The 67,071-nt window shown below is 58.5% G+C and overlaps 5 protein-coding genes across 9 annotated transcripts; 1 reads left to right on the forward strand and 4 right to left on the reverse strand.

Annotated features, from left to right (window-relative positions):
• Positions 1-7,416: 7,416 nt before the first annotated feature.
• LOC122095030 (uncharacterized protein C10orf95-like) lies at positions 7,417-9,207 on the reverse strand. Its single transcript, XM_042665556.1, has 3 exons — positions 9,165-9,207; positions 7,616-8,319; positions 7,417-7,473 (listed from the first exon to the last, which is right to left on the reverse strand). Exons 1-3 carry the CDS (start codon positions 9,205-9,207, stop codon positions 7,417-7,419), a joined length of 804 nt encoding a protein of 267 aa, XP_042521490.1.
• On the forward strand, positions 7,658-36,829 carry Phrf1 (PHD and ring finger domains 1). Of its 4 annotated transcripts, none has more exons than XM_042665558.1 (18): positions 7,658-7,756; positions 11,463-11,575; positions 12,344-12,466; positions 15,232-15,437; positions 16,536-16,619; positions 18,474-18,592; positions 22,052-22,149; positions 22,438-22,613; positions 23,472-23,601; positions 26,474-26,601; positions 29,160-29,341; positions 29,497-29,616; positions 30,167-30,321; positions 30,731-33,358; positions 33,807-33,952; positions 34,090-34,353; positions 34,581-34,709; positions 36,464-36,829. In XM_042665558.1, exons 2-18 carry the CDS (start codon positions 11,485-11,487, stop codon positions 36,602-36,604), a joined length of 4,920 nt encoding a protein of 1,639 aa, XP_042521492.1. In that variant the 5' UTR covers positions 7,658-7,756; positions 11,463-11,484; the 3' UTR covers positions 36,605-36,829. The 4 variants fall into 4 exon arrangements, with proteins under 4 accessions (XP_042521492.1, XP_042521493.1, XP_042521494.1 ...); XM_042665559.1 differs by having other exon boundaries at positions 29,500-29,616; XM_042665560.1 differs by having other exon boundaries at positions 12,347-12,466.
• A 397-nt stretch (positions 36,830-37,226) lies between these two features.
• Irf7 (interferon regulatory factor 7) lies at positions 37,227-40,368 on the reverse strand. Of its 2 annotated transcripts, XM_042665562.1 has the most exons (10): positions 40,307-40,368; positions 39,582-39,914; positions 39,332-39,494; positions 39,037-39,250; positions 38,731-38,795; positions 38,475-38,655; positions 38,229-38,309; positions 37,744-38,133; positions 37,551-37,669; positions 37,227-37,471 (listed from the first exon to the last, which is right to left on the reverse strand). In XM_042665562.1, exons 2-10 carry the CDS (start codon positions 39,599-39,601, stop codon positions 37,292-37,294), a joined length of 1,413 nt encoding a protein of 470 aa, XP_042521496.1. In that variant the 5' UTR covers positions 39,602-39,914; positions 40,307-40,368; the 3' UTR covers positions 37,227-37,291. The 2 variants fall into 2 exon arrangements, with proteins under 2 accessions (XP_042521496.1, XP_042521497.1); XM_042665563.1 differs by lacking the exon at positions 38,475-38,655 and having other exon boundaries at positions 38,731-38,811.
• A 1,510-nt stretch (positions 40,369-41,878) lies between these two features.
• Cdhr5 (cadherin related family member 5) lies at positions 41,879-49,952 on the reverse strand. Its single transcript, XM_042665564.1, has 15 exons — positions 49,672-49,952; positions 49,411-49,586; positions 49,107-49,157; positions 47,862-47,954; positions 47,312-47,413; positions 46,934-47,044; positions 46,676-46,843; positions 46,140-46,230; positions 45,916-46,013; positions 45,629-45,829; positions 45,391-45,504; positions 45,197-45,303; positions 44,774-45,156; positions 42,654-42,844; positions 41,879-42,394 (listed from the first exon to the last, which is right to left on the reverse strand). Exons 1-15 carry the CDS (start codon positions 49,763-49,765, stop codon positions 41,945-41,947), a joined length of 2,430 nt encoding a protein of 809 aa, XP_042521498.1. The 5' UTR covers positions 49,766-49,952; the 3' UTR covers positions 41,879-41,944.
• A 271-nt stretch (positions 49,953-50,223) lies between these two features.
• Positions 50,224-54,647, reverse strand: Sct (secretin). The gene is made up of 4 exons (XM_042665557.1): positions 54,553-54,647; positions 51,590-51,691; positions 51,418-51,510; positions 50,224-50,293 (listed from the first exon to the last, which is right to left on the reverse strand). The coding sequence occupies exons 1-4, from the start codon at positions 54,645-54,647 to the stop codon at positions 50,224-50,226; spliced, it is 360 nt and encodes a 119-aa protein (XP_042521491.1).
• Between the last annotated feature and the right edge of the window lie 12,424 nt (positions 54,648-67,071).

A 67,071-nucleotide genomic window follows, 5' to 3' on the forward strand; every position in this document is an offset into this window, starting at 1 on the left:
GGGATTCCAGCTTTGAAATTAGGGTAGGGCTGCTTCCTTAGCTTAGCCCAACCACTCCCAGCCCACGGCCTCTCCCAGCCCTGGCTTCAGGGGGGCGTAGCATGGTCCTAGCAGCTAGAGCTGTGGCTAGGCTTAAGATTTTTTTTTTTTTTTTTTTTGATAAGCACAGCCAGGGGAGCCCCCAGGCTCTGGGCACCCAAGGGTGGTAATGGACACAGGAAGCTGGAGATGGCCCCTCCTCCAAGGCCAGAGCCACCAGGAACCTACTGCTGTGGGGGCATGGAGAATGGGATGTTTACCCAGGTGGATGGAATGGGGAGAGGCTGGGGCCCAGCAGGCAAGGCCAAGCACGGGGGTCACAGAGTGCAGCCTAAAGTGCAAAGGCTACTAGGGCTGGGCACCTAGCTCCCCACCCACCACAGGAGGTGTCACACACTCTGGGCACCAACCTTAAGTCCCCTAAGCACATAGGCTAGAGGGCACAATGCCAGGTGGCGTCCAGAGACTACCTCACACCAGGATTCAGGCAGGGGAGGTCATATCTTTCCTGAGTTTTTATCCATCTTCCCTAGCCCAGACTAGAAGCAGGCAGAGCCAGCATGTACCAGGTGCTGTCCAGCCTGCGGTGTGGCATTGACTGGCCCTGAAGAAGCTGCAGAGCCCTGGTCATCTGTGATGGGGGAGGGGCAGAGCCCCTCAGCAGCTGTTCAAGGTGAACAGAATCCCACACCTGGAGGAGGTGCCAGCCTGCTTCAGCTCATGAACCCTTGGAGATGCTGAAAAGTTTAGTTTTGGGTTTGAAACTTTTATTTAGAGACAATGGTATGAGTTGTGCTGTGCGAAAGTAAGGAAAAGGGAGACGGCTCTCTACACACATCAGGTCTCAGAGCAGGACCTACCCTAGCTAGCAGGCCATCTCCCTGAGCAATGCCTGGAGGGACCCCAGCACCTTCCAGTGTGGGGAGGTCTCTGCCCCTCCCTTTGCCTCACCCAGCCAGGCTGTGCTGTGCGTGATGCTGGGGCCACTCTCGGCCTCGACCCCAGCAGTGAGAGCTGGGAGAGTCACCAAGGCCACACAGCCTCCCCCAGCCTGCATAGCCAGCTGGGCATGGCAGGCACCGCACTGATGACACGATGTGGCCAATCTGAACCCAGAAGGGCCTGGACCAAGTCCACAGACTTGGTCCCGCAGGCCCAGAGCTGCTCCGGACATGGCCCTCCTGCAGACTTTCAGCAGGGTAGCCTGAGAACACCCAGCAGAGAGGGCCCCTGGGAGGGACCTGGGACGACCCCACGAAGAGGCCCGTGGTCCTGCCTCCCGCGCTGAGGTTGAGCCGTCCACGTCCCTGGGTAGGAAGTCCCAGAAGTGGTCCTCGGAGGGGGTCCCGCGGTCCGGTCCTGTCGGCTGAAGATCACAAGACACAAGCCTGCCCAGGGCTTCCCGGGACACACGGGGAAGGGCATTCCCTCCAAAAGGGTCTCCGGCCCAATCTCAACCCCGACCCGCGTGGCGCGCCGGGAGCTCCCCCGCGTCCCCCCACCCCACCCCGCCCCGGGCCGGCCTCCCCGGACCCGGCGCCTGCACGCCCGCCCGCCGGCCTGACCCGGTCGGCCAGCGCCGGGTTCGTGCTGCCCAGGGGCAGATCAGCCGCTGTCACACGCACAGTGGGTCCGGAGCAACGCAGTGTGCGGTGGGCAGGGGCTGCCCTGCGCCCGGAGGCCGGCGCGGCGCGCGGGCGGCGGAGGGTCGCCCCGCTGCTCCTACTTAGGCAGGATCCCCCGCGACCCCCGGGAGAGGATGACCCCGGAGGCGCGACCCCGCCCTCCGGCTCGGTACCCCGCGTGCGTCACCTGCGACCCCGGCCCGGGGCCGTCGCTCGCTCTCAGACCAACTTCGGTGGACGCCTCGGCCCCCCTCGCGCCCCCGGCGGGCCCGGACCGGGCCCCACGTGCCCGCCCAATATGCAAATGTGATAGCTTCCAGCCAATGGGCCGCCGCGCGGGTCCCGCCCTGCGGCGCCTCGGCCAATGGGCGCGCGGCGGTGGGCGCAGCACGCCCCGCCCATCGCCGCGCGGCCCTCGGCAGGCGCGGCCGGCGCGTTCCTTTCTGCACGTCGGCTTGGGGAGGGGCGGCCACCTGCCGGGCGGGGCCTGCGGGGCGGCGGGGCGCGGGGCCCGCGGGGCGGCCCCTCCGCCGGGGGCCCGAGGCGGTCCCCCCCGCCGTCCGGCCCACCGCGTCGCCGCGCTCCGGGCGCTCCTCGCCCGGGCGGCACCCCGGGGAGTGGGCCGGGGATGGGGTCCGCGGAGAGGGGGCCGCCGAGCCCCGCCGGGCAGCGCCGCTGGCGGGGCCGTCCTGCCGTGCGCGGGGACAAGGCCCGCGTGCCCGCCGCCCCTGAAGACGCCTGCAGTCCCGACGGCTTAGGAGGCTGCAGTGGGGACCCAGCAGACCCTCACCTCCCGTCCCCCGCAGGAAGTCGGAAAGGAGGCGTGGCCCAAGTGGCAGAGCGCCAGCTTTGAGCAGAGCCAGCCCAGCAAGAGCAGGAGGCCCTGAGTTCAACGCCCCGTGCGTGCGTTACGTGTGTGTGCATGCGTGCGCCCGCTTCAGAGGCCAGCAGCCCGGGGACGCCTGCTCCCCGTGGTTGTCCTCTCTTCACTCCCTTCCCTTCCGTGGCCAAGGTGGACCCTGGAGTGAAACCGTGGATCTTCTGACCCTAAGCAGGCAGGAAGGTGCTTCTTCTTTTGCTTCCAAAACAGGAGTCCTTATGAGCTCTTTGTTCCCCCCGCCCAATCTCCCTCAAATCAACCAGTTCTTCACAATCCTGCCTCAGAGACTGTCTGACCTGGTGAACCTCCCCGCCTTGCTCCGGCACCTCCAAGAGGATCCTTTGCCCTCCCCAGTCCCCTGTCCATGGCTGCCCTCCTCCTCTCATTGGACCGTCCTTGTCTTCACTGCTTCCACAGAGTCCCACATCTTGTACAGTCTGGGTTAGCGCTTGTCAGCTGCCACAAACCTAGCCTGGGCAGTTGAGTGCTGGGGCTCCACAGGGGTGTCGGATCTAGACCTCAGTAGCATAGAGCTTTGGGACAGGCTCTAAGCACAGGGTTGTGCAATGCGGCTATCTATGGATGGAGCACCAAGAAGGCAGAAACCAGCTTAGTTCATTGGCAACCAGAAATTTAAGGGTATGATTGGGCTCCAATGCTCATATCTGTAATCCTGGATCCTTGAAAGGTAGAGATTGGGAAGAGTATGGACTATACACAAATGAATTGTAAAGATAATGACTGAGGTCTAGACCAACCTAAGGATAAACTCTAGATCCTATCTCGAAACTAAAGCAAAAAGAATTGGTAGTAGAGCACCTGCCTAGCAATGTAAGGCCTTTAATTCAACCCCTAGTGCCCCCAGAAAAGAAAGGAGGAATTGAAGGGTCAGCAAGACTTACATCATGTGGAGTTTTTGCTTTTTGTTTCTGTTTTTTGTGCCAGTCCTGGGGCTTGAACTCAGGGCCTGGGAGCCATCCCTGAGCTTCTTTCACTCAAGGCTAGCATTCTACCACTTGAGCCACAGTTCTGTTTCTGGTTCTTTGTTGTTGTTGGTGGTGGTGGTGGTAGTGGTGGTCATGGTCATGGGGCTTGAACGCTGGGCCTGGGCTCTGTCAGCTCTTCAGCTCAAGGCTAACACTCTACCACTTGAGCCACACCACCACTTCCAGCTTTTCCTGCTTATGTGGTGCTGAGGAATGGAACCCAGGGCTTCAGGCATGCAAGGCAAGCGCTCTACCACGGAGCCACCTTCCCAGCCCCCTCTGGCTCTTTTTAAATAGTTTTATTGGAGATAAGCTTCTCACAGACTTACCTCCCTGTGCTGGCTTCAAACCCCTTGGATCTCAGCTTTCTGAGTAGATAGGATTACAGGTGTGAGACATCTGCACCCAACTAAATCATGAGTTCTTGAGGGATTATATGTTTGTTTGTACCCATGCTCAAGTCTAGTCTTCTACCACTGGAGCAACTGCTCCACTTCAGGCTTAATTGGAGATAAGAGTCTCACAGACCTACCTGCACAGGCTAGTAAGATCTGTGATCCTCAGCTCTCAGCCTCCTGAGTAGCTAGGATTATAGGTGTGGATCATGTGTTCTTGAAGGAATCCCTTGGATCATTAGGATTCCTGAAGAGGGCCCTATCTTTTTTTTTTTTTTTTTTGGTCGGCCGTGGGGCTTGAACTCTGGGCCTGGGCGCTGTCCTTCAGCTCAAGGCGAGCGCTCTACCACTTGAGCTACAGCGCCACTTCCGGTTTTCTGGTGGTTTATTGGAGATAGGAGTCTCACGGTCTTTCCTCCCTGGGCTGGCTTTGAACTGCGATCCTCAGATCTCAGCCTCCTGAGTAGCTAGGATTACAGGCGTGAGCCACCAGCGCCCAGCTGAGAGGGCCCTATCTTTAAGATAGAGCACAGATTCAGAGGGAAGAGTCAGGGACTGGAGGATAGGAAGAAATTTAACCACAGGAACATGATTCCCACATGTTCCCCAATCCTGCCAATCCCCAAAGTACTTATATATTCATGCCCAGGCCCTATAAATGTAACTGTGACCTTATTTGGACAAAAGGGATTTTTTCAGAAAACTCAAGTGAAAGACCTTGAAATGGAATGATGCTCAATTACCTAGATGGACCCTGAATCCAATGACAGTATTCTTTATTTTCTGCACTGGTCCTCGGGCTTGACTTAGGCCTGGGCACTATCCCTGAGCTCTTTCACTTAAAACAAGTGCTCTACCACTTTGAGCCACACTTCCATTTCTGGTTTTCTGGTAATTAACTGGAGATAAGAACGCCACCCAAAGTGGGAGCAGGTGGCTCTCCTGTAATCCTAGCAACTCAGGAGCCTGAGATCTGATGATCACGGTTCAAAGCCAGCCCAGGCAGGAAAGTCCTTGAGACTCTTATCTCCAATAAACCACTCAGAAAACTGGAAGTGGCACTATGGTTCACGTGGTAGAGCAATCACTTTGAGCTGAAGAACTGAGGGACAGCGCCCAGGCTCAGAGTTCAAGCCCATGACTGACCAAAAAAAAAAAAAGAATGTCATAGATTTTCCTTCTCGGGCTGGCTTTGAACTGGGATCCTCAGATCTCAACCTCCTGAGTAGCTAGGATTACAGGTGTGAGCCACCAGCATCCAGCTTTATCCCTGGGCTTTTATGCTTAAGGCTTGTGCTCTACCAGTTGATTCACAACTCCCAGATTTTTTTTTTTTTTTTTTGGGTCCGGTCGTGGGGCCTGACCTCTGGGCCTGGGTTTGCCCTTAGCTCTTCAGCTCAAGGCTAGCGCTCTACCACTTGAGCCACAGTGCCACTTCCGTCTTCTTCGTTTTGCTTATGTGCTATTGAGGAATCGAACCCAGGGCCTCAGGCATGCAAGGCAAGCGCTCTACCACTGAGCCACCTTCCCAGCCCATCTCCCAGATTTTTTATTTTTGGTGATTAATTGTAGAAAGTCTCACAGACTTTCCTGCCCCGGCTGGCTTTGAACTGTGATCCTTAGCCTCCTGAGTAGCTAGGATTTTAAGTGTGAGCCACTGGCACCTGGCAGACATCTGTTGTTTTAAACCATCCAGTTTGTGGTCAAAAGACACTCAAGTATCTGCTTTCCTGGTCTCAGAAGGCAGTGCTGCCTGTCCCTCGACACCTCTGGGCGTTTCAATTCCCTTGTTCTCACCCCTTTCACTGCCCCTGCTTTAGGCTTCCTCGGGCATTTACTTGTTGAGACGGATGGAATGGGATAAAGGGCAACACCAGGGTTCAGGGCTCACCCAGCTGTATGAATTACAGGCATGATGGAGGAGGGTCCGGACCCTCTGGGAGAAGCTGGCTCAGGCTAGATAGAATTGAGAGAACTCTCAGCCTATCTTTGCCCTTCTGTGTAAGCCAGAATACATGCCATATCTTTGCTTGTAAGTGCCCATGTGAGGCACGAGTAGCATGAACCAGCACAAAGGAGGAAACCAGCAGAGACCTACCTCTGGGTAAACGTGTGAATCTACACTGGCAGTAACATGGGAGAGATGGCAGGAAGGTAACCAATGCATGCATGAGAACTGACAGTGGTAATGTGGGGTGTTGTAATGGGGGTGTCTGTGCCTGTCATTCACTCCATGTGAGCAGATAAGGAGAAAACTTTATATCAGTGGGTGAAGGGAGAGGGCATGAGTAGGTAAGAGGTATAGATACATGTTTGAGCCCAGTCTGGCCTTGCGCGGCTAGCTCCTTATGGATACTTCTCACACCTAAGCATGGGTTGGCAGGGTTAGGTCGTTTCTGTGCTCTGCTCAAATTTGCTCACTCAAAGTGTTCTATGTGGGCTGGGAAGGTGGCTCAGTGGTAGAGCGCTTGCTTTGCATGCCTGCGGCCCTGGGTTCGATTCCTCAGCACCACATAAGCAAAAAGAAAAAAGCCAGAAGTGGCGCTGTGGCTCAAGTGGTAGAGCGCTAGCCTTGAGCTGAAGAGCTGAGGGACAGCGCCCAGGCCCAGAGTTCAGGCCCCAGGACCGGACCCCAAAAAAAAAAATTTAAAAAAAGAAAGAAAGTGTTCTATGTCGTCGTGGGTGCACAAGTTTTTCCAGGGCAGCTGTGGAGATTCAGGGCCTTGCACACGCTACACAGCACTTCACCACCAGTCTCATTCTGTCATATCACCGTCTCCCATATCACATAGTTCAATTCTCCACAGGGTTCAAGTTATTTTGTTTTGTTTTGCGCCAGTACTGGAGCTCGAACTTAGGGCCTAGCGCTCTTGGCTTTTTCACTCATACAGGATACTCTACCACTTGAGCCACGTGACCTTTTGCTGTTTAACTGTAGATAAGAGCCACAGATTCATCTGCATGGGCTGACTTCCCACACTGCCCTCAGATCTCGGCCTCCTGGGTAGCTAACGGGATCACAGGTGTGGGCAGCTGGCACAGACTCCTATTCAAAGTTTACTCTGTCTCGCAAAGCTGGGGCCCAGGAGCCCGCACTTGAAGAGCCAGGTGCAACCTGAGAGCCCTGTGCATGCTTCAAAGGACAGACAGGAGGAAAGCTGCGGATGAAGACAGCCAGAGCCCACACCCAGCCCCACCTCGGGGCCAAGGGCGACCCAGCCAGACGGCAGGCTCGCGCACGAAGGGCGGGGCGGGGCCTGCGCGGGGCGGGGCCTGCGCGGGGCGGGGCCTGCGCGGGGCGGGGCCTGCGCGGGGCGGGGCCTGCGCGGGGCGGGGCCTGCGCGGGGCGGGGCCGGGCCTGCGCGGGGCGGGGCCTGTGCGGGGCGGGGCCTGCGCGGGGCGGGGGCGGGGCCCGGGGCAGAAGGCCGCTCCCATTCGCGCCAGGAGGGAGGCGGAGGGTGGGCTGTACCATCATCTGCGCCGGGGGAGCCCTAGGCCAGCACACTGGAGGACGGCCGAGCACGAATTCGTCCAGAACACTGACTTCTCTGGACAGAGCCCCTGCACTAACCAGCGTCTGCGAAGGGAGAAGGCGTTCTAGCGCCTCGGTGCTCCGTGAGAGGGATCTCCCCCCCGCCACGGCCCAGTGGTTTCGACCAACGGGCGGGGCGGAAGGTCCCTGAAGCTCACACGGTGCGCTTCCGGGTCGGGGTGCGCGCGCTGGCGGCGGCGGCGGCCGCAGCGGCGGTGGCGGCGGTCGGGCCTCATCGCGGTCTGGCTTTGGCGGCGGCAGGGACGTCCGGCCGCGCCCAGGAGGCGCCAGGTCCCCGGGTACGTACGGTGGCCGCGCCGGCCCCGGGCCCCCGCGCCCCCGGCCGCGCAGGCCCCTTCGGGCGCCGCTCGCTTTGTCTGCGGCCTCTGGGGCGAGCGAAGCCTGCGCCCTGCTGGCTGCGGGCCGGGACAGGCGGGCGCCCGCGGCCGCGCGCCCGGCCCCCGGGCCCGGCCCCTCAGGTGGCGGGGCGCCCGGCGCCGGGCCGGCGGGGCGCGGCGGGGCGTGTGGGGAAGGCCGGTCCCGGCGGCCCCGGCCGCGGGGGAGCCGAGGGGTCGAGCGGCCCTCAGCGCCGGCTCTCGGGAGTTAGCTCGTCGTCCCCGGGCTTCCCACAGATCAGGTCCCCGAGAGGTCGAGTCGCTGGCCTGGGTCACGCAGCCGCAGAGTGGAGCCGCGCTGGCGGCCGGGCCCCGCTCCGCGCGGTGAGCCGTGCGGGCCGCCGGCCCGGCCCCGCAGGGGACCTGCGCGCGCGTCTGCCCGCGGGAAGGGCACTTCGGGCCGCGGCGGCCGGGGCCGGCTGAGGCCGAGGTGGAACGCGGGACTTGGCGTTCCTGGACCAGGCCTCCTTCGGACGGAAAGGACGTTGGGCCAGCAGCAGCAAGAGGCCTTTCCGGGACTGTCCTGGCGGTGTTGAGAACGCCCTGCCTGGAGCCACCAGCCCGGCTTTACTCAGGAGGGCGGCGTTGTAGCCTGGTGCTCAGCCTAGCGGAGACTTTCGGAGGCTCCTAGTGTCCACTTCCTTTGCAGCGTTTCATACACGTCGTAATGGTACACGATCGCGAAGAACAAGCCCGAGCTGGGTTCTGGGGGTTCATGCCTGTAATCCAGACCACTCAGGAGGTGGAAATCTGAGGATTTCAGTTCCAAGCCATCCTGGCAGGAAGCCCCATGAGGCCCAGCAGAGTTAACCGATTAACCCGCACAAAGCTGGAAAGTAGAGATATGGCTCAAGTGGTTGATTGTCATCCTTGAGGAAAAAAGCCAAATGAGAGTGTACCAGTTCAAGCCTCAGGATGGCACCAAAGAAGAAAAAGTCAACCTGAATAGAGAAGTTTGACTTTGCTGCAGGCTTTGCCCACTGCCTTTTTTTTTTCTTTTTTTTTCTTTTTGTCAGACATGGGGCTTGAATTCTGGGCCTGAGCGCTGTCCCTCAGTTCTTCAGCTCAAGGCACACACTCTACCACTTGAGCCACAGCTCCACTTCCGGTTTTCTGGTAGTTTATTAGAGATAAGAGTTTCACAGACTTTCCTGCCTAGGCTGGCTTTGAACCAAGATCCTCAGATCTCAGCCTCCTTAGTAGCTAGAATTACAGGTGTGAGCCACCAGCGCCCAGCTTTGCCCAGTGCCTTTCATATGGTTTCCTCCCTGATTTCTCATGGCAGCCTTCTGAGGCAGGGCCTGACCCTTACTATGGCTCTCAGTGAAGAAAGAATCTAAGAGTTGCTTGTTCATATTTTGAACTTGGGAGTGTGAAATATGTTATTAGAGTGGGGATTTGCTCTTGTACATCAGACCTTAAACTACCCCATTTCTACCCTGATGTCATCTAGTGGTTTGGGGGCTAAATTTTCTGCTGTCTTTGAATTGTTTGCTGATTGGTTCATAAATGAGTATTCACCTTCCCCTCAGCTTTCTTCTGGACAGGGCAGACAGGGCAGGCATTGTAGCATGTGCCCTAGGATGATATGAGGTCACAGGTATGGGAAGGGTACAGGTGAGCAGAATTACAGATCTCTTGTCTCTAACAGTAGCCACTTTTAGGTTTGATCTTTGATCCTTGATAGCCGTGCGTCGTAAGGTCGTAAGGGTCCTAGTAGAAACAGGAGCCCCTGGCCAGGACTCCTCACTGCGAAACAGGGTATAGACTCTTCGTAAGGGGCTGTGGATACTTAGAACAGCAGATAGAGAAAAGGTTAATAATTTGTCAAAACCACTTCTCAGATGACAACTGGCCAGTGAAAGCTTTCTCAAATTAAATGCCCTTACTATGTAGAAAACTTGAGCTAGAACCTGGGGCTTTGTGGTGCCTCCTTACATGGGAGGTAGGGCAGTCCCTATCTTTGAGCTGGCCTTCACTCCTTCATGAAGGTTATTTGGTGGAGGGATTACCCCTCTCCAGCCTCTGCTGGGTGTGTGTGATCCTTATGGCTGAAGGACATAAGCAAGCCTGCATCTACAGGGTTCAGTAAATAGACCTGACCTTGAGCACTTCTCTTACCCCTGTGTGGTGCTTTCCCTCAACTATAGATAAGAGGCTTGGTGGAAATGCACATGGTGCCACAGGGTGGGTTTCACTCACTGTGCCTCTGTGAACTGGGGTAAGCAGCACTGAGGACTATGTGCGTGGATTGGTTCTCATTTGTGGACCAAAGTCTGAGGCTCTGGATAGGAGGAGGGTCATGTCCAGAAACAAGTCTAAGACGTTGTACACAAGTGTACCAGCTGTCTTTACAGGGCCTGCAGAGGGGCCCTGGTAGATATCCTACTGACAGGTGAAAATAATTTGTTTTTTCAGCCTCCCCATCTGGGTACCACAGAAATTCCAAGGCCCTAGGAGCCTCAGCTGATAGTAGTCAACTGAATGAAGGCCAGTGGACCAGCCTTGGCCAAGAGTGACCTCTTCAGGGAGTGCTATGCAGATAGACTGTTCTTCCCTAAGCCTCTGATGACCAGCTCTCAGTTGTGCAATGCTACTTTGCTCTGCTCAGAAGTCCATGTGATTCATTCTTGGTGTTGAGACTCTTTTTTTTTTTTTTTTTTTTTGGGGTCCGGTCGTAGGGCCTGAACTCTGGGCCTGGGCGCTGTCCCTCAGCTCTTCAGCTCAAGGCTAGCGCTCTACCACTTGAGCCACAACGCCACTTCCGGCTTTTTTCTTTTTGCTTATGTGGTGCTAAGGAATCGAACCTAGGGCCTCAGGCATACAAGGCAAGCACTCTACCACTGAGCCATCTTCCCAGCCCCGGTGTTGAGACTCTTGAAGGAGTTCTTGTACAAAAGCATCCCTGATCCTTAGGAACTGAGATCTACTTTGCACATAGGAATCTGTGTCTTTTTTTGATTTTGTGCATAAGTTATGGCTGAGTTTGCCCTATGTGTGTTGTGTCTTGCAGTCTGACCTCTTCATGTATGAATGTTCAGGGAAATAGAAGGAATGACTATTATTATTTTGTTACTGGTACTAGGGCTTGAACTCAAGGCCTTATACTCTTGCTTGTTTTTTTTTTTTTTTTTGCTCAAGGCTTACTTGATCCAGTCTTCCACTTCTGGCCTTTTCCTGGTAACCAGAGATAACAATCTCTCTCAAGCTGTGCACCAGTGGCTCACGCCTGTAATCTTAGCTACTCAGGAGGCTGAGATCTGAGGATCACGGTTCAAAGTCAGCCCAGGCAGAAAAGTCCATGAGACTTTTATCTCCAATAAACCACTAGAAAACTGGAACTCTGGCTCAAGCGGTAGAGCACTTGCCTTGAGCTGAAAAGCTTAGAGATAGCACCCAAGCCCAGAGTTCAAGCCATGACCTACCAAAAAAAAAAAAAGAGAATCTTTGATTTGTCTCCTCAGGTTCTCTTTGGACCTAGGTCCTCAGCTTTCTGAGTAGCTAAGATTATAGACATAAGTCATGGGCACCTGGCAAATGACTATTATTCTTTAAGAGAGGACTTTGGAACTAGTGCAGTTTGGAATTACCTAGCACTGGTCTCTTTCAGAGCTGAACTCCGATGTGTAGCAATGGATGACGAGAGCCTGGATGAACTTGTGGCCCAGAGCCCAGGACCGGGTGAATGCCAAGTAGGCCCCTTGGAATTGGCAAGTGACGCTGGTAAGCCACCTGCTGCTGGGGGAATCTCTGGAGGAGCAGTGGTGCCTGGTGTATTCTCCAGGTTGCTGACTGCCCTTGGGAGGTTGTATATGGGTTTTTAACTTCAGCCTTCACAAACACACACACACACTTTAGTTTTAAATTATAGAAATATGGTGCACTAATTTTTTCGTGTTCATTTTTTACACTGGGTATCATCTTGCCATTTTGCCTAGACTCGTTTATAGTCCCTGGGCTCCAGCAACTTTTACTGCAGCTTTCTTTTCTTTACTTTTTTTTTTTTTTTTGGTTGGCCATGGTGCTTGAGCTCAGCCTGGGCACTGTCCCTCAGCTTTTTAGCTCAAGACGAGTGCTCAGCCTCCTTAGTAGCTAGGATTACAGGCATGAGCTACCGGTGCCTGGCTTACCTCAGCATCCTAAGTAGCTGGGCCTTCTTATCTGTTTTGTTTTATGTAAAACATGGTCTTGTTATGTAGTCCAGGGTAGTCTTGAATTCTCAATCCTTCATGTCAGGCTCCTGAGTGCTGTAATTACAGGCCTGTGCCATGGTACTTGACACTTTTTGTCTGATTTTTAATGTGAGTCGCACAAATGTGGGTAGGAGGCCTCCCTTTGTTTTCACTGGCCTCACCAGTCCCACTCTCAGCCCAGGGAACCTGCAGACCTTTGAAATCCCCAGTACATTTGCAGAGCAAACCTGGTTCTCTGCTACTTTAGTTGTGACTCTGCCCTTGGGGCCTATACTTTTACAAAACCCCGATGCTCTAGAAGAAAGCAGTGATGAGCACAGTGGAGACTCTGAGGATGACACAGGCAGTGAGCATGAAGATGACACAGACGTGGAGGATGAAGAAGGGCTCTCTGAAGAGGAGGACCTGGGAGACAGATCAGGTAGATGCCTTGATTCTTCTCTTACTGTGAGCAGATAGCCTTTGTTTTTGTTTTGTTTTGTTTTGTTTTTGTCGGTCATGAGGGCCTGAACTCTGGGCCTGGGTGCTGTCCCTCAGCTCTTCAGCTCAAGGCTAGCGCTCTACCACTTGAGCCACAGCGCCACTTCCGGCTTTTTTCTGGATATGTGGTGCTGAGGAATCGAACCCAGGGCCTCATGCATGCAAGGCAAGCGCTCTAACACTGAGCCACCTTCCCAGCCCCCCTGCTATAGTCTTTAGCTTCCATGTTCAGTTTAATGACATGGTTTCATAGATGTCTCTTCTGGTAGGTGCGGAAAATGTGCAAGAACATCAAGAAGGGGCTGGGAAGGTGGCTCAGTGGTAGAATGCTTGCCTTGCATGCATGAGACCCTGGGTTCGATTCCTCAGAACCACATAAGCATAAAAGCCGGAAGTGGAACTGTGGCTCAGGTAGTAAAACATCAGCCTTGAGCACAAAATCTCGTGGACAGCACCGAGACCTGAGGTCAACCCCAGGGCTGGCACAAAGTAAAAAAGAGGAAAAAGAAGCATGAGCTCTGAGAGGACATGATCATCCTCCCGGTGCAAGGTGGTTCAGATACCTAGAAGGCTGTGTGGGCTGAGATTTCACCCAGCAGATAGGCTAGTTGGCAGGTCTGCCCTGTGGTTCGTTCTCTGCTGGTGCTTTCCAGAACTGGGCAAACTTCTTGTGTAGTTTTAAAGTCTGAGTACTAGCTGAGGTTTGTGCCCTTCACCTCTTTTAGGGAACAGTGCTCAAAAGGGCAGGTCTGCTCTAGGTAACTTCCCCATCCTTCACAGCCACTTCCGCCTATAGGCAGCCAGGGCCTCAGGTGGGCTGCCTTCTGTCTTAGTCTTCATGCCAGGAGCATACACTTTTTTTTTTTGTCGGTCATGGGGCTTGAACTCTGGGCTTTTTTTTTTTGTCGGTCATGGGGCTTGAACTCTGGGCCTCAGTGCTGTCCCTGCGCTCTTCAGCTCAAGGCGAGCGCTCTACCTCTTGAGCCACAGCTCCACTTCCGGTTTTCTAGTGGTTTATTGGCGATCTGAGTCTCATGGACTTTTCTGCCTGGGCTGGCTTTGAACCGTGATCCTCAGATCTCAGCCTCCTGAGTAGCTAGGATGACAGGCAGGAGCCACCGGCGCCCAGCTGGAGCATGCACTTTTGATGCATCTCTAGCACCTGTGTTTCATTCTTTCACTATGATTCTGTGGCTGTCAGTGTTAGAAAATTGGAAGCACCTACCTCCTGGACCTGCTGTTGGTTAGGCCCCAGCCCCAAACTTGAAAAATGGATCTGATAAAGCAAGCGGCCCATTAAGAAATCTGCCAAGCCGGGCGCCCGTGGCTCATGCCTGTAATCCTAGCTACTCAGGAAGCTGAGATCTGAGGATCACGGTTCAAAGCCAACCCGGGCAAGGAAAGTCCTGAGACTCATCTCCAATAAACCACTAGAAAACCGGAAGTGGCTCTGAGGCTCAAGCGGTAGAGCGCATGCCTTGAGCTGAAGAGCTGAGGGACAGCGCCCAAGCCCAGAGTTCAAACCCCACAACAGACCAAAAAAAAAAAGAAAGAAAAAGAAATTTGCCATTCAGGGGCTGATGTCCTAAAATAGGCACGCTTGGAGGCTCAACAGTTGTTCCATTCTTTGAGACCCATTCTGGCCCTGGAGTCCATGGCTTTAATTGGGCTCTGCCTCTGCCCTAAGTCTTGGGCTTGAGCAGCTGATGTGGCTGCTCAGTCACTATCCCTGTCCACTTGACTCAGAAACAGCTCTGGTTGGAATGGATTCAGGTTAGTAGCTGTGGCAACCATAGCTTGCAGGTCATGAGGACGAGACTCACCAGGCACAGGTGCACTGAGTACCTTCCAGGTAGATGGAGAATGTATCCCACAAGGACTTTCTTTTTTTTTTTGGTTGGATATGGGGCTTGAACTCTGGGCCTAGACACTATCCGTCAGCTCTTCAGCTCAAAGCTAGTGCTCTACCACTTGAGCCACAGTGCCACTTCTGGCTTTTTCTGTTTATGTGATGCTGAGGAATTGAACCCAGGGCCTCATTCATGCAAGGCAGGCACTCTACCACTGAGCCACCTTCCCAGCCCCCCACAAGGTACTGGGGCTTGAACTCAGGGCTTTGTGCTCTTGCTTAGCTTGTAAATTCAAGGCAGGCCCTTCACCACTTGAGCCAGACATCACTTCTAGTTTTTTGTTGGTTAATTGGAGATAAGAGTCCCTGGGATTTATCTGCACAGGCTGGATTCAAATCTTGATCCTTTAGATCTGTCTCCTGAGTAGTTAGGATTATAGGCCTGAGCCACCAGTACCCAGCCCACAAAGACTTATCTGAAAGCTCTTTTCCTGAGTAAATCTTGAGCCTGCTCCCAGCCAACACTCTTGCTCATGTAGCCAATCGTGTGTGTGTGTGTGTGTGTGTGTGTGTGTGTGTGTGTGTGTGTGTGTGTGTCTGTGTGTGTGTGTGTCTGTGTGTGTGTTGAACTCAGGGGAAGGCTGGCACTCTGCCACTTTGAGCCACAGCTTCACTTCCTGTTTTCTCATGGTTAATTGGAAGATTAGAGTCTCATGGACTTTCTTGCCCAGGGTGGCTTTGAACCACAATTCTCAGATCTCAGCCTCCTGAGTAGTTAGGATTAGAGGTGTGAGCCACCAGCGCCCAGCTCCCAACCCTTTCTTTCACTGAAATTGTAATGTTTTGATTTACCCAAGGTTCTGAGGATTCTGAAGATGATATACAAACGTTAGTGGCGGCAGCAGATGCTCGGGGGAAGCTGGAGCCCAGCGGTGCACTCAATTCTGACGATGATGCAGAAAGCTGCCCCATTTGCCTCAATGCATTCAGAGACCAGGCTCTGGGCACCCCAGAGACCTGCACCCACTACTTCTGCCTAGACTGTATTGTCGAATGGTCCAGGGTGAGTGGGTTTTGCTGGGATTCTGCTTTGGATGGCTCCCACTTAGAATTGCTATGCCTGGCTCTCTGATAGTAAAGAACTAAAGTCTGCACTTTTGAGAGCTGAGCCCTGGGCTTTCAGAACTGTTGTTGAGACTCGGCTTACTGTGATGGGGTGTGTCTGTGGTTGAGGGGTGCAAGAGAAGGGGACTACAGGTTTCCTGGGAGCTCAGACGTTGAAACGTTAAGTGATATAGGAGCAGAGCTTATGTGTGCTGCAGCCCCAGAGCATGTTGCTACCTGGGAGGATCTTACAGATCTGATGGTCAACACTTAGTCCTGACTGCCAGCATTGGAGAGGACAAGCAAGTAGCTGTTGACTGTCTTCCTTCCCTTCCTTTCCTCCCTCCCTTTTGTTCCAGTACTGGGGTTTCAACTGAAAAGATGTATGTTTTATTTTATACAGTGAACTTCAGTAAGTCCACTTGAAAGGTTCTTGGTAAAGATAACTAGAAAACATTTATAGTATTCTACCACTGAGTCACCTTCGCAACCCCCCAGAAAATGTTTAAAAAAGATTTTTGGGGGGGGGCAGTATAGTCGTGGAGATGGGAAGACAGGGATGGAAGGGGAAAAGGAGGAGACAACAATGCTTGATAAGAAATGTGCTTATTACCCTGCTCATGTAATTGAAACCCCTCTGTACGGTATTTTCACAATAAAAAACTTTAGGAAAAAAAGTTAAAAAAAAGTTTTTACTATACCTTTTCTTTCTTTCTTTTTTTTTTGGTCAGTTATGGAGCTTGAACTCTGGGCCTGGGCGCTGTCCCTCAACTGTTCAGCTCAAGACTAGCACTCTAGGACCTGAGCCATGCCCCACTTCTGGTTTTCTGGTGGTTAATTGGTGATAGGACTTTCCTGCCCTGGCTGGCTTTGAACTGCAATCCTCAGATCTTAGCCTCCTGAGGAGCTAGGATTACAGGTGTGAGCCACTGGCACCTGGCTTTTAGTATACATTTTAAAAAGCCAACACTTGATTTAGAGAAAAATTTTATTTTGAAGACAGTATTGACATGAAGGTGATTCTGTTGGGCTGTAATACAATTTTTATTTCTCACAGAATGCCAATTCCTGTCCAGTTGATCGAACCATATTTAAATGTATTTGTATACGAGCTGAGTTTGGTGGTAAAATCTTAAAGAAGGTAAGTATGCATGTTGCCCACCCCCTTCTTCCCTTACCTTATAGGAAAGAGCTTGCTTTTAAAACTCGGTTACAGGGGCTGGGAAGGTGGCTCAGTGGTAGAGTGCTTGCCTTGCTTGCATGAGGCCCTGGGTTCAATTCCTCAGGACCACATGAGCAAAAAGAAAAAAGCCAGAAGTGGCGCTGTGGCTCAAGTGGTAGAGCGCTAGCCTTGAGCTGAAGAGCTGAGGGATAGCGCTCAGGCCCAGAGTTCAGGACCCACGACCAGACCTCCCCCCCCCCCCCCCAAAAAAAAAAAAAAAAGTAAAAATAAAATAAATAAATAAAACTGGGTTACACCGGATGGGCGATTTCTCCACACATTTGCATTGAATTCCAATCAGTTTCATCCCCTGTCACATACCCTATCCCCCTCTGCCCAAATCGAGCAGCCCCAACAGGTTTCCTTGTTCTGTTTTCATAGTTAGAAGTAAGCATTTCCTTTCATCCTCCCCACCAGCACAGCCCTCTCTAAATAGGTTTTAGAAATGGACTTGTGCTTTTGTGGCCCTGAGCACAATGAAGCCCAAAGCTAGAATTGTCATCTGATAAGAAAGAGTCCTGGTCTTTCGCCCTCATCACCATCTCATCATAGTGTCTCTGGGCATGTGGCTGGAGAGGAAATGTGTGCAAGTTTAGGCCCACTCTAGGACCAGAATTCAGAAAGTACTGGGTTACTTATTGTGTAGAGCTGGAAGGAAGAAGGCATTTTCCTCTGCTCTTAATTCCCCTTTGCTAATTTGTTCTTCTAGTGTATGTTTGTTTTTTGCTGTACTGGACTAGAACTAGGGCCTTGCAAATGTTAGGAAAACATTACCATTGAGCTACATCCTCAGTCTTGGACTTTTGAGACAGGGTCTTGCTTTGTCACTCAGACTAGGCTTCATTCCATCATCCTGTCTCTACCTCTTGGTGTTTCTGGTATGTTCCATTATAGTGTGTGTGCGCGCGCGCGTGTGCGCGTGTGTGCATGCGCGTGTGCGCTCGTATCACTGGGCATTGAACCCAGGGTCTATGTGTGCTAGACAAGCATTGTACCATTGAGTCATACCCCAGATCCTCTTCCGTTGATGAGTAGCCCTGGGCAAGGCTGTAGGGATCTGTCTGAGATTCCTAAAAACTACAAGTTTGAGATATATATATAGATATATATATACATATCTATCTATCTATCTATCTATATATATATATATTTTTTTTTTGGTCCTGTCGTGGGGCCTGAACTCTGGGCCTGGGCGCTGTCCCTCAGATCCCCAGCTCAAGGCTAGCGCTCTACCACTTGAGTCACAGTGCCACTTCCAGCTTTTTTCTTATGTGATGCTGAGGAATTGAACCCAGGGCCTCATCCATGCAAGGCAAGCGCTCTACCACTGAGCCACCTTCCCAGCCCTTGATATATTTTTTTTAACACTGGGCCTGGGTGCTGTCCCTGAAGTCTTATGCTCAAGGCTAGCACTCTAGCACTTTGAGCCACCACTCCACTACCAGTTTTAGGGTAGTAAATTGGAGATGAGAGTCTCGGGGACTGTTCTGCTGTTCTGCCCTACCTGGCTTCAAACCAGAATCGTCATATTTCAGCCTCCTCAGTAGCTAGGATTAGAGGCATGAGTCATCAGCACCCAGCTTATTTATTTGTTTGTTGGTCCTGGGTCTTGAACTCTGGGCCTGGGCACTGCCCCTATCAAGGCTAGTGCTCTGCCACTTGAGCACAGGTCCTCTGGGCCAATAAAGCCTGAACAGATCTTAAAATTGTATTATGAACTGACACCTAGATTCTGGGGTCCATTAGGTATGTAACCAACAGATTTGTCATTAGATTCCAGTGGAAAACACCAGAGCCCAGGAGGAGGAAGAGGAAGACCCAACCTTCTGTGAAGTGTGTGGCAGGTGTGACCGTGAGGACCGGCTCCTGCTCTGTGATGGCTGTGATGCTGGGTAAGGGCGCGGGGCTCTGGTATATGCTGGAATGTGTTATCTGGGTTGTGTAGAGGGCAAGGGGTATCACCTGGGGCTCATAGGGGACTGAGCCCCACATAAAGTGACATCAGAGGCTTTCCTAGCTCTTGACATTGTACCTCTACATCTTCCAGAAAGCATTCTGAGGCTGCCCAGAGTTACACAGTACACTAAGACAAAGTGAAGGAAGGCCAGGGAACCACAGGGAGATTGGGCCTGGCCTAGCAGTGTGCATGCCGGCCTAGAGTTGTTGGGAATGAGATCCTGCAGCTACATCATCCTGGCCACAGTACAGATTCCTTGGGCTGGGAAGGTGGCTCAGTAGTAGAGCACTTGCCTTGCATGCATGAGGCCCTGGGTTCGATTCTTCAGCACCACATAAGCAAAAAGAAAAAAGCCGGAAGTGGCGCTGTGGCTCAAGTGGTAGAGCGCTAGCCTTGAGCTGAAGAGCTGAGGGACAGCACCCAGGCCCAGAATTCAGGCCCCACGACTGGACCCCCCCAAAAAAAAATCCTTTACCTTTATTTGAGAGGGGGAGGCCTGGGGCTTGCCTTCTAACCTATATCTATGAATAGTTGGGATTACAGGTATGTGCCATCTCACCAAACTTACTTGTTGAGAAGTCTCTATAACTTATCCACGTTGGTCTTGAACCATGATCCCCTCAGTCTCTGTGTCCTATGTAACTGAGACTGTAGGTCTGCTGCCATGCCTGGCACCCTTGACCATTATTAATTTTTTTTAATTTTATTTATTTATTTTTTTTGTCGGTCGTGGGGCTTGAACTCTGGGCCTGGGCGCTGTCCCTCAGCTCTTCAGCTCAAGGCGAGCGCTCTACCACTTGAGCTACAGCGCCACTTCCGGTTTTCTGGTGGTTTATTGGAGATAAGAGTCTCACAGTCTCTCCTGCCCGGGCTGGCTTTGAACCGAGATCCTCAGATCTCAGCCTCCTGAGTAGCTAGGATTACAGGCGTGAGCCACCAGCGCCCGGCTTTAATTTTATTTTTTTTTGTCAGTTGTAGGGTTTGAACTCTGGCTCCTTCCCTTGTATATTTGTGCCTAGCCGAGGTCTTCATCTTTATTGATGGTCCACATATATATGTATATGTATATATATATATTTTAATTAATTAATTTTTTTTGCCAATCCTAGGCACTGTCCTTGAGCTTCCTTTTGGTCGGTCGTGGGGCTTGAACTCTGGGCCTGAGCACTGTCAGTCCCTCAGCTCTTCAGTTCAAGGCGAGCGCTCTACCACTTGAGCTACAGCGCCACTTCCAGTTTTCTGGTGGTTTATTGGAGATAAGAGTTTCACGGACTTTCCTGCCCAGGCTGGCTTTGAACTGCGATCCTCAGATCTCAGCCTCCTGAGTAGCTAGGATTACAGGCATGAGCCACCAGTGCCCGGCCTGTCCTTGAGCTTTTTTTGCTCAAGGTTAGCACTCTACCACTTAAGCCACAGTGCTACTTGGGGCTTTTTCTTTTCTTTTTTTTTTTTTTTTGCTGGTCGTGGACCTGAACTCTGGGCCTAGGCGCTGTCCCTCAGCTCTTCAGCTCAAGGCTAGTGCTCTACCACTTGAGCCACAGCGCCACTTCCGGCTTTTTCTGTTTATGTGGTGCTGAGGAATCGAACCCAGGGCCTCAGGCATGCAAGGCAAGCGCTCTACCACTGAGCCACCTTCCCAGTCCACTTGGGGCTTTTTCTATGTGGTACTGTGGAACCGGACTCAGGGCTTCATGCATGCTAGGCAAGCGCTCTACCACTAAGCCACATTCCTAGTCCCGGAAACAAGTTTTAAAAAGACTGTAGTTAGGTGATGTTTCAGTTTAGCTTGGACCAAAAGACCTTTTCTTCTCTAGCTCAGGCACTCAGGCACTGACATTTGAAACTCCTGGGACCCCTGTGAGTGATGGTGGGAAGATGTGGAGTGAAGAGAAGGCTGGGCTGCTGTGTCACATTGCTGGGGATGGGCCTCACTAAAGGATGGGCGTCACAAGGACCTGGTACAGTTAGTTGCCTTATGACTTCAGTGCCAAGGCAGGAGTCTCACTATTAGCTTAGCAGTACCAGCTGAGACTCCGGGTGTGTGACCTGATCAGCATGCACACAGCAGCGGAAGGCCAGACTCCATAAAAATATCAAGCTTTCATTTCTTCAGACTGGAGGCTAGAAGGCCAAGCTTTGATGGAATTGATTTTTTTTTTTTTCTGGTCGGTTGTGGGGCTTGAAGTCAGGGCCTTGGTGCTGTCTCTGAGCTTTTCTGTTCAAAGCTAGTACTCTATCACTTTGAGCCACAGCTCCACTTCTGGTTTTCTGGTGGTTAATTAGAAGTGAGACTTTTCTGCCCGGGCTGGCTTTGAATTACAATCCTTAAATCTCAACCCCCTTGGGTAGCTAAACCAGTGCCAGCTGTGGAATTGATTTCTTTTTTTTTTGGGTCCGGACATGGGGCCTGAACTCTGGGCCTGGGTGCTGTCCCTCAGCTCTTCAGCTCAAGGCAAATGTTCTACCACTTGAGCTACAGCGCCACTTCCGGTTTCTGGTGGTTTATTGGAGATAGGAGTCTCACGGTCTCTCCTGCCTGGGCTGGCTTTGAACCGCGATCCTCAGATCTCAGCCTCCTGAGTAGCTAGGATTACAGGCGTGAGCCACCAGCGCCCAGCACTGGAATTGATTTCTGAGGAGGCCTTTCAACTATGTCTTCTTGGGTCTTTTCATTTGCATAGCTTCTGATGTTTCTTCCTCTTCTTATAAAGATGCTAGTCTTTTTTTTGTTGTTGTTGTTACTCATGGGGCCTGAACTCTGGGCCTGGGCGCTATCCCTCAGCTCTTCAGCTCAAGGCAAATGTTCTACCACTTGAGCCACAGTGCCACTTCCGGTTTTCCGGTGATTAATTGGAGATAAGAGTGTCCTGGACTTTCCTGCCTGGTTTGGCTTTGAACCTCAATCCTCAGGTCTCAGCCTCCTGAGCAGCTAGGTTTACAGATGTGAACCACTGGCGCCTGGCTTACCACACCCTTTCTAGCCACCTCTTCCAAGAACCTTTGTGTGCCCAGATGCCAGAGCTCACCAGGCCCTGTCTTTCTGAGCCTTTAAAGAGCCTCAGTTGCATAGGCATAACTGAAGCATAGACACCCATTTGGAAATATGCCAGAGAAACAACCAATGCTAAGACTTCAGTCCAGTTCTCCAGTCTCCTATTATTGGACAAGTTGGTCTGGGCACAGAAGATCAGTGCCTGACCTGCCTTGGGGAGGAAGTTAGGGCCAGCATACGTGGGGGCTGGCCACATGGGCAAGGGCCAGAGCGTATGCTCTGCCACATCACATAGGATGTTCAGTCTGTAACAAATGCACTGAAGGCCTCGGCATATCTGATTGTCAGCTGAGTCGCTGGGCTTCCTTGCTGGGATAGACACTCTCCCTCTTGTTCCCGTAGGTACCACATGGAGTGTTTGGATCCTCCCCTTCAAGAAGTGCCTGTGGATGAGTGGTTCTGTCCAGAGTGTGCTGCCCCTGGTGGTGTCCCTGCCAGTGGTAATGTGCTGCCTTACCCCAGAGTGCCCGAAGTCCCAGAGAAGGGCCTTGGGTCAGAGTCTGGTGTGGTAGGGAATGACCTTGGCTTCTGTTATGATGGGGCTTTGACTGGGAGCTAGAGGAACTTGACCTCTGGAGGCAGTCATGAGTCATCAGATTGGGACTTCTAGTCCGCAAGGTCTGGAGCATTTGACTTCTGCTCACACGACCCAGGCAGTCATCCTACATGAGTGATGCTGTGATACACAGGACGTGAGCCCCAGCAGCTCAGGGTTCTCTTTTCCTAAGATATAGTTCCTGTAAGCGAAGAAGAGGTCTCCCAGCTGCTGGCCGATGTGGTGCCCACCACTGGCAGATTGCGGCCTCATACAGGCAGGACCCGAGCCATTGCCAGGACGCGGCAGAGCGAGAGAGTGAGGGCCACTGTGAACCGGAACCGGATCTCCACTGCCAGTAGGGTGCAGGTAGGCGGCCAACACCAGGCCTGTTCTGACCAGAGAGGTCTCAGTGCTGTGAGTACTGGATTGAAGAGCTATCACTGTGCCATAGAAGTTCAGGTCTACAGAGCGCCTGTGTGCCACACCCAGCGTAGCCTGGTGAGCGGGCATGTGAGTACACCTTACGTGTGCCAGGTCAGCCTAGCAAGCTCTCCGAGCCAGAAGCTCGGGTTCTGACCCAGAGAACATGGTCCCTCCTGTAGCCCAGCGCCCCTGCACTGGCTCTCTGACCCACGGAGGGTGGTCCCTCTTGTGTCCAGGAGGTTGCAAGCTGGCTCTCACACTTTTAAGGCTTGCAAGTGAACCTTCCTCACAAACAAGTCCTGGTATTGAAGGTTCCATCTCCATCGCTGCTACTCTGTGGACTAGGGCACCTGGTAGTTCTTTTCTGAGGTTCCCGTGGGCAGCAGAGCGATACTATGGCCTGAGTGCCAAGTAGATTAGAGAGACTGCGGTCCTGTCTCCCCCACAGCATTCCCACCTGAGTCCTGGTGATACCCCTCTAGCTCCTCCCTCCCTCCCTGGGTCTGCTGCCTTCACCAAGGCCACATGGCTGGCTCCTGCTCCCATCTGCCTTCTTCCTCCACTTGGAACTCTTGATCGATGCCTAACCCTCACAGCCTATTCTTCCCCCTGACTCTCGTGAAGCTGAGGGAGGTGATACAGGCCTAAGGCTTCTGTGGGCCATACTCAGAGCTCTGAGCAGGTGTCTGTGGTGGCACTGTCCCCTTAACATGGTCCTTCTTGATGTTCCCTCCCCCACAAGAAATGAAGGGTAGTCTTCACTGCACTCACCCACTGACGCCTGCTGTTGCTTGTGTGCAGCACGTGCCCAGGTACCTCATGTCTTCTCTGCTGGATGAGACAATTGAGGCCGTCGCAACTGGTCTGAGCACTGCTGTGTACCAGCGCCCTCTGACGCCACGCACTTCTGTTAAACGGAAAAGGAAGACCGGTAAGCCTGGCACGGTGGATGCTCCTCCCACCGGCATTTCTGCCCTGGAGTCCAGGAATGTGGTCACCACCATTTTCTCCTCTGCAACTTTAGTTGCTCAGTCAAAAATACAGGCAGTTCTTCATATCTGTGTTTCTCATTCATAAACTCCTCCATCTGTGGATCCAAAATGTTTGGAGAAACAGTCCCATCTATGTTGAATACATACAGCCTTTGCTTTTGTCATTCCCTGAATAACATAGTATTTTGTATAGTATGTTAGGTATTACAAAGAAACTGTAGCTGATTTAAACTATGTGCAAGTACCGTATACTACTTTATAGAAGACTTGAGCATCAGTAGATTTTATGATTTTTGAGGTCCTGAACTTTTTTTTGTTGTTGGTTTTGGGGCCTGAATGCTGGGCCTGGGCACTGTCTCAGAGCTCTTTAGCTCAAAGTGAGCACTCTACCACTTCTAGCTTCTTCTGCTTATGTGGTGCTGAGGAATTGAACCCAGGGCCTCATGCACACAAGGCAAGCGCTCCACCACTGAGCCACCTTCCCATCCCATGACCTCCTTTCTGTAGGCCTGTCCTCTTTTCTTTTTGGTGCCAGTCCTGGGGCTTAGTTAGGATTTTTAACCTCAGAACAAACTTGTGGATACAAATATACTGGCCAGGGCTGGGAAGGTGGCTCAGTGGTAGAGTACTTGCCTTGCATGCATGAGGCCCTAGGTTCAATTCCTCAGCACCACATAAGTAAAAAGAAAAAAGCCGGAAGTGGCGCTGTGGCTCAAGTGGTAAAGCGCTAGCCTTGAGCTGAAGACCTGAGGGACAGCACCCAGGCCCAGAGTTCAGGCCCCACTACCGGACCCAAAAAAAACAAAACAAAACAAAAAACAAATACACTGGCCAAACCTTGAATGTTATACTCCTTTCTGACTTGCCTGGAATTCTACCTCTGCTGATTCCTGGAGATTAAATCTTCCAATACAAAAGTCTCCTAAAATGAAGGTTCACGCAGACCTCTTTTTTCTTTTTCTTTTTTTGCTCATGACTAGCACTCTACCACTTGAGCCACAGCTCCATTTATGTCTTTTTTGGTAGTTACAGTAATTGGAGATTAGAGTCTTAGGACTCTTTTGCCCTGGGCTGGCTTCAGACCGTGATCCTCAGATCTTGACCTCCGGCATAGCTAGGATTATAGGCATGAGGCACTAGCACCCGTCTGAGTGTGGGTTTCTTTTTTCTATTTTTTTTTTTTTTTTTTGGTTGTTCCTGGGGCTTGAACTCTGGGCCTGGGTGCTGTCCCTCAGCTCTTCAGCTCAAGGCGAGCGCTCTACCACTTGAGCTACAGCCCACTTCCGGTTTTCTGGTGGTTTATTCGAGATAGGAGTCTCATGGTCTTTCCTGCTCGGGCTGGCTTTGAACCGCCATCCTCAGATCAGCCTCCTGAGTAGCTAGGATTACAGGCGTGAGCCACCAGCGCCCGGCTCTTTTTTATTATTAAAAATTTTTCTTGTAAAGATGATGTACAGAGGGCTTCCATTTATATATGTCAAGCAATAAATACGTTTTCTTTTTAACAGTGTGCCACCCCCCTCCCTCATTCTCCCGGTTTTTCCCCCTCTTGATTTTCCTCTCCTCCCTCCCCCCATGTTTTAAATATATATTTTTGTTTTGTAATCATGTAAAAGCTTTTAAAGTCAGATCTTGGTTGGCATCAGTAACTCACTTCTGTAATCCTAGCTACTCAAGAGGCTGAAATTTAAGGATCAAGATTTGAAGCTAGGGGCTGGGAAGTTGGCTTAGTGGTAGAGTGCTTGCCTTGCATGCATAAGGCCCTGGGTTCAATTCCTCAGTATCACATAAGCAGAAAAAAGCCAGAAGTGGCGCTGTGGCTCAAGTGGTAGAGCGCTAAAAAAAAAAAAAAAAAAAAAAAAAGACTTGAATCTACTCTAGGCAGACACATCCAAGAGACTTTTTTTTTTCTTTTCTTTTCTTTTTTTTTTTTTTTATTGTTGGTCATGGGACCTGAACTCTAGACCTGGGCGCTGCCCCTCAGCTCTTCAACTCAAGGCTAGTGCTCTACAACTTGAGCCACAGCTCCACTTCCGGCTTTTTCTGCTTATGTGGTGCTGAGGAATCAAACCCAGGGCCTCATGCATGCAAGGCAAGCACTCTACCACTGAGCCATCTTCCCAGCTCCCAAAGAGACTTTTATCTCCACTTAACCAACTAAAGGAAGTGGGGACATAACTCAAGTAGCTAACCATGAGCAGAAAAAGCTGATAAATCAAGATTGTGAGGCCTTGAATTCAAGGCTCAGTACCAGCATACATAAAAGAAACAAGTCAAGTCTTCTCAGAACTACTCAGAAGTCAGATCCCATCCTTACTTGCCACTTGTTTCCCCCATCTCAAAATGTTTATGGTTTATTTCTCATTTAAAAGTCTAGGACACCGGGCGCTGGTGGCTCACACCTGTCATCCTAGCTACTCAGAAGGCTGAGACCTGAGGATCACAGTTCAAAGCCAGCCTGAGCAGGAAAGTCCATGAGACTCTTACCTCCAGTTAATTACCAGAAAACCAGAATTGACACTGTGGCTCAAAGGGGTAGAGCACTAGCCTTGAGCTAAAGAGCTGAGGGACAATGCCCAGGCCCAGAGTTCAAGATCCACAACCTACAAAAAAAGAAGTCCAGGCCATAGCTAGCAGTGGTAAAGCCTCTGCATCCCAAGCATAAGAGCTTGTCAAGCCCCAGCACTGCCCCCGAAAAGTCTAACCTGGCACTTGGAGTCTTGTAGTACCCCAATCTTTTACCTGCTCCCTGGGTTCTGTGCTTTCAGGGCCTTGCACATAGTGGAACATAAGAGTCTAACATTTTTTTAGGGAGACGGAAGAAGGTACTGGGAAGAAAGAAAACCCAGTCTAGATCATCAGTGAAAAGTAAGAATGGACGTGTAAGAGCCAAGAAACGCCAATACCACGTGAAAAAGAGAAAGGGGAAAAAGACAAAGGTAAGAACCTGCAGTGGTTTTCAGACGTGGTGGCTTAACTCCTATGGGTCTCGCCGCAGACAACATCAGAGTACTTCTCTCTGCAGCTACTCTGCAGTCCTGAGAACAGTCAGCTTCTCCTGGGGCAGAAGTCAAAAGCAGGATAGGGAATGCCTCCAGTCCCCTGAAGCCAGATACACTGAGGGGTGTGTACAGGATATACAGGGGTTGTAGGATAACCCCTGGGACCCGTTTGGGCAGAGAGAAGTCACATTCACGCGGTGTCTGCTTGGTCTGGGCAGCTGGCTCATGGTGTCTGGGATGGGAGCAGGTGGGTATGGACAGGAGGCAAGCCCTCTATGCAGAGGACTCTTGTTCACAAGCAGCCCAGAGCCCCAGCAGCCTGGGCCATAGCCATTAACTGGTGGAGATACTTTCCTGCCAGCTCTTGCCTAGTAGAAGGTAGAAGTAGGCAAAAGTGTGTGGTGTCTTTGCCCCACATACCTGGTTCACCTGCTGTCAGAGCTTGGGGGGATAGTGATGGCAGGGATATGCTCAGACCTTTGCCCATAGGTTGTACCCTCGTTGTTCGCTGGATAGCCTCATGCTGTCACTGGGCCCCTCCTAGCTATTGTCCTTACATAGATCCCTGGGCTGTCACAGAGCATATTTCTTACATAACACAAAGCTGAATCACAACCATTAGCCAAGTTTTTGCCACATCTTTTTCTGGATCTATATCATTTTTTAAAGTTATTTGTGTTTTTTCATTTGTTTCTGTCTGTCGTGAGACTTGAACGCAGGGCCTGGGTGCTGTCCCTGAGCTTTTTTGCTCAACGCTAGCACTCTACCTCTTTGAGACAGAGTCTCACGGACTTTCTTGCCCTGGCGAGCTTTGAACTGCACAGATCTCAGCCTCCTGAGTATATAGGATTATAGGCATGAGCCACCAGCACCCATTTTAGGTTTTTTTTTGTGGTGGTCATGGGGTCTGAACTAAGGGCCTAGGCGCTATCCCTGAATGCTTTTGCTCAAGGCTAGAGATCTATCACTTTGGGCACTACCTCCAGTTTTCTGGTGGAGATAAGAATCTCATGGATTTTTTTTGCCTGGGCTGGCTTTGAACCAGCATTCTCAAATCTCAGCTTCGTGAGTAGCTAGGATTATAAGCATGAGCCACCAGCACCAGGGTAGATTTTATTCTTTTTATTTGTTTATTTTTTGTAGCATTGAAGGTTGGGCTCAGGGCCTTGAACTTGCTAGAGAGGCCTTCTACCCTGGGTCATATCTTCACCTTGGTTGGTTATTGTTGTTGTTTTTGGTTCTAGTCCTGGGGCTTGAACTCAGGGCCTGTGTGTCAGGGCCTGGGTGCCGTTGCTGATCTTTTTTCTTTTCTTTTTTTCCAGTTCTGGGGCTGGTGAACTTAGGGCCTGGACACTGTCCCTGAGCTTCTTACTATTTTTTTTTTTTTTTGGGGGGGGGGGTCCGGTTGTGGGGCCTGAACTCTGAGCCTGGGCGCTGTCCCTCAGCTCTTCAGCTCAAGGCTAGTGCTCTACCACTTGAGCCACAGTGCCACGTCCAGCTTTTTTCTTTTTGCTTATGTGGTGCTGAGGAATCGAACCCAGGGCCTCAGGCTTGCAAGGCAAGGGCTCTACCACTGAGCCACCTTCCCAGCCCTCCCTGAGCTTCTTTTGCTCAAGGCTAGCACTCTATCACTTGAGCTACAATGCCACTTCTGGCTTTTTCTTTGTATGTGGTACTGAAGGAATTCTTGCATGCTAGGCAAGCACTCTGCCACCACTAAGCCACATTCCCAGCCCTCACGGATTTTGTTTAAGGATAGTACTCTACCACTTGGGCCACATCTCCACTTCTGGCCTTTTGGTAGTTGGAGATCAGTCTCCCTCAGTCCTTCTTTTTATTTTATTTTTTTGTCCTGTCCTGGAGCCTGGCCTCTGTCCTTGAGCTTTTTTTGTTCACTGTATCACTTGAGCTACAGCTCCACTTCTGGCTTTTCTTTTCTTTTTTTTTTGTCAGTTGTGGGGCCTGAACTCTGGGCCTGGGCGCTGTCCCTCAGTTCTTCAGCTCAAGGCTAGCGCTCTACCACTGGAGCCACAGCGCCACTTCCGGCTTTTTCTGCTTATGTGGTGCTGGGGAATCGAACCCAGGGCCTCATGCATGGGAGGCAGGCACTCTACCACTGAGCCGCCTTCCCAGCCCTCCCTGAGCTTCTTTTGCTCAAGGCAAGCGCTCTACCACCGAGCCACCTTCCCAGCCCTCCCTGAGCTTCTTTTGCTCAAGGCAAGCGCTCTACCACTGAGCCACCTTCCCAGCCCTCCCTGAGCTTCTTTTGCTCAAGGCAAGCGCTCTACCACCGAGCCGCCTTCCCAGCCCGACTTGTGGCTTTTTTTTGATAGTTCAGTAGAGATTGTCATAGACTTTTCTGCTTGGGCTGGCTTTAAGCCACGATCCTCAGCTCTCAGCCTCCCCAGTAGCTAGCATAATAGACATGAGCCACCACTTCCAACCTACGTGTCATTCTTGCTCATTAGTTATTCCTTTCTGTTGCTTCTGTTCAGAGTGACGTCACAGCTCGCGCTCGTATAGCACGGACGCTGGGTCTCCGCAGGCCTGTGCGTGGCACCTGCGTGCCATCAGTGTACAAGCCAGTAGACCCCTCGCTGGGGCTAATGCGAGCAGATATCGGAGCAGCTTCCCTGTCCCTGTTTGGAGACCCCTACGAGCTGGACCCCTTTGACAGGTGACTACACAGATGACTCTGACAGGGGCACCAGCTCCCGTCACCCTTGGACCTGGAGGGTGTGGGCCTGGCGTTCTCTAGATCTCTCTCAGATTTGTTTAACCCCTGCTGGCGCCGAGCTGGCGCCCCTCCCTTTGACATGTGCTCCTTCCCAGCAGTGAAGAGCCCTCCGCCGAGCCCCCTTCCCCTCTGAGTGTCAAGAGGAGGGCGCTGTCCCGCTCGGCCCTGCAGTCTCACCAGCCCGTGGCTAGGCCTGTCTCTATGGGACTTCCCAGGTATGTGGCACTCGGAGCGTGTGGGAGGGCCGAGCAGGGGCCATGGCCACATTGCTGGGCTCTCTCTGTGGTCGCCCCTTGGCTCTGGAATGTTTGAGGTCAGCACCATGCTGCATCAGGGCCTGAGAAGCCCCTGGCAGAAGAGGAATGGGGCCTCCGCCAAGGCAGGAGTCCTGGTGGTCCACACTCACCAACTCTAGAGACCACTTCCTGCCAGGCCGGGTGCCGATGGCACACGCCTGTCATCCTAGCTACTCAGGAGGCTGAGATCTGAGGATCTTGGTTCAAAGCCAGCCTGGGCAGGAAAGGCTATGAGACGCTTATCTCCAATGAGCCACCAGAAAACCAGAAGTGGTGCTGTGGCTCAAGTGGTAGAGCACTCGCCTTGAGCTGAGGGACAGCACCCAGGCCCAGAGTTCAAGCCCCACAACTAACCAAAAAGAAAAAAAGTTTTCCTGCCAGCTCTTGTCCTGGTAGTAAACAGGGGCAGGCATAAGTGTCAGAGCTGTGGAGGGGTTGGTCTCAGGAATCTCCCTGGGTCTGCCCATAGGAGACAGGTCCCTGCCGTGGCCCCAGAGCCTGGTGTGGAGGAAGCCCCGGTCCCTGACCTTCTGGGGAGCATCCTGTCTGGCCAGAGCCTTCTGATGATGAGCAGCGCTGATGTCATCATCCACCGGGACGGCTCTCTCAGTGCCAAGAGGGCAGGTAAGCACCTTGGGTTGTCACCCCTTCCTTTCAGCTCTGGGAGGGGAGACCCACTTTCTCCAGAGGCAGGCATGTCAGCCCAACTTCTCAGGCTCTGCTGTGAGTGTGAACCAGAGAGCTGAGGGCCGGGAGCCTACGGAGCTTAAACACAAGGCAGTTGTCACGTCAGAGCACTGTGGAGTGGAGCTCGGTGAGAGTGGCATGTCTGTGGTTCCTCACGACCCCACCCCCATGGCTGGCCCAGTGCAGCTGCAGAACACATCCTACCCCACAGTTGCACCTCTGCAAAGCAGCAGCAACAGAAGTAGCAGTGGGGTGAGGAGTAGGAGGGAACGGCAGGGGCACATCTGCAAGCAGACAGGACAGGAACGAGGTGAAATGATTGCCATCTGATCTTCTTGTTGTTCAGCTCCCGTGTCCCTTCAGCGCACCATTGTAGCTCCATCTGGAAGGGAGGACGCGGCGAGAGCCAGGGATGCTGATGCTGTGCAGCCTGGCACGCCACCGTCAGGGTGCGCAGCCGGCGGACTCACCACCAGTGGCCAGCCACAGAGCTCTGGCCTAAGCTGCTGGGGCAGGTCGGCCCTGCATCGCAGCCCTGCCCACACAGTGGGGGCACCTGTGAGGCCGGGCTCATCTGCAATCCCTGTGTCAGGCCACGCCCAGAAGCCACCAAACCAGAGTGGACCTAGACAGAGTGGCAAACTCTGCCTTAATGGCACCAGTGCACAGGTCTTGCCTCTTGTTTCTGCCTCGTCTAATATCTCTACCGGTCATTCGAACCCTCCATCTAGAAGCACAACCCTTGGACATACCCCAAAAGTAGTTCCCAGGAGAGCCAATATCTCAGAGCTGCCCAGGATACCAAAGATCCAAAGGGACAGCAGTGGCAGCAGACGGGACCCGGCCCGAGGTCAGAGCATCGAGATCCCCAGCACGTGCATCAGTCGCCTGACAGGTAGAGAGGGCCCAGGGCAGCCAGGGCGAAACAGGGCAGAGAGCAAGCCAAGCAGCAGGGCCCCCCAGGAGCCCAGTTCACAAATGGGCAGCTCCCGTTCCCACGGAAGCTTGGCCCCACTGGGGGCTTCAAGAGGGAAGGGCGTTGGGTCGACCTTCGAGAGCTTCCGGATCAATATCCCAGGAAACACCGCACACTGTAACCAGGTGTCTAGCCCTGGCTTCTGTAATACATTCCGGCCTGTGGACAGCAAGGTGCAGAAGAAGGAGAATCCTTCCCCTCTCTTCTCCATCAAAAAGACAAAGCAGCTCAAGAGTGAGATATACGACCCCTTTGACCCCACTGGCTCTGACTCAAGCCCTCGAAGCAGCAGCCCTGAGAGTCTTGGCCCCAGCCTCCTGCCATCTGAGATCACAAGGACCATCTCCATCCATAGCCCTAAGGCTCCCCCGTGCCAGGCTGTGCGCTGTGTCACCTCCTACAGGGTAGATAGCGTCTTCGGGAGTGAACCAGAGCCAGACCCGCCTGGAGAGTCCACATCTGGCACACTCAAGTTCCAGAGCGAGGGCCCTACCCAGGGGGCCTCTTACATGGAAAGAGAAGGGCTAGATGAGGATCCCACAGAGCGTCGGAGTCCAGCCCTGCGGACGCAGCGGTCCTCCCTGGCAGACCCCTGGGACGACGACGATGGAGTGTCCTGTGGCCCCTTCTTTGGCTCCGAGGAGCGGACGGTGACTTGTGTGACTGTCCTGGAACCAGATGCTACGCCCAGCCCCCCTGTGCGGCAGGTGACCACCCACAGGGTTGTGGAGCTGCGGGCCCCGTCGCGCTCCCCGTCCACTTGCAGTTCCCGAGGTGGGAAGAAGGCCAAGAGAAAGAGGTCGGCCAGGGAGCACCGGAGGATGCGCTCCAGTACCCGTTCTGGCTCCAGGGACAGGACTTCGCACTCAGCATCACCTGTGGCTGAGGAGCATGCCAGGAGGCACCGGGCCAAGGCCAAGGGCCGAAGATCTTCCAGTGACCGTGCCAGCAGCCAGGAGAAAGCAAAGAGGAAGAAGGCCAAGGACAGGGATAAAGAGTGGAGGCGGGGCTCTCGGGGCCGGAGCCGGAGGCAGTCCCAGTCCCGCTCTGTGAGCCCCAGCAGCTCCTCTGAGCGCAGGAGGAAGAGAAGGCGTCGCTCAGGGTCCAGGCCTCGTGGGAGGGAGTGCTCCCCTCCCAGCAGCCTCGAGAGGACCCGGAGGCACAAGCACCAGCAAGAGCGCAGCCGAGAGCGAGCCGATAAGAAGGAGAGCTCATCCCGGTCTCAAGAGAGGAGGCGGTGGAGATCGCCATCGCCCGGCTCGGAGCACAGGGCTCGGCAGCCTCGTCCGCACGAGAAGCCGCCTCGTTCCCCGGAGAGGAAGGACACTGGGAGGGAGGCTTCTCCCGCCCCCACTCCACAGCAGGATGGAGACCACCCGGAAATACTGCCGGCCGCAGCAGGAGTGGGTACCTTGCCAGAAGTGGTGCTGGCTGACCCGGACCCCTCTGCGGCGCCCCCTGCCCTGGAGGTGCCAGCCGAATGCCCACTGGAGGATGTGGATTATGGTGACTCTGTGGAGGCGGGCCACGTCTTTGAGGATTTTTCAAACGAAGCCATCTTTATCCAGCTTGATGACATGAGCTCACCACCTTCCCCTGAAAGCACCGACTCCTCCCCAGAGCGAGACCTTCCACCAAATCCTGCCCTGCCCCTGGCCAGCCAGCTGCATGATACCACCCTGGCAGCCATCCAGAGGGAGGTGTCCCTCATCCATGATGGCCTCTCACAGCCCACACCACCACCAGAGGGCCCCCCAGAACAGTGTCCACTCAGGCAGGGTGTGGCAGAGACGCTTGCCCCCACTCCCAGTGCCCTGGGTGTGGCCCCTGAGGTGAAGGAGGGTACCCCCTCACAGAATGAGGGGGCTTGTGAGGTGGTCAGGCCCGAGGACGCTGTGGCACAGGCCCCGCTTTTGCGGTCCAGAGCTCTGGTGAAGAGAGTCACCTGGAACCTACAAGAGGCAGAAGGCGGCGTCCCAGCCCCGGACAGAGCCCCACGTGAGTAGGCACTTGAAGAGGCGGGGGCGGGGGCATCACTGCAGTCTGTGGGGGAGGCAGACACCCCTAGAGCCTCTTGCTACCCCTGGCTCTTTTTTTTTTTGGTCGGTCATGGTGTCTGAACTCTGGGCCTGGGCGCTGTCCCTCAGCTCTTCAGCTCAAGGCTAGTGCTCTACCACTTGAGCCACAGCACCACTTCCAGCTTTTTTTTTCTTTTTGCTTATGTGGTGCTGAGGAATCGAACCCAGGGCCTCATGCATGCGAGGCAAGCGCTTTACCACTGAGCCACCTTCCCAGCCCTTCCCTGGCTCTCTGGGGCTTACACACACATGATCCAGTTCCTTGAAGATGGGCAGATCTATGGTTCAGCCTGTGATCACATTGCTGGATAGCTTGCACAAGAAGCAGGCCACAGGGTACCTACATCCTCTGTCTCTTGGGCCCTCAGGGACACTACTTCACAGACCTCAGGAAGGGACCTGGGATGCGGAGGACGGGGCCCCTGCGGGGGCTCAGCAGGTGCTGTTCTCCCAGCTGCCCCCTCCTAGCCACATGCTCCTGGAGACTGGGTTCCCTGACACAGACTCCTCTCAGGTGAGTGTGGGGCCATGTGCTGGGCCAGTGGGCCGTGCAGGCAGGGGTCCGGCCTGACAGATGGTCCTGCTCCCCTTTTGCCTGGCCCCTTCTGCTCTGGGAGTGGCTCAGGACTCAGTAGGAACATTCTTGTCCAGGTTTACAGCCCAAACATGCCTCCTGCTCCAGCAGCTCAGCCCGCAAGCATCCTGCCCTACCCACTGGTCAGCCCGCCCCCGGTCCAGTTTATCCTGCAGGGGAGTCTTCCTTTGGCAGGCTGTGGCCCAGTACAGGGCCTGGTCCCTGTACCCACCATGTTAGCCACAGCCTCAGAGCTGGCTGGTCAAGCCACAACGGCCAATAACTCAGAGGAGAGGACTGCCACTCCCAGGCCATCTGCAGAGAAGACCAAGAAGGAAGAGGTAAGCACTACCCCTTCCTGTGCGGGCTTCCGTCTTGTTTTGAAACCAGAGTCCTTGGGATGGGTTCGAGAATGGAATCTAGCACAGCAGCTTTGGTAGAGGACAGCGGATGCCGTCTCTAATGTTCCTGGGCTGAAGGAATTTCCCAGCACTGCAGGCCTCCAACCAAAGGGTCCCTGGGCCAAGTCCTGGCCGTTCTGCGTGGTGCCACACGTTCTCTCTTGCAGTACATGAAGAAGCTCCACATGCAGGAGCGAGCAGTGGAGGAGGTGAAGCTGGCCATCAAGCCCTTCTACCAGAAGAGGGAGGTGACCAAGGAGGAGTACAAGGACATCCTGCGCAAAGCCGTCCAGAAGGTGGGCTTGGACGGGTGCGCGCGCGGGGGGGGGGGGGGGGGGGGGGTGGGCTTGGACTCCGGACGCGCGTGCGCGGGGGTGGGCTTGGACGGGTGCGCGCGCGGGGGGGGGGGGGGTGGGCTTGGACTCCGGGCGCGTGTGCGCGGGGGTGGGCTTGGACGGGTGCGCGCGGGGGGGGGGGGGGGGGTGGGCTTGGACTCCAGGCGCGCGTGCGCGGGGGTGGGCTTGGACGGGCGCGCGGGGGGTGGGCTTGGACGGGCGCGCGGGGGGTGGGCTTGGACGGGCGCGCGGGGGTGGGCTTGGACGGGCGCGCGGGGGTGGGCTTGGACGGGTGCGCGCGCGGGGGTGGGCTTGGATGGGTCCGCGCGCGGGGGTGGGCTTGGACGGGCGCGCGGGGGTGGGCTTGGACGGGCGCGCGGGGGTGGGCTTGGACGGGCGCGCGGGGGTGGGCTTGGACGGGTGCGCGCGCGGGGGTGGGCTTGGATGGGTCCGCGCGCGGGGGTGGGCTTGGACGGGCGCGCGGGGGGTGGGCTTGGACGGGCGCGCGGGGGGTGGGCTTGGACGGGCGCGCGGGGGTGGGCTTGGACGGGGCGCGCGGGGGTGGGCTTGGACGGGCGCGCGGGGGGTGGGCTTGGACGGGCGCGCGGGGGGTGGGCTTGGACGGGCGCGCGGGGGTGGGCTTGGACGGGTGCGCGCGCGGGGGTGGGTTTGGACGGGTACGCGCACGGGGGTGGGCTTGGACGGGCGCGCGGGGGTGGGCTTGGGCGCGCGGCTGTCACTACACAGAAGGCGGGCGTGGACAGGCGAGCACGGCTGTGTTACGTCGAATGCCCAGACCAAAGCGGTGCTGTGGCTCAAGTGGTGGAGCACTAGCCTTGAGCACCTAGCCCCTGAGTTCAAGCCCCATGACTGGCAGAAAAACCTCAACAAAACCAGAAAGCCCAGTCCTGAATATGATAGGCTACTGCCATTTTTTTGTCTCACAGACTTTCGGGGCCTATAAATGAACGGTGGATCAGCTGACTGGGCCATGTTGACAATTGAAAGGGCAGATACCAGCCAGGCACTGGTGGCTCACACCTATAATCCTAGCTACTCAGGAGGCTGAGATCTGAGGATCGTGGTTCAAAGCCAGCCAGGGCAGAAAGGCTGTGAGACTCTTACTCTCCTGTGTAACCACCAGAAGATCAGAAATAGCCCTTTGGCTCAAGTGGTAGAGCCTAGCCTTGAAATTAAGAACTCAGGGATAGCATACAGGCCTAGAGGTCAAACCCCACAACCAACAACAACAAAAAAAAGGCAAATCCTAGGGATGTTTAAGATTGTCTAGTCTAGGGCTGGGAAGGTGGCTCAGTGGTAGAGTGCTTGTCTTGCATGCATGAGTCCCTGGGTTCGATTCCTCAGCACCACATAAGCAAAAAGAAAAAAGCTGGAAGTGGCACTGTGGCTCAATTGGTAGAGTGCTGGCCTTGAGCCGAAGAGCTGAGGGACAGCACCCAGGCCCAGAGTTCAGGCCCCACGACCGGCCCAAAAAATAAAAATAATAAAAATAATAAATTGCCTAGGCTACTCCTGGCCCTGAGAAACGAACAGGACTGTCTGTGGTGCTGAGTCTCCAGTTTCACAGGAAGGCCCTGCAACCCTGTAAGATGGCAAGCAAGCTGCCAGAGAATGTTTCCTAGAGATGGCAGACAGGTCTGCCACGGTCAGTGCCTGGTGTTCGAAGCCTCAGAGTAACTGTCTTCTTCCTGCAGATTTGCCACAGCAAGAGTGGGGAGATCAACCCCGTGAAGGTGGCCAACTTGGTGAAGGCATACGTGGACAAGTACAAGCACATGCGTAGGCACAAGAAGGCGGAGGCTGGGGAGGAAGTGCCTGCCCAGGCCGAAGCCTGAGGCCAGGAGCGCTGGGCAGGGCCCCTGGGGACACTGCTGTGTTCTGTGTCTTCAGTGGCAAAGGTCTGGGACCACCAGCACTCCTGCCGCCAGGCTTCCATGACGACACCTGTCTGCACCTGTCTTGCTCATGGTTGAAAACTGGACTTTTTTTATATGTATATTATAAATACAATGTTTCCATTGTGTTCTAATTTATCAAAAGTGACTTACCTTGAGAATCTTTTCTACCGACTAAGTATTGGGAAGTGAGCCATGGCTGGGCTCGGGCAGGAGGGAGCTCCTGCACAGGGGCTTAGCAGTCGTGTTTTTTGCACCTTGCACCTCTGGTGTGGCAGTGCCTTACCTTTTCCCATTGCTTTGTGCTCCTGTAGGTAGCCGTTTCCCAGGAGAAAGCTCCGCAGAGAGGCCTGCCTGCCACCCTCCCCCACACCCTGGGGAAGGGCCGCTTCCCCCCTTCCCCCCCATGCCTGCCTTCCAGAGCATTTGTAAGCAGCAGGGATTTGGTGGCTGCAAAGCTCACCATGAAGCAGGGTGTTTTGCAGGAGAGGCCCACAGTGTGCAGGTATGGGGTTCTGTGAGGGAGGTGGGGTGAGGTGTAATCCAGGCCCAGCCATATCAGTCAGCGCCGTTAGCCAGCCAGCTGCTCGGGGAGAAGCGTCCACCATGACAGCACTGGCTTGCTCTTTATTGAGGGGAGGTAGCGGCCGGCCTGGGCCCGCCGCTCCAAGTCAGGAGGAAGTGCTCCAGGTCGTCGTAGAGGCTGTTGGTGCTGGACAGGCACAGGCCCAGGCTGCTGCTGTCCAGCGAGGACGCGCCCTCCCGCTGCACACCTTCCACGTGCACGCGGCACAGCAGCGGCTCCAGCTGCAGGCCGGGGAGAGCCTCTGTCACTCCTGTCTGTGGCCAGGCCGCCCACCCCACCCACAGCGCCGGCCGGCCTCACCTTCACCAGGATCAGGCTCTTCTCCTTGGGCCTTCTGGCAGACAGGTCCTGCCCAAAGCCCAAGTAGATGGTATAGTGAGGGGAGCCCGGGCGCTGTCTCGCCCGGAACTCGCCCAGTTCTGCAAGAGGAGGCTCTGGTGAGCAAGTGGCCAGGGCACCGCCTGGGACAGCCCCCGGAGGGCACCTCACTGACCTCTGAAGAAGGTGCTGAAGTCAAAGATGGGCGTGTGGCAGTTGCGCTCCAGCAGCTGCGCTGGGGTGGAAGGGCTGGCAGAGCCCAGCGGGCTTCCCACCTCCCAGTACACCTTGCATTTGCCCATGCGCAAGGCCCACAGTTCCAGCCCCCGCAGCTCCAGCTGCAGGCCGGGGGCCACGTGCCGCAGCAGCTCCTCTGTGTAGCGCAGCTGCTTCTGGTCGGGGAGCTCAGCAGGGCTGGGGAAGAGGACCGGCTGGGCCTCGGTGGCCAGGGCAGCCGGGCCTGTGGGGTTGTACAGGAGCACGCAGCCGGGGTGCCCCACCACCGCCTGGAGCACGGTGCGGCCTTTGTACATGATGGTCACGTCCAGAGCTCCCGGGCCAGGCTCTGTGGAGGGACGGAGCTGTGAGCTCAGGCTGTGTGTGCCCTGGGTCACGCCAGGGAGGGAAGACCAGAGCAGGCCCTGTCCCCGAAGCTCTCACCCGTGGTCAGTGCTGGGTGCTGAGGTCTGGGGCTGGGGACGTCCTCCATGGTCCATGCGGCACTGGGCTCCTCAGGGTGCTCTGCGCCAGGAACCACAGAGGCGCTGCTTAGTGCTGACGGTAACGTGGTGTCCCAGCTTCCCTGCCCTGCTTTCTCCACATCTTGGTCAAGGGTCAGCCCTAGAGGGCTGGCCCTTCCCCAGGGGGCTCTGCCAGGCCCCTGCAGAGAGGAGCCTGGGGTCTCACCAGGAGCCTGGGGAAGGGCCAGGTTTCCTCCCAATGCAGCCTCCAGCAAGGGACCCCCCAGGAGACTCTGCTGCAGAACCCCAAGCAGCGGGAGGTCCCCTGCAGCACTCCCCATGGTGGCCAGAGGTCCTGGGGTGTGGGACTCAGCACCTCCTGTCAGGAATGGCCCTGGGACTCCCCCCTGCAAGGAAGAACAAGTCAGGCCAGCAGCTGCTCAGGCCCCACGCCTAGGGAGAGGCGGTGGGTCAGACTGTACCTGTGCTGGTGGGGCAGCTCTGAAGGCCTCTTCCTCCCCCGGGTGGACAGCTGGGATTTCGGAGGCTGGCGGGAGACCTGGCTGTGAATGAACAGCCCCCGGGGCTCTCCAGTTTCAGCACCCCGCCTCACCCCGAGTCACAGCCTAGCACTTGGGCCTGCCTGGGAAGGGGCCAGCCCAAAGCTGCACCAAGTCTTTACCAGGCCAGTTTCTAAAACTAAATCTGACATCCTGGAGAGCAGTGAGACGCAGTAGGTCCTCTGCTGTTGTTCCTGCCTCCCTGGCCCAGCCCTCAGCGCGCCTCACCTCTGTCCCCCGGCTCGGAACTGAGCATGTAGACTTTGTGGGGGTCAACCAGGTCCCCAGAGTTGTCCTGCAGCATCACGAAGCGTCGGGTGCTGCGCAGTGCGCAGCGGAAATTGGTTTTCCAGCCAGCACGCTCCGCAGCCTCAGCTTCCGGGGAGGGCTGGTCGCCTCCACTGCCGCTGGGTGGCCACCTGCCCCGGGCCACGGCCCAGGCCTGGTGAGGACAGAGGATGTGGGCTGGGGGAGGCCCGCCGTGCGCCCGGAAGAGGCTTGCGTGTGCAGGGCTGGGTCTCACCTTGAAGATGCGTGCGTCTGCCTCCCCCAGATCCTTGCGAGCGAAGTGCTTCCAGGGCACACGGAAAACCGTGTGGGTCTCGTCCAGCCACCGCAGCCCCTCATACCGGCCACTGCTGACCTCACTCAGGAGCCACTCCCCAAATAGCACCCGCTGGACAACCCTGCACGCAAGGCAGCCGCCCAGGCAGGCCTACAGTCAGGCCTGCAGCCAGGCGCACCCTCAGGGCAGTGGGGGAGGTGGCTCTCACCTGTCCTGAGCCGCAGCCATTGCTCCCTCTTGCGGGGACAGTCTGGAGGCCAGGGGGCCCTTGGCGTCAGAGACGTGGTCTCAGGACCCGTCCTGCAGTTGCCACGGCTGGTAGGGGGGAATTTGTGTAGCCAGGGATCACAGGTGTGACCCAAGATGTTGCTGTGCAGGATCACAGATGTGCACTGTACACTTGGAGCCACCTATGCTGCCTACTTATGCGTTTGTGGCCAAGGTGGCTGTCTGTGTGACTGCAGATGTGGCGGGTGCACACACGTGGAGTCACAGATGTTGATCCAGCGTCCAGGCCTGGACGGAGGTCGCAGGCAGGACCCTGCGGGAGACAGGCAGGAGAGGCAGTGGGGAGGGCGGGCCAAGGCTGGGAAAGTGAAACTGCAGCTCTGGAAACGAAACCTAAACTCCAGAGCTGCGGCGGGTGGGCAGCGCTTTCCCAGAGCCCAGGCCCAGGAGCTCAGGCCCCAGGCCGCGGCCACCTCCACCCGGCCCACCCGGCCAACCCAGGCCCCCCACCCCCACCCAGGCCTGCCCCAGCCCCGGGCTGCTGGTGGGGACCCTCTCCTAGGTCCCCCGCTCTCGGGCCCTCTGGCCCTTTGCTCTGCCCCGACAGCCAGATGGCCATCCATAGTAGGGACAAGGACCCCAGGCTCCTCGCCGCCTCACCTCCCCCACCCCCGCTCCACCTAAGCTGTAAGCTGGGGCCCCTACCTGGCACCGGGACCGCCGGGGCGGAAAGATTCCTCTCCCAGCAAAGGGTGCCTGAGCTCTTATAGTGGTGGGCGGGGCAGGCAGGACCCTGAGCCGCCCAGGCCCGCCCACTCCCGCCCTGCGGCCGGCCCGGCCCCGCCCTCTGGCCAGCCTGTCTCCAGCCTCATCCATCCCTGCCCCCTGCCCCCACCCGTCCCCCACGGCTCGCCCCATCTTGCCCCAGCTGCCCTGCCCCCATCCTGTCCCCCACCCTCCGGTCAGGTTGGTCCCCAGCGCTCAGCCACCCCTGCTCCGGCCCTGGCCGTCCCCAGCCCTCCCTCCGGCGGTCCCTCTCCACCCTGTCCTTCCCTGTCCCATCCCCAGAGGCCTGGACAGTGCCCAGGAGGGGCAAATCTGCTCCCCCCTGCTATTCTAAACCAGGTACATCCAAGGGGTCCTTTCCTCCTCCAGGAAGCACCAGGGGTTTGTCCCCGGTGTAGACAAGCTGATCCCAAACCTAGACCTTCCTCCCTGGCCCTGTAAAGGTAATGGGAGGGGCCGGAAGCAGGAAGCATTAACAACCTGCTTAGGTGGGAGCAGTCCCGCCCCAAATTAAAACTCGTGGGAAAATTTGTGGTGCCTTAACTTTAAGGAGATGCTGGTGACCCAAGGGGAGCAAGTCCAGCCTGGGCCCTGGAGGAAGCAAGCTGCTGGGAGAGCGGCAGCATTATATTACAGAGGCCCTCCTGCGCCCGCCCCGCAGGGCCCTGCACACAGGCTTCCCTGCCCAGGACACAGACTTCAGAAGGAGGCTGAGAACCAAGCGGCCCCTCCCCAGAAGGCTTCATGGCAGATGAGTCTCTGGGCTGGGTTGAGAAATAGAGATCCAAAGATGGCCAGAGGGGCTGGGAAGGTGGCATGCTTTGCATGCATAAGGCCCTAGGTTCGATTCCTCCGCACCACATAAGCAGGAAAAAAGTGGAAGTGGTAAGCCGGGCACTGGTGGCTCTTGCCTGTCATCCTAGCTCCTCAGAAGGCTGAGATCTGAGGATCATGGTTCAAAGCCAGCCTGGGCAGAAAAGACCATGAGACTCCTATCTCTAATAAACCACTAGAAAACCAGAAGTGGCGCTGTGGCTCAAGTGGTAGAGCGCTCGCCTTGAGCTGAAGAGCTGAGGGACAGAGCCCAGGCCCAGAGTTCAGGCCCATGACTGACCAACAACAACAAAAAAGTGGTAGAGGGCTCACCTCTCATGCATAAGGCCCTGGGTTCGATTCCTCAGCACCACATATACAGAGAAAGCCAGAAGTAGTGCTGTGGCTCAACTGATACAGCACCAGCCTTGAGCAAAAGAAGCTCAGGGACGGTGCCTAGGCCCTGAGTTCAAGCCCCAGGACTGGCAAGAAAAAGTCCAGAGATGGTCACATCAGTAAAGGAACTTCCTGGCAGCCAGCTGCCTGGGTTTATGGGAAGCTATTCAGACCCTCGGGGCTGGGGAGAGGGGACAGTGGCATGGGCCCTCAGTGGGAAGCAGGAGCAGCTGGAGGTGTTGGGATCCCGGCCCAGCGGGCCTGATGTCCTGGACTCAGGGCTCCAAAGCAGTTCTTTATTGTGCACCAGGAAGGACAGTAGACGGGGGCTCCGGGGTGGGGGGCCGGCTAGATGTAGGTGGAGTCGGGGCTGCCGGCGGGGGGGGTCCTGCGGCCGGCGTCCTCGTCGCTGCCCTCGTCTTCGCTGCCCGCGTTGCCGGGGCCATCTGCCTCTGCAGCGGGCGTGTTGAGGACCACCACATCCGCCTCGGCCCCGATGTCCTCCCCAAACCACACGGCCTTGTAGCCGCCCTCGGGCCGCCGCTCCTTGGTCAGGATGGATCTCACGGCCGCCGAGGGGCTATCTGCAGCCCCAGCGGGCGTGGGGGCCCCCGGGGCCAGGCCCAGGGGCTCCGGACTGGGCTGCCTGGGGGTCGGCAGCTCAGGGGTCTCCGGGTCGGGAGACGCAGGGGTCTTCTCCGGGGGTGTGGGCTGCGGCTCAGGGCTGGGGCTGGGTGCCCAGGCAGCCTCTTCCTCTTTGAGGAAGGCCTGGTTGTCAGAGCCCAGGGCCTGGGGCTCCTGGGGACATGGGAAGGACGTCAGCCAGCCAGCCCAGCTCCCACACCCTCCCTGCCGCCCGTCCCCTCCCCTCCCACCCTGTCCCGCGCGCCGTCTTCCCACTGTGGTGTCCTTCCCCTGCGAATCCAGCCCCCTGGTTGCCTGGCTAGCTCCCTGCCTCCCTCCTATCTTTGCTTCTCCACTCCCTCCCCTCCCCCCCAGCCTCTCTGCCTGTCCCTCTCCCAGCTTGCCCAGTCTCCACCCCCTCCAAGGGCCTCACCCCAGCTTTGCCAGAGCAACAGTGGAGCCGGTGACCATACTGCTTATGGAGGAGGATGACCAGGCCAATGAGGGCCAGCAGGAGCAGCGCGCCCAGCACCCCGCCCAGCACCGCCATGTCCACCGTGGAGAAGTGCTGGCCCGTGTCCGGCTGGCCCGCGCCCGGCTGGCTGTCACCCCCGGGGCCGCCTCCTGCCAAAGACATCATGGCCCCTTCCTTTGAAATGCCCTGGGCACCGCAAGACCCAGCCCAACCCGGGCTTCCTGCCCCAGGCTGAGGATCCACGGAGTGGGTGCTACTGACTCTGAAGGAGAGGCAGCAGGGTTACCAAGGCCAGGGCTCAGGGAGGTCAGGCCGCCGTGGGAGGGACCGTAGGGGCGGCAAGGAGGAGGGCATGCCATGCAGGGCAGCAGGGGGGGTACGGAGGAGGGCATGCCGTGCAGGGCGGGGGGGGCACGGAGGAGGGCATGCCGTGCAGGGCGGGGGGGGAGGGGGTACAGAGGAGGGCATGCCGTGCAGGGCGGGGGGGGAGGGGGTACAGAGGAGGGCATGCCGTGCAGGGCAGGGGGGGGAGGGGGCACGGAGGAGGGCATGCCGTGCAGGGCGGCGGGGGGCACGGAGGAGGGCATGCCGTGCAGGGCGGGGGGGGAGGGGGCACGGAGGAGGGCATGCCGTGCAGGGCAGGGGGGGCACGGAGGAGGGCATGCCGTGCAGGGCAGGGGGGGCACGGAGGAGGGCATGCCGTGCAGGGCGGGGGGGGGGCACGGAGGAGGGCATGCCGTGCAGGGCGGGGGGGGAGGGGGGTACAGAGGAGGGCATGCCGTGCAGGGCGGGGGGGGAGGGGGCACGGAGGAGGGCATGCCGTGCAGGGCAGGGGGGGCACGGAGGAGGGCATGGCGTGCAGGGCGGGGGGGCACGGAGGAGGGCATGGCGTGCAGGGCGGGGGGGGGCACGGAGGAGGGCATGCCGTGCAGGGCGGGGGGGGGCACGGAGGAGGGCATGCGGTGCAGGGCGGGGGGGGCACGGAGGAGGGCATGCCGTGCAGGGCGGGGGGGAGGGGTACGGAGGAGGGCATGCCGTGCAGGGCGGCGGGGGGGGCACGGAGGAGGGCATGCCGTGCAGGGTGGGGGGGCACGGAGGAGGGCATGCCGTGCAGGGCGGGGGGGGGCACGGAGGAGGGCATGCGGTGCAGGGCGGGGGGGGCACGGAGGAGGGCATGCGGTGCAGGGCGGGGGGGCACGGAGGAGGGCATGGCGTGCAGGGTGGGGGGTGCACGGAGGAGGGCATGCCGTGCAGGGCGGCGGGGGGCACGGAGGAGGGCATGCCGTGCAGGGCGGCGGGGGGGGGGCACGGAGGAGGGCATGCCATGCAGGGTGGGGGGTGCACGGAGGAGGGCATGCGGTGCAGGGCAGCAGCTTCCAATATGACCCATGGTCGAGTGCCCACCCAGTTAGACCTGAGGTGGGACTCTACATGGGCAGCATGTCCGGTCACCCCATTCAGAAATCGCACTTGGTGACCACTTCTCCAGGACAGCTGGCAGGCCAGGCCCTGCTGACCCCACACCCTGCAGGGCACTGCAGATACACGGGGGCAGTGCAAGGCGGTCTCCACCCGAGACCTGACCCCCGGACCTGTGCCTAGCGTTGGCTCCCGGTGGGAAGGAGTTTGGCTGACAGTGAAGGTGCCTGCCCGGGCTGCCCGTGGCCTCGGGGCAGAGAGGACCCCTGGGGGCCTGGAAGTGATGTAATTCATTCTCCAAGGACAGGGTCTCACTGTGTGGGCTCCTGCCTCGATCTCCCCAGCAGCTCCCTGCCGAAGCTCCCCACTGCTGGCCTCCCGAGCTCCGCGCCTACCCCGTGTCTCCACATCATCGGGAAGGCATTCCCTAGCTTAAAACTAACAGCTGTGCTGGGCGCCGGTGGAAAAAAAAAAAACCTAATGGTTTACCTAACTGGTAAAAGTGGGGCTGGCTGAATTTCAGATCTGGCCCCTGCCCAGCCCCTGAACGCGGAAAGGACCGCTGGGGTTTGGGGCCAGGCCACCCTTGCCGAGCCCTGTGAGTAACCAACCACTGGGTCCTGAGTCAGGAGGGGGCTCTAGCACCACCAAGGCGGGACTACCTGCGGCTGGGGGGCTCCTGCTGGGGCCGGGGCTCATCGTGGTCTGGGTGCTTCCTGGCTTCAGCGTCTGTGCTGAGCCCCCACCGGGCGTGGCTGAGGGGGGGGAGCTGCCCGCTCCCTCAGTGGGGGCTGTTGGCTGGGCGCTTTCTGGTGTGGGGGTCTGAGCTGAACCCCCACCAGGCGTGGCTGATGGGGGGGCTGTTGGCTGGGAGCCCCCACCGGGCGTGGCTGGGGGGGGGGAGCTGCCCGCTCCCTCAGTGGGGGGCAGCCCAGGTGTGGATGAGACAGGAGGCCTCAGGGTAGTACCTAAAGGTGGGTGAGGGCCAGAGCTGGTCAGCGGGCCCCCAGCGGGGCAGGAGGCAGGGCTGCGTGGGAGCTGCCTCGCCCGTCCCAGCGGAGACCCTCCCCTGCGTGGGGGACACCGAGGCCCACCTGTGGGGGGGGGCAGCGGGGGGCTCCTGCTCCGTCACGCGGATCTCGGCTGTGGCAGTTGCTGTGGCCACAGTCACGGTGTTGTTGGCCTCCACCTGGTGTGGAAGTGTGCTTGTACCTCTTGGACATCCCACCCCAGCCCCTCAGAATCATGTGATCCCTCCACACACACACACACACACCTCAGCGTAGAAGACGCTGGCATGCTGCAGGGCCCTGGTGGTCAGCACAATCTCCCCCTCCATCGTGAAGTCCGAAGAATTGGTGATTCGATACCTGATGGCTGAGTTGAGGTCCTAGGCAGGGCCGCCATGAGTCCCAGGCCCGGGGACCCCGCCTCCGCAGCGCCCACACGGAGGCCGGGCGGACCCCCACCCAACGGGGCGGACCCCCACCCAACGGGGGGGGGGGGCTGCCTACCGGGAACTCCGGGTCCTCAGCCCAGATCCTCAGGAACTGAGTGGGGGAGGCTGAGTCTCTGACGGTCGCATTTGCCCCCAAGCCAGCCTCCACGGTGCCCCTGAACACACTCTGGGGGAAGCGTGGGGAGCGGCCAGCGGTCCCCCGGGCCTCCAGGGTGGCCTTGGTTATGGAGTAGCGAGCCCCATCCGCCTGCTCAGCCTGGAGAGAAGGGACCAGGAGAGACGGCGGCTCAGGAGGGGCTGGGAGACCTGGCCACACCTGCCCTCCATCCTGCCCGCACCTACCTTGACCATCAAAACGAAGACGGTGGGGCTGGGGACGCTCTTGGCCATGGTGAGGTTGCCGGAGGTGTCGTCGATGGCGAACGTGTCCTCCTGGTTTCCTTAGGGCGTTTGTGGTGGAATTCAGCTGCCTCCTTCACCCAAGCCCAGGCTCCTCCTAGGTTGCCTCGGCCCCCGACAGGGACAGGGGCAGGCTGGGCTCCAGGGGACAGCTCGCCCGCACTCACCCCCAGCGATGCTGTAGATGATGCGCTGGTCGATGCCCCTGTCGCCGTCCACCGCGTAGATGGGCCCCGGGCGCAGGGTGAGGGGGGACGTCTGAGGGGATGGGACACCATGGAGCCGGGGCCGACAGCCCAGCTCTGCCCCACCTGTGACCCACGAGGAACGTGGCCACCTGGAGCACAGTCGGGGGAGGGGGAAGGGCAGGGTCCAGGCCAGGACGCCGGAGTCTGCATGGCCCACGTGCAGCTCATGGAGAAGGGGCTGGCTGGCAGCTCTGAGAGCCTGCCTGTCCTTCTGTCCTCACCGGGAGGCCCCCCTCCCTCCCCCCTCCCTCCCCTCCCCTGCTGGCACACAGCCCGCTGCTGCAGCCACACCCCTCAGCCCTTGTGAAGAAGAGCCACCCATTGGCCATGCACGCCTGCTTCAAACTCACAACCAAAACTGCCCGTAGCCCACCAGGAAAGCCTCAGCCCGAGCCAGATTTACCCCAGCTCGGGCCTGGAGCCTGAACTGAGGCTGCCCCTGAGTGGCCCATTACCGGCCTGTGGCCCACGGGGACCGAGCCGTGGTACTGGGCCTCCAGGCAGACGTAGCCATCCGAGTAAGTGCAGGGCAGGAACCAGGGGGGCCGGAGGTCCGCGGGCAGCACGTACAGGACCAGGGTGGCCGTGGCTGTGTGGCTGGGCTCTGTGCTCCCCACAGTGTCCTGTAAAGCCACACCCTCCACGTCAGGCCTCCCAGAAGCTTGAAAGGGACCCCAGGCATCCAGGCTTTGGGGTGGACATGACTTGCTCACCTGCACTATCAGCTGGAAGGTCATGTTCGGAGTCTTGAGGAAATCCAAGGGCTTGTCCAGCCTCAGGGAGGGGCGGTTCACCCCCTCCAGGGAGAAGAAGCTGCTGGCACCCTGTGGGGGAGGGAGGGGAGGGTACAGCGAGGAGCAGGGGGGGCAAGGGGGGACACAGGGGGAGGGGGGCAGGGGACACAGGGGGAGGGGGGCAGGGGGGGAGGGGGGCAAGGGGGCAGGGGGCAGGGGGGCAGCGGGGGCAGGGGGGGAGGGGGGCAAGGGGGCAGGGGGGCAGGGGGCACAAAGGGGGCAAGGGGGGCAAGGGGGGCAGGGGGGCAGGGGGGCAGGCGGAGCAGGGGCAAGTGTTGGGGGTGGGGCAGCACTGACCGGGGTCACCTCCAAGAGGCTGTAGAACAAGGTGTCATCTTTGTCTTTATCTGTGGCCTGCAGTTCTGCTTCCGGAATGACCACAGACTTCACCTTCGTGTCCTGGTTGTGAAGGGAGTGAGTGCTTTGCACATGCCCAGGGCCTGGGGGACCCAGCTGTGGTGGCGGGGCCTCCACCCGCGGCGGGGGGGAGGGGGGGGGGGCCTCCACCAGCGCCCCGCCCCGCCCCGCTAGCCCTGGCCCCCCGCCCAGGCAGCCCCGCCCCCCGCCAGCCCCGCCCCCGCCCAGGCAGCCCCGCCCCCGCCCCGCCAGCCCCGCCCCCGCCCAGGCAGCCCCGCCCCAACGTCCTGTCAGCCCCGCCCCTGCCCAGGCAGCCCCGCCCCCACGCCCAGGCAGCCCCGCCCCAACGTCCTGTCAGCCCCCGCCCCCACGCCAGCCAGCTCTGCCCCCACGCCCTGCCAGCCCCGCCCCCACGCCCTGCCAGCCCCGCCCCCACGCCCTGCCAGCCCCGCCCCCACGCCCTGCCAGCCCCGCCCCGCTCAGGGCTCACCTCAGTCACGTTCCACTGCTTGGTGATGAAGGGGAACTCTGGGGCGTTGTCATTGACGTCTTGCACCACCACTAGCACCCTGAAGTTTGTCACCTGTGGGGCATCGGCACACCGGGCACACCGCCTTGTCCCCTGCCCCCGCCTGGCTGGGGGCTGTTCTAACACCCATCAGTCACTCCATCCTGCCACTGGTACCTGTGAGCTCCTGTCCCAGCACGGACTCATAGACCTTAAGTAAGGCCTGACTTCGGGGCTGGGAAGGTGGCTCAGTGGTAGAGCGCTTGCCTTGCATGCCTGAGGCCCTGGGTTCAATTCCTCAGCACCACATAAGCAGAAAAAGCCAGAAGTGGCGCTGTGGCTCAAGTGGTAGAGGTAGTGGTAGAGCGCTAGCCTTGAGCTGAAGACAGCGCCCAGGCCCAGAGTTCAGGTCCCACGACTGGCCCCCCCTCCAAAAAAATAAAAAGAAAACAAAAAGTAGGTGGGCTGATCCTAGCTACTCAGAAGGCCGAAATCTGAGGGCTGAGGTTCCAAGCTAGCAGGGCAGGAAAATCCATGAGACTCTTGTCTCCAACCACGAGAAGTGGCGCTGTGGCTCAAAGTGGGATGAGCGCTAGCCTTGAGGAAAAAAGCTGAGGGACAGCGCCCAGGCCCTGAGTTAGCTGAGGGACAGCGCCCAGGCCCTGAGTTCTGGAAAGGACTGAGCAAGGCTTGGATTGCTTGGCTTACGGGGAAGAGATGATTGATGTGGACCAGGGACAGAAAGGGGAGGCCTGCAGGGCTGTGAGACGGGATGGGCGGGTGTGGGTGTGGGACAGTGGAGAGAGGGAGGGAAAGGGGTCGGGCAAGAACAGAGGCTGAGCTGGGCACTGGAGGCTCATGCCCGTCATCCTAGCTACTCAGGAGGCTGGTTCAAAGCCAGCCCGGGCAGGAAAGTCCGTGAGACCACTAGAAAACTGGAAGTTGCGCTGTTGAGCTGAAGAGTTCAAGTCCAACGACTGACAAAAAAAAAAAAAAAAGAACAGAGGCGGCCGCAGTGACTGGCAGGTGAAGAGGGTGAGGAACGGGTGTCTAGGAGTCTAGGGCGTCTGCTGGACAGATGGGTGCACCAGTCCTAGCTGGGGGCGGAGTGTGGGCTGAAGAAGTATGGCGATGGGCGTGGCCCGCAGAGGGCTGACATTTGGAAACACTGGAATGAGGTCACTGAGGGAAGCAGAGGGTGGGGGGGGGGGGGCGGGGGGCACTCACCACTGAGCTTCCCCTTTTGCATATTATGTGCGCCTCCAGTATCGGGGTTTCCTGGGAGGCAGATGGGTTTTGTGAGTCACCTGCCCCCAGGTACCCGTGGTAGATCCATGGACAGCAGGCTCCTGGAAGCCATGGACAGCAGGCTCCTGGAATGCCCCGCCCCTCAGGGCCAGCCTGGGCCCAAAGGGCTTTGCTGCCTGAGGGCAGCTGGGGGGCCAAAGGGCACAGAGGCCTTATTCCCTCACACAACGTACTTCTCCAGACAAAGGGGGCCCCCCGCCCCTGCTCAGCCAGCTTACCGCACCTCATAATCCAGAGTTGTGTTGAGAAACAGCTGGTTTCCTCGGATTTCAAATGCCAAGGGGGTGGACAAGTCACTCAGCTCCACATGCTGGCCCAGTGGGACAGTGATGTTCGCCAGGGGCCCAGTAATATTTGTGTTCTCCTCCAGCTGGAAGTAGGACTGGTTCACAGTGCAGACTGGAATGTGGGGGAGAAGAGGTGGATGCCACCCAGCCCCACCCCAGCCCCAGCCAGCTCGCCACCACCCCTCTCCAGCGCGTACCCTGCGTCTGGGCAGCCACCCCTGGGGCTCGGCCCAGCAGTGCTAAGAGCAGCGGCAGCAGGAGGGGAGGCCCCAGAAGAGCCAGGGCCCCCATCTTGGTGCCGGTCGCTGGCGGAAGGGCCCAGCCTCTCTGGCGTCTGTCGGTGGCTGGTGCAGGTCCTGCCTTGGTGACCTTCGCCCCTGCTGGGCACCTCCCGGATTTATGATTCTTTACAACCGGCCCTCTACCAAGGGGGACTCCGCAGGCCGGCACCAGCCAGAGTTGGACATTCAGGGCTCAGCCGGAAGAAAGAGCTGTTAGGGGCCAGGGAGGGAACTGGGAGGGCTTGGAGGCAGAACCGGGCAGGGTTAGCAGGGGCAGAGCTGGGCTGGGGCTGGAGGCTGAGGGTCAGGCAGGGGTTCCGGAAAGCTGGGCGGAGCTGAGAGCCAGAGCTGGGCAGGGCTGGGGAGATGAGGCAGAGCTGGGGCAGGGGCCTAGACTTTTGCCTTGGATTTGCTGTCCCTGTCTTAGGCAGCCTCTGGCTCTTCCCTAGAGGTCCTTTGGGGACAATTTTAAGGCTGTTTCTTGGGGTTCCCTTGGAGGCCCTCTGTGCCCTTGGTGCACAGGAAGTGTACCAGCAACCTGGGGTGCAGGCCAGGGCTATGATGAAGTACAGACAGGGGCCTTGGGCAGTGGCCGGAGCCCCAGAGCAGGCCAGGAACTGGTGAGGTCGCCGGCCCAGGCAGGACCTGCCCTGACCCAGTCTTTCTGGCCCTCAAGCCTCCTCCCTGTGTGAGCTGGGGAGAGCTGGCTGGGAGGGGTCAGTGGGCCCACGGGGCCTCTAAGCCGGCCTGTGTGTGCCCCTCTCTAAGGGGAATGAGCGAGCCAGCCCCCAACCCACATCACTGTCAGTCCTTCCCCTTCTCCCGGACACAGGCAGCCCCCTGCCGGCCGTCCTCCTGCGGCAGGTGAGCCCCAGCCCGCCCAGCCTCCCCTCTCCTGCCTGCGCACAGGTGCCTCTGGGTAGGAGCTGGAGACACCTCCTAACCCCGTGCACAAAGTTGGTGGCCCGGGGCCCAGGCCAGGGGGCCACTGAGGGACCCCTGAACCAGTGTCCGGCTGGCTGGCTGGCCTCCGGGTTTGAGGGACAGCCCGGCGGCCACGGTCCTTCCTTGGGGTGCACAGGGCCCCCCTCCACCCGACGGCCTCACTGCGCAGGGCCGCCCCGACTTTATGGGACGCTGGACTCGGAGGACCAGGGTCTGGATCTCTCTTTTATTGGTGTCAAGTACAATGCTCCCCCTTCCCGGGCATTCCTCTTCACTCCTCATCTGGGCTGCCTCCTCACTTCCGGCCACTCCGCAGCCATGCCCGGAGGCAGACCGGCAGACCAGGCCCTGCCTGGGACCGGCCTCCGGAGTGTCCTGCAGGGCGGAGCACAGGGCACTGGTCAGGCCTGGCCAGGGCAGCGCTGCCTGGGAGGGGAGGGGCCTAGCGGGGAGGGGCGTGGTCCGACGAGGGCGGGGCCAGGAGAGGGGCGGGGCCTGGCGGGAGGGTGGGGCCCCGCGGGGAGGGAGGGGCCTGGCGGGGGCGGGGCCCGGGGAGGGGAAGGGCAGAGCCGGCAGGGAGGGGCCTGGAGGGGGCGGGGCCCCGCGGGGAGAGGTCTGGCGGGGAGGGGCGGGGCCCGGAGGGCAGAGCCTGGCCCGGCGGGGCGGGGCCCTGCGGGGGAGAGGAGGGCGGGGCCCGGGGCGGGGCGCGCGGCTCACCAGGCCTGCAGGGCCGGCACGTCCGACCACCGCAGGCAGAGCCGGCCCTCCGCAGGCTGCGGCCAGACGGTACCGTTCTCCGCCTCCTGTTCGCTGCCCCACCCCAGGTCAGAATTAGTCGTGGCAGTGGGGTCCGCGCCGCGCCCGGCCCCGCGCCCGCCCGCGGCCTCACCTGCGCTTCCCCACCAGTCCCTGCAGCAGCCGCTGCAGCCTCGCGCTGTCCCGCAGGCGGCTGAGCTCGCTGGTGAACGTCCCGTCCGAGTGTCGCTGGGCCCTGCGGGGCGGCGGGACGCGCGGGGCGGAGCGCGGGGTATCACGGGGGGCGGGGGTCTCGCGGGGAGCGCGGGGTCTGGGGGAGCGCGGGGTCTCACGGGGAGCGCGGGGTCTCACGGGGAGCGCGGGGTCTGGGGGAGCGCGGGGTCTGGGGGAGCGCGGGGTCTCACGGGGAGCGCGGGGTCTCACGGGGAGCGCGGGGTCTGGGGGAGCGCGGGGTCTCACGGGGAGCGCGGGGTCTGGGGGAGCGCGGGGTCTGGGGGAGCGCGGGGTCTCACGGGGAGCGCGGGGTCTCACGGGGAGCGCGGGGTCTGGGGGAGCGCGGGGTATCACGGGGAGCGCGGGGTCTGGGGGAGCGCGGGGTCTGGGGGAGCGCGGGGTCTGGGGGAGCGCGGGGTATCACGGGGGGCGGGGGTCTCGCGGGGAGCGCGGGGTCTGGGGGAGCGCGGGGTCTCACGGGGAGCGCGGGGTCTCACGGGGAGCGCGGGGTCTCACGGGGAGCGCGGGGTCTGGGGGAGCGCGGGGTCTGGGGGAGCGCGGGGTCTCACGGGGAGCGCGGGGTCTCACGGGGAGCGCGGGGTCTGGGGGAGCGCGGGGTATCACGGGGAGCGCGGGGTCTCACGGGGAGCGCGGGGTCTGGGGGGGCGCGGGGTATCACGGGGAGCGCGGGGTCTGGGGGAGCGCGGGGTCTGGGGGAGCGCGGGGTCTGGGGGAGCGCGGGGTATCACGGGGAGCGCGGGGTCTGGGGGAGCGCGGGGTATCACGGGGGGCGGGGGTCTCGCGGGGAGCGCGGGGTCTGGGGGAGCGCGGGGTCTGGGGGAGCACGGGGTCTCACGGGGAGCGCGGGGTCTGGGGGAGCGCGGGGTATCACGGGGAGCGCGGGGTCTGGGGGAGCGCGGGGTCTCACGGGGAGCGCGGGGGTCTCACGGGGAGCGCGGGGTCTGGGGGAGCGCGGGGTCTCACGGGGAGCGCGGGGTCTGGGGGAGCGCGGGGGTCTCACGGGGAGCGCGGGGTCTGGGGGAGCGCGGGGTCTGGGGGAGCGCGGGGTCTGGAGGAGCGCGGGGTCTCACGGGGAGCGCGGGGTCTGGGGGAGCGCGGGGTCTGGGGGAGCGCGGGGTCTCACGGGGAGCGCGGGGTCTGGGGGAGCGCGGGGTCTCACGGGGAGCGCGGGGTCTGGGGGAGCGCGGGGTCTGGGGGAGCGCGGGGTCTGGGGGAGCGCGGGGTCTCACGGGGAGCGCGGGGTCTGGGGGAGCGCGGGGTCTGGGGGAGCGCGAGGTCTCACGGGGAGCGCGGGGTCTGGGGGAGCGCGGGGTCTCACGGGGAGCGCGGGGTCTGGGGGAGCGCGGGGTCTGGGGGAGCGCGGGGTCTGAGGGAGCGCGGGGTCTGGGGGGCGCGGGGTCTCACGGGGAGCGCGGGGTCTGGGGTAGCGCGGGGTCTCACGGGGAGCGCGGGGTCTGGGGGAGCGCGGGGTCTGGGGGAGCGCGGGGTCTGGGGGAGCGCGGGGTCTGGGGGGCGCGGGGTCTCACGGGGAGCGCGGGGTCTGGGGGAGCGCGGGGTCTCACGGGGAGCGCGGGGTCTGGGGGAGCGCGGGGTCTCACGGGGAGCGCGGGGTCTGGGGGAGCGCGGGGTCTGGGGGAGCGCGGGGGTCTCACGGGGAGCGCGGGGTCTGGGGGAGCGCGGGGTCTGGGGGAGCGCGGGGTCTGGGGGAGCGCGGGGTCTCACGGGGAGCGCGGGGTCTCACGGGGAGCGCGGGGTCTGGGGGAGCGCGGGGTCTCGCGGGGAGCGCGGGGTCTGGGGGAGCGCGGGGTCTGGGGGAGCGCGGGGTCTGGGGGAGCGCGGGGTCTCGCGGGGAGCGCGGGGTCTGGGGGAGCGCGGGGTCTGGGGGAGCGCGGGGGTCTCACGGGGAGCGCGGGGTCTGGGGGGGCGCGGGGTCTGGGGGAGCGCGGGGTCTGGGGGGGCGCGGGGTCTGGGGGAGCGCGGGGTCTGGGGGGAGCGCGGGGTCTGGGGGAGCGCGGGGGTCTCACGGGGAGCGCGGGGTCTGGGGGAGCGCGGGGTCTGGGGGGGCGCGGGGTCTCACGGGGAGCGCGGGGTCTGGGGGGCGCGGGGTCTCACGGGGAGCGCGGGGTCTGGGGGAGCGCGGGGTCTCACGGGGAGCGCGGGGTCTGGGGGAGCGCGGGGTCTGCGGGGGCGCGGGGTCTCACGGGGAGCGCGGGGTCTCTCGGGGAGCGCGGGAAGCGCGGGGTCTCGCGGGGTCTCGCGGGGAGCGCGGGGTCTCGTGGGGGCCGCGGGGAGTGCGGGGTCTCGCGGGGAGCGGAGGGTCTTATGGGGAGCGCGGGATCTCACGAGGAGCGCGGGGTCTTACGAGGAGCACGGGGGTCTTACGAGGAGCGCGGGGTCTGGGGGCAGCGCGGGGTCTCTGGGGAGCGCGGGGAGCGCGGGGTCTCGCGGGGAGCGCGGGGTCTCTGGGGAGCGCGGGAAGCGCGGGGTCTCGCGGGGAGCGCGGGGTCTCTGGGGAGCGCGGGGTCTCGCGGGGAGCGCGGGGTCTCTGGGGAGCGCGGGGAGCGCGGGGTCTCGCGGGGAGCGCGGGGTCTCTGGAGAGCGCGGGGTCTCTGGGGAGCGCGGGGAGCGCGGGGTCTCGCGGGGAGCGCGGGGTCTCTGGGGAGCGCGGGAAGCGCGGGGTCTCGCGGGGAGCGCGGGAAGCGCGGGGTCTCGCGGGGAGTGCGGGGTCTCGCGGGGAGCGCGGGGCGCGTGGGGAGCGCGGGTCTCACCTGGGCAGGGCGGGGAGCGCGGGGCGCGTGGGGAGCGCGGGTCTCACCTGGGCAGGGCGGGGAGCGCGGGGCGCGTGGGGAGCGCGGGTCTCACCTGGGCAGGGCGGGGAGCGCGGCCGAGTCCGCGAGCAGCAGCAGCAGCAGCAGCAGCAGCAGCGGTGGCGGCGGCCGTGGCGGCAGCGGGGCCATGGCGGGCGCGTGGAACGCAGAGCCCCGCGATGGAGCCCCGCGACGGAGCCCGCGCGCCCCTTTATAGCCCCGGCCGCGGGCTCCGGGCGCCGCCCTGGCTCCGCGCGGCCGGCCGCGCCCCATCGATCCCGGGAAGGTCGGGGCCGCCCCCCCAGCTGTCGTCCGGCCGCCTCCGGTCCCCACCGCCTGGCCGGCGCCCCTCGGGGCGGGGCGGGGCGGGGCGGGGCGGGGCGCGGGCTCCTCCGGCCTGGAAGCCCCCATCTCTGCCGCCAGAGCTGGCACTGCGGGGCGCGGGGATGGAACCGCGGCCCGGACGCTGGAGCTGTTCGCAGGCCTCGGGAAATGGGTGGGAAAGGCTTCCCAAAGATCCGGCCGGCCGCTCCCCTGGGCCGGGCTGGGTGGGCAGAGCTGGAGCCCTTCCTGAAGACAAACCCTCAGACTCGTCTTTACCTAACTGGCAAAAGTGCAGGCATCGCTTGCGGGGCGGAGCACGGAAGAAAAGCAAAGGAGAAGCAAAACGAGCCCTAGGTTCCCATCCCAGAACTGGCCACACATGCGCGCGCGCGCACACACACACACGCATGTACACGCGCACACACATGTGTGCATGCGCACACACAAGTGCACACACATGCTCACGCACGCACATGCACACACGCACACGTGCGCACATACGCGTGCACACATGCACTCGCACACATGCACACACACGCACGCGTACACACACAAGGGCACGCACACATGCACTCACGCACGCGTACATATAAGCACACAAGTGCACACACGTGCACACATGCACACACGCGTACACACACAAGTGCACGCATACATGCACACACGCGTGCACACATGCACACAGTGCACGCGCACTCACACTCATGCGCACGCACACGCGCACGCACTCACGCGCGCATACATGCACGTACGCACGCACACTCACGCGCGCACACAAGTGCACGTACACAACGCACACACATGCACACACGCACTTGCGCACACATGCATGCGCGTACACGCACACACACACAAACACACATACATGCGCATGCGTGCGCGCACACGCACAGTGCATGCACACACGTGCACACACTCGCGCGCGCACACGCACATGTGTGCGCACATACACAGACGCGCATACATGCACACACAGCATGCACAGACCAGGCATGGATGGTTCACACTTGTGAGCTACCCAGGAGGCTGAGATCAGAGGATCTCAGTGTGAAGCCAGCCTGGGTAGGAAGTTTGTGAGATTCTTAGCTCCTGTGAACCAACCATAAAAATCCAGAAGTGGCTCTGTGGTGCAAGCGCTCAAGCATTGACCCCAGGAAGAAACACACACGCGCACACAGAGTCCCAGCAGAGCAGGCATGGCTGATGCCTGCTTGCCAACACTGCCAGCCTGCTGCTATGGGTGCAGAGCCCAGAGCCCTGGCACAGCGCTGGGGCCCAGTGGCGGCCCAGGCCCTTTGTGGTGTTCCGGCCCTCCATGACTGGCCGGGCCCTCCGTGACCAGTGGGGCCCTCTGTGGTGGCCCAGGCCTTCTGTGACTGGCCGGGCCCTCCGTGACCAGTGGGGCCCTCTGTGGTGGCCCAGGCCCGTGACCGGCCCAGGCCCTCTGTGACTGGCCGGGCCCTCCGTGACCGGCGGGGCCCTCTGTGGTGGCCCAGGCCCTCTGTGACGGCCTGGGCCCTCTGTGGCCATGCACTGTCATCAGTTCTCCCCACACCTGGCCTTGCAGCCCCTCTCCAGGGGACCTGGCCAGAGAAGCTGGCCCAGGAACAGCCTCACAGGCTGAAAAATCTCACCCAAAATAGCTGGCTGATGGATGGCTTTCCAAGAACCTGCCGCCGGCAGGAGCAGGGATAAAGCTGATTAGAGACTAGCGATTAACCTGAGCAGGCCTCCCTTGATTAAACGGCCAGAGGCTGAGTCCTCAACACTGATAACATTGATTTCAACTCTCCTCCACAAGTGGGGCAGGCAAAGCTGTATTCTGGGGCCGGGGATTTTGCCCAACACTTCCCCAACGCTTGTTTTCTGTTTTTAAAATGTAGCAAGTAGTTTGGCATCTGTGGCTCACATCTGTAATCCTAGTCACTCTGGAGGCTGAGATCTGAGGCTCAATGTTCAAAGCCAGCCAGGGATGGAAACTCTGTGAGACTCTTTCTTTTCTTTTCTTTTCTTTTTGGTCTGTTGTGGAGCTTGAACTCTAGGCCTGAGCTTTTCAGCTCAAGGCTAGCGTTCTACCATTTGAGCCACACCAGTTTCTTGGTGGTTTATTGGAGATAAGAGTCCCACGGACTTTTCTTCACCCAGCCTTTTCTTTTTTCCTGCCCAGGCCCTGAATTCAAACCCCAAGATTGGCATAAAAAAATAAGTACAAAACTAAAATGTAACAACTTTCCCAGAGTGATACACTGAGTATCACATCACCTTGAACTGGTCTTCATTTCCTCAGGGATAATCAAGGTTTGTTGGCATTGGCTTATCAGAAACAGAAGTGTGGCTGGGTGCTGCGCCTTCCTGAGTCACGCCTGGCATGGTTTGCGGTGGTCTGAGCGGCCCCAGCGCCCCACCTGTGTTGGAGCAGCAGCTGGGGAGAGGTGACAGGTGGTTGATGGGCTGCCTGGAAGGACACGGAGGGACATGCTCCTGTGGGACTCTGGTCAGCTCCCCAAGGGTTGTTGCGGAGGGAAGCCAGCCCTGAGCTTTCTCAGGCTTCCACACAAGCTCTGGGTCTCTCACAAGCAGTCCTTTTTGCTGCCACCATGTTTAGATGCAGCTGAGGAAACCCTTGCCGGACAGAGCTGAAGCCCAGGGCCTCAAAAGTCACAACTGTGCACTATAGAGGAGACTCCTTCTCCACGTTCCCAGCCTCCACCATACAGTTACAGTAACAGCAGACTGACACGGCCTGGTGATGTAGAACATCTCAGCGGATCCTTCTCCACTGGTTGCATATTTTGAACGTGTTTTCCTCAAGCCTTGCTTCCACTGCTTGAGCCTCAACTCCACTTCAAGCTTTTGGCTGGCTAATTAGGGACAAGAGTCCCATGGATTTTCCTGTTTGGACTGACTTCTCACCTTAGTCCCCAGATCTCAGCCTCCTGAGTAGCTGGAATTACAGGTGTTTTTCAGCACTCTTTTTAAAATCAATCAACTGGAAGTGGCACTGTGGTTCAAAGTGGTAGAGCGCCAGCCTTGAGCAAAAGAGCTCAGGGACAGCGCCCAGGCCAAGTTCAAGCCCCATGACCAAAAAAAATATATATATTTTAAAAAAAATCAGAGCTGGGAAGGTGGCTCAGTGGTAGAGAGCTTGCCTTGCACGTATGAGACCCTAGGTTCGATTCCTCAGCACCACATAAGCAGAAAAGGCACTAAGTGGCGCTGTGGCTCAAGTGGTAGAGCGCTAGCTTTGAGCTGAAGAGCTGACGGACAGCATCCAGGCCCTGAGTTCAGGCCCCAGGACTGGCAAACATAAATAAATAAAAATAAAATCCATGCCTGTTCTATGTCTTGATGAGCATTTATCCAGTATTCCTGTGTCTCCATGGCTCCCGCCCTGTACTGAGGTTTGAACTCAGACTCTCAAAATTGCTCAGCTGGTGCTCTACCACCCAATTCATGCCTCCAGACTTTTTGCTGGTTACTTGGTGGTTCTAGATTGGGAGATGGACTCTGAAGACATTTCTGGCTGCACTGACTTTGAACGGTGTTCATCGGGATCACAGATGCCCAAGAGCGAGGAGCGCGGTATGAGCCCAGCCTTCTGCTTCGTAGGCTTCGTGACTAGTCCTTCTGTGAGCATTCCTACCCTGTCTTTGTTTCAGCAGCTGTTTCTGTTCTTTGGGGTGGAGACTGTACACCTGCTGAGTAAAGCACCTGGCTAACAGGTTAAACTTTCTAACACCTGGTCAATTGTTTCCCCAGTGGCTGTGCTGTTTTTACATTCAAGAATTTCAATTTTCCACATCCTTGCCATCCACTTTTTTTTTAAATTCCAGAACTGGGACTTGAACTGGACACTGTCCCTGCATTTTTTTTCACTCAAGTCTAGTGTTCTACCACTCGAGCCACAGCTCCACTTCTGGTTTCTTGGTGGTCCATTGGAGGTAACAGTTTCATGGACTTTTCTACCAAGGCTGACTTTGAACCGTGGTCCTCAGATCTCAGCCTCCTGAATAGCTATGATTACAAATGTGAACCACTGTTTCTGAGCTGTTTATCTAATTTTTTTCTTCCAGTGTTGAGTGTTCAACCCAGGGCCTTTGCAGTTAGACAGATTAGGCAAGCACGCTCCAATCCCGGGTGTCTTTTTTTTTTTTTTTTTTAATTGTAAAGGGAGCCAGATGCTGGTGGCTCATGCCTGGCTACTCAGGAAGCTGATCTGAGGCTTGCAGTTTAAAGCCAGCCTGGTCAGGGAAGTCCATGAGACTCTTATATACAATTAATCACACACACACACACACACACACACACACACACACACACACACAGCTAGAAGCACAGCTGTGGGTCAAGTGGCAGACCACTAGCCTCCAGATGAAAAAGCTCAGGGAAAGCACTCTGGCTATGAGTTCAAGCCCAGGACTGGAAAAAAAATTGTGAAAGGATATTAGATTCTTGTGAAATACTTTTTTAGCAGCGTTGAGTTTTTTTTTTTTTTTGTCGGTCGTGGGGCCTGAACTCTGGGCCTGGGCACTGTCCCTCAGCTCTTCAGCTCAAGCCGAGTGCTCTACCACTTGAGCTACAGCGCCACTTTCAGTGAAATACTTTTTTTGGGGGGGGAGTGGGGGCTTGAACTCTGGGCCTAGGCGCTGTCCCTCAGCTCTTCAGCTCTTCAGCTAGCACTCTACCACTTCAGTTTTTCTGGTGGTTTATTGGAGATAAGGGTTTCACGGTCTTCCCTGCCCGGCTGGCTTTGAACTATGATCCTCAGATCTCAGTCTCCTGAGTAGCTAGGATTACAGGCATGAGCCACTGGTGCCCAGCTTTGTGAAATGCTTTATCTGCACAAATTGAGATGATCCTGTGGCTTTTTAAAATTCATTCCATTAATGCAGTATATTGCACTGATTGGGTTTCACTTGTGGAATTGTTATGGTACTCCTGAGACTAATCCCACAGGGTAATGGTCCATAATCCTTTAAAAATGCTATCGATTTGGTGGTGTTTTGCTGAGAGTTTCTGCAGCTAGATTAAAAAGGAACATTATTTTGGAGTTTTCTTTTTGTAGAAGCATTGTTGAGTTTTGAGAGTTCTTTCTAGATTTGTATAAAGACCTTGTGTGTATGTGTGTGTGTGTGTGTGCATGCACACACATATATCCAGCAAATGCTGGATTTATGATTTGCTGGTTTGTGTTTTCTTCTATTCTGTGACTAGAAGTTAAAAAGAAAAAATTGTGCTATTAGAACTGGGACTTGAAGCCGGGCACCCATGGCTCACGCCTGTCATCCTAGCTACTCAGGAGGCTGAGATCTGAGGATCATAGTTCAAAGTCAGCCTGGGCAGGAAAGTCCATGAAACTCTTATCTCCAATAAACCACCAGAAAACCGGAAGTGGTGTTATAGCTCCAGTGGTAGAGCACTAGCCTTGAGATGAAGAGCTGAGGAACAGTGTTCAGGCCCAGAGTTTAAGCCCCAGGACCGACAAAAACAAGCAAACAAAAAAAACCTGGGACTTGAATTCAGGGATTAGGCATTGTCACTTAGCTTTCTTTTTTTTTTTTTTGTCGGTCGTGGGGCTTGAACTCTGGGCCTGGGCGCTGTCCCTCAGCTCTTCAGCTCAAGGCGAGTGGTCTACCACTTGAGCCACAGTGCCACTTCCTCACTTAGCTTTCTTGACTCAAGGCTGGTACTCTACTACTTGAGCCACAGTACTACTTCCAGCTTTTTCTCTGGTTATTGGTTAATTTTATTTATTTATTTATTTTCGGTCCGGTCATGGGGCCTGAACTTTGGGCCTGGGCACTGTCCCTCAGCTCTTCAGCTCAAGGCTAGCGCTCTACCACTTGAGCCACAGCGCCACTTCCGGCTTTTTTCTTTTTGCTTATGTGGTGCTGAGGAATCGAACCCAGGGCCTCATGCATGCAAGGCAAGCGCTCTACCACTGAGCCACCTTCCCAGCCCATGGTTATTGGTTAATTAGAGATAAAAGTCTCTTGGACTTTCCTGTCCAGGCTGGCTTTGACCCAAGATCCTCAGACCTTAACCTCCTGAGTAGCTAGAATTGCAGATATGAGCAACTGGCACCTGGCTAATTTAAAAAAATTTTTTTTTGTGTGTGTGAGTTATGGAACTTGAACTCAGGGCCTGAGTGTTGTCCCTAAGCTCTTTTGCCCAAGGCTAGCGCTCTACTACCTTGAGCCACAGTGCCACTTCTGCTTTCTGGTAGTTAATTGGAGATGAGTTCAAGAAGCTGGCTACTGGTGGCTCACACCTATAATCCTAGGTTCTCTGGAGGCTGAGATCTGAGGATCATAGTTCAAAGACAGCTCAAGTGAGAAAGGCTGTGAGACTCATCTCCAGTTAAAACTGGAAGTGGCATTGTTGCTCAAGTGGTAGAGTACTAACCTTAAGCGAAAAAACTCAGGGACAGCCGGGCTCTGGTGGCTCACGCCTGTAATCCTAGCTACTCAGGAGGCTGAGATCTGAGGATCGCGGTTCAAAGCCAGCCCGGGCAGGAGAGACCGTGAGACTCCTATCTCCAATAAACCACCAGAAAACCGGAAGTGGCGCTGTAGCTCAAGTGGTAGAGCGCTCGCCTTGAGCTGAAGAGCTGAGGGACAGCGCCCAGGCCCAGAGTTCAAGCCCCACGACCGACAAAAAACAAAACAAAACAAAAACTCAGGGACAGTGCCTAGGCCCTAAATTCAAGCCCCTTGATGGCGGGGGGAGGGGGGGGGAAGAGGGGGGGGGGAGAAGGTGGAAAGGAACGAATGAACGAATGAAAGAGACTCATGAACTTTACTTCCCAGGCTGGCTTCAAACTGATGTGGTGGAGGAAGTAAAAACGGAATATAATATTTGACTTGGATGATTTTAAGATATAAATGTAAGCCGGGAGCCAGTGACTCATGCTGTAATCCTAGCTACTCAGGAGACTGAGTGGATGACTTCCCTGGTAACTAACTAGCTATTTTAGCTAGTAACTAACTGTATAGTAACTAACTGTAACTCTGTAACTCTAACTCTGCTTCTGTTTTCTGCACAATGGAGACCTAACCCAGCTGAACCTTTACCACCCTTTATTCTATTCCCTACCTCTGGCCAGCAAAACCTTGGCGGGAAATTTAAAGTTAAGGTACAAATTTCTTGTAACAATCATTGGCTAAAATCAACATCCAACCTACACCTTTCCCTGCCTTAGCCAAAAATGCTTAAAACCCAATGTGGGCTGGCACTGGGGGCTGTTTCCTGGGATCTTAACTCCAGCTGTGATCCTGGCACACCAGCACTTTTCACTCAATAAAATCTGTTTTTTTTTTTTTTTTTTTGTCGGTCCTGGGGCTTGAACTCTGCTCAAGGAGCGCACTCTACCTCTTGAGCCACAGTGCCACTTCAGTTTTCAGCAGACACACACACAACAGACACACAGCAGACACACACACAACAGACACACAGCAGACACACACACAGCAGACACACACACAGCAGACACACACAGCAGACACACACACAGCAGACACACACACAGGACACACACACAGCAGACACACACACAGCAGACACACACACAGGACACACACACAGCAGACACACACACAGCAGACACACACAGCAGACACACACACAACACACACACAGCAGACACACACACAGCAGACACACACACAGCAGACACACACACAACAGACACACAGCAGACACACACACAGCAGACACACACACAGGACACACACACAGCAGACACACACACACAGCACACACACACACAGCAGACACACACACAACAGACACACAGCAGACACACACACAGCAGACACACACACAGGACACACACACAGCAGACACACACACACAGCACACACACAGCAGACACACACACAGCAGACACACACACAGCAGACACACACACAACAGACACACAGCAGACACACACACAGCAGACACACACACAGGACACACACACAGCAGACACACACACACAGCACACACACACACAGCAGACACACACACAGGACACACACACAGCAGACACACACACAGCAGACACACACACAGCAGACACACACAGCAGACACACACACAACAGACACACAGCAGACACACACACAGCAGACACACACACAGGACACACACACAGCAGACACACACACACAGCACACACACACACAGCAGACACACACACAACAGACACACAGCAGACACACACACAGCAGACACACACACAGGACACACACACAGCAGACACACACACACAGCACACACACAGCAGACACACACACAGCAGACACACACACAGCAGACACACACACAACAGACACACAGCAGACACACACACAGCAGACACACACACAGGACACACACACAGCAGACACACACACACAGCACACACACACACAGCAGACACACACACAGGACACACACACAGCAGACACACACACAGCAGACACACACACAGCAGACACACACAGCAGACACACACACAGGACACACACAGCAGACACACACACAACAGACACACAGCAGACACACACACACAGCAGACACACACACAGCAGACACACACACAGCAGACACACACGCAGCAGACACACACACACAGCAGACACACACACAGCAGACACACACACAGCAGACACACACACAGGACACACACAGCAGACACACACACAGGACACACACACAGCAGACACACACACAGCAGACACACAGCAGACACACACACACACACAGCACACACACAGCAGACACACACACAGCAGACACACACCAGCAGACACACACACAACAGACACACAGCAGACACACACACAGCAGACACACACACAGGACACACACACAGCAGACACACACACAGCAGACACACACACAGCAGACACACACACACAGCAACACACACACACAGCAGACACACACACAGCAGACACACACACACAGCACACACACACACAGCAGACACACACACAGGACACCACCACACAGCAGACACACACACAGCAGACACACACAGCAGACACACACACAGGACACACACAGCAGACACACACACAACAGACACACAGCAGACACACACACACAGCAGACACACACACAGCAGACACACACACAGCAGACACACACGCAGCAGACACACACGCAGCAGACACACACACACAGCACACACACACACAGCAGACACACACACACAGCAGACACACACACAGCAGACACACACACAGCAGACACACACGCAGCAGACACACACACAGGACACACACAGCAGGACACACACACAGGACACACACACAGCAGACACACACACAGCAGACACACAGCAGACACACACACACACACAGCACACACACACAACAGACACACACACAACACACACACACACACACTACAGATACACACAACACACACACACACACAACAGACACACACACAACACACACACACAGCAGACACACACACAACACACACACACAGCACACACACACAACAGACACACACACAGCACACACACACACAGCACACAGCACACAGCAGACACACACACACAGCACACACACACACAGCAGACACACACACAACAGGACACACACACACAGCAGACACACACACAGCAGACACATACACAGGACACACACACACAGCAGACACACACACAGCACACACACAGCACACACACAGCAGACACACACACACAGCACACACACACACACACACAACACACACACACAGCAGACACACACACAGCACACACACACAGCAGACACACACACAGCACACACACAGCACACACACAGCAGACACACACACACAGCAGACACACACACAGCAGACACACACAGCACACACACAGCACACACACAGCAGACACACACACAGGACACACACAGCAGACACACACACAGCAGACACACACACAGGACACACACAGCAGACACACACACAGCAGACACACACACAGGACACACACAGCAGACACACACACAGCAGACACACACACAGGACACACACACAGCAGACACACATACAGCAGACACACACACAGCAGACACACACACAGCAGACACACACACAGCAGACACACACACAGCAGGACACACACACAGCAGACACACACACAGCAGACACACACAGGACACACACACAGCAGACACACGCAGCAGACACACACACAGCAGACACACACACGCAGCAGACACACATACAGCAGACACACACACAGGACACTCCTGTGGGAGGAGGGCGCGGAGCTGAGTCTGATCTGATGTTACTAAAGGCCACTGAAGCCCCCACAAGGAGGGGAGGGTGCTGGGACGGGGGAGGAGGGGGGCACAGAGGCCCAGGAGTGGGGAGGGGGAGGGGGCACCGCGGCCATGGAGGGGGAGAGGGGAGGGGTGGGGGAGGGGAGGGGGAGGGGCAAGCCGCCCGGGAGGGGGAGGGGTGTGCGCGGGGGTTAGGAGGTGTCTCCAGCTCCTACCCAGAGGCACCTGTGCGCAGGCAGGAGAGGGGAGGCTGGGCGGGCCGGGGCTCACCTGCCGCAGGAGGACGGCCGGCAGGGGGCTGCCTGTGTCCGGGAGAAGGGGAAGGACTGACAGTGATGTGGGTTGGGGGCTGGCTCGCTCATTCCCCTTAGCCACCCGGGAGGGATGGGGAGGGGCACAGCCGCCCGGGAGGGGGCGGGGGCGGGGAGGGGGCGGGGAGGGGGCGGGGCGGCGGGGGAGGGGGCGGGGGGGCGGGGCGGGGGCGGGGAGGGGGCGGGTGGCGGGGAGGGGGCGGGGGCGGGGCGGGGGAGGGGGGGGCGGGGAGGGGGGCAGGGCGTCCCGCGGGCCGGGCGCGGGGCGGGGCCTGCTGCGGGCGCGGGGGCGGGGCCTGCTGCGGGCGCGGGGCGGGGCCTGCTGCGGGCGCGGGGCGGGGCCTGCTGCGGGCGCGGGGCGGGGCCTGCGCGGCGGGCTGCGGCCGGGCCGGGGCAGCGCGCGGCCATGGAGAACCGCAGCGCGGCGGCGGGCGCGGGGCTCGCGGGGCCCCCGGCGGGGCGCGGGCCGGCGGGCGCGGCGGGCGCGGCGGCGCTGGCGGGCGGCGTGGTGCTGATCGCGGCCGTGCTGGCGGGGAACGCGCTCGTGTGCGCCAGCGTGGCCGCCGAGCGCGCGCTGCGGACGCCCACCAACTTCTTCGTGCTGAGCCTGGCGGCCGCCGACCTGCTGCTGGCGCTGCTGGTGCTGCCGCTCTTCGTCTACTCCGAGGTGAGCGGGCGGCGCGGCCGACCCGGCGTCCCCCGACGGCCCCGCGCCGCCTCCGCCCGGCCTCCCCGCCCCGGCCTCCGCCCCGCGCCGCCTCCGCCCGGCCTCCGCCCCGCGCCGCCTCCGCCCGGCCTCCGCCCCGGCCTCCCGCCCCGAGCCGCCTCCGCCCGGCCCTCCGCCCCGGCCTCCGCCCCCGCGCCGCCTCCCGCCCGGCCTCCCGCCCCGGCCTCCGCCCCGCGCCGCCTCCGCCCGGCCTCCGCCCCGCGCCGCCTCCGCCCGGCCCTCCGCCCCGGCCTCCCGCCCCGAGCCGCCTCCGCCCCGGCCTCCCGCCCCCGCGCCGCCTCCGCCCCGGCCTCCCGCCCCGCGCCGCCTCCGCCCCGCGCCGCCTCCGCCCGGCCTCCGCCCCGCGCCGCCTCCGCCCGGCCTCCGCCCCGCGCCGCCTCCGCCCCGGCCTCCGCCCCGGCCTCCCGCCCCGGCCTCCGCCCCGGCCTCCCGCCCCGGCCTCCGCCCCGGCCTCCGCCCCGCGCCGCCTCCGCCCCGCGCCGCCTCCGCCCGGCCTCCGCCCCGCGCCGCCTCCGCCCCGGCCTCCCGCGCCGGGCCTCCCGCCCCGCGCCGCCTCCGCCCCGGCCCTCCCGCCCCCGCGCCGCCTCCGCCCCGGCCTCCCCGCCCCGGCCTCCGCCCCGGCCCTCCCGCCCCGGCCCTCCGCCCCGGCCTCCGCCCCCGGCCTCCCGCCCCGGCCTCCCGCCCCGGCCTCCCGCCCCGCGCCGCCTCCGCCCCGGCCTCCCGCCTCGGGCTGCGCGCAGCAAAGCCGATTAGGCCCCGGCGTCGGGGCGGGCGGCCGCGCTGACCTGGGCGCCCGGGGGACGCGCGGAGCAGGGTAGCTTCGGGTCACCTCAGCTCAGCGGGCCGCCGGCCTGAGCCCTCGGGGACAGCGTGTGCAGAGCTGCCAGGGCGGGAGCCGAGCCGGCGCCGTCCCTGAGCTGAGCCCCGCGCCACTTCCCGCCTCCCGCTGCGGTGCTGAGGAA

Source organism: Dipodomys spectabilis, unplaced genomic scaffold (genome assembly GCF_019054845.1).
Source record: "Dipodomys spectabilis isolate Male_0828 unplaced genomic scaffold, ASM1905484v1 ptg000331l, whole genome shotgun sequence".
Taxonomy (NCBI): Eukaryota; Metazoa; Chordata; class Mammalia; order Rodentia; family Heteromyidae; genus Dipodomys; species Dipodomys spectabilis.

Coding starts and splice junctions, on each gene's coding strand:
- LOC122095030 (XM_042665556.1), bottom strand. CDS start 9,207: ATGAACAAGCAACTCTTAGATTCTTTCTTCACTGAGAGCCATA. Junction 8,320..9,164: donor TTTCTTCACTGAGAGCCATA/GTAAGGGTCAGG, acceptor TTCCGTCCGAAG/GAGGCCTGGTCCAGGAACGC. Junction 7,474..7,615: donor CCGACCCGGAAGCGCACCGT/GTGAGCTTCAGG, acceptor GGCTCTGTCCAG/AGAAGTCAGTGTTCTGGACG.
- Phrf1 (XM_042665558.1), top strand. CDS start 11,485: ATGGATGACGAGAGCCTGGATGAACTTGTGGCCCAGAGCCCAGGACCG. Junction 16,620..18,473: donor GTGGTAAAATCTTAAAGAAG/GTAAGTATGCAT, acceptor ATTTGTCATTAG/ATTCCAGTGGAAAACACCAG. Junction 29,617..30,166: donor GTCTCTATGGGACTTCCCAG/GTATGTGGCACT, acceptor GTCTGCCCATAG/GAGACAGGTCCCTGCCGTGG.
- Irf7 (XM_042665562.1), bottom strand. CDS start 39,601: ATGGCTGCGGCTCAGGACAG. Junction 38,310..38,474: donor GGCCCTTCCCCAGGCTCCTG/GTGAGACCCCAG, acceptor TTCCTGGCGCAG/AGCACCCTGAGGAGCCCAGT. Junction 38,134..38,228: donor GCACCCAGCACTGACCACGG/GTGAGAGCTTCG, acceptor GTCCCTCCACAG/AGCCTGGCCCGGGAGCTCTG.
- Cdhr5 (XM_042665564.1), bottom strand. CDS start 49,765: ATGGGGGCCCTGGCTCTTCTGGGGCCTCCCCTCCTGCTGCCGCTGCTC. Junction 47,414..47,861: donor AGCAGTGGAACGTGACTGAG/GTGAGCCCTGAG, acceptor CTTCACAACCAG/GACACGAAGGTGAAGTCTGT. Junction 42,845..44,773: donor GAGCCCCCCAGCCGCAGGTA/GTCCCGCCTTGG, acceptor TGTCTTTGGCAG/GAGGCGGCCCCGGGGGTGAC.
- Sct (XM_042665557.1), bottom strand. CDS start 54,647: ATGGCCCCGCTGCCGCCACGGCCGCCGCCACCGCTGCTGCTGCTGCTG. Junction 51,692..54,552: donor GCGCTCCCCGCCCTGCCCAG/GTGAGACCCGCG, acceptor GCCGCCCCGCAG/GGCCCAGCGACACTCGGACG. Junction 51,511..51,589: donor GGACTGGTGGGGAAGCGCAG/GTGAGGCCGCGG, acceptor GGGGTGGGGCAG/CGAACAGGAGGCGGAGAACG.